This window comes from Salvelinus sp. IW2-2015, linkage group LG4p, assembly GCF_002910315.2.
Source record: "Salvelinus sp. IW2-2015 linkage group LG4p, ASM291031v2, whole genome shotgun sequence".
Classification (NCBI taxonomy): domain Eukaryota; kingdom Metazoa; phylum Chordata; class Actinopteri; order Salmoniformes; family Salmonidae; genus Salvelinus; species Salvelinus sp. IW2-2015.
The window spans coordinates 17,503,807-17,575,895 of NC_036841.1; the positions used below are offsets into that span (position 1 = coordinate 17,503,807).

Sequence of the window (72,089 nt, forward strand, 5' to 3'; positions counted from 1 at the left end):
ATGGACATAGATTAGAATGGAACAGAAGAACTGTAGACAGCATGCGTGCACGGGAAGAGAGAGTACACCCTTACCGTCAAACCATTCAATGGCAGCTTTGGCAGAAGGTGGATCATCAAATGAGACAGTGGCCTCTCCCTTCAGTCTTCCAGTAGCCTTGTCAGAGTACAGGTTGATCATGGGCAAGCCAGTCTTCTTGTTCAACTATCAAAACAGGACACAAAGATTAACACGGTGACACACAAATCTGGGTAGCCATTATGACTGGGAATTGCCAGGGACATCACAATAAATTATCACGATACTTAGGCGCCAATACATTATGTATTGCAATTCTCACAATTCTATATGTGTTGCGATGACACTGATTTTATTGCGAGTAAGGAAATGTATTGTTAAAAAAGGATGGTTACAACAACAAAACGACTGAGCCGATTACTCCTATTGACGAGATGATTTAATTACTTTATCAAGGGGAAAACATTGGAGCCGTTTCAAATTTGGATCACAATATCGTTAAAATGTTAATATTATCTTTAGGTAATCTATGGCAGGTGGAAATACAGGTGCAGATATCAGATGAGTTGGGGGAAATATTGAAAAGACTATATAAAGCCACATGTAAGCGAACAAGGGAGTTCCAATTCAAAGTACTACATGTTTATGAGCCCTGATAAACTTTAAAAAAGGAAAAAAGGAATGCCCGCTACGTGTTGGAGGCAATGTGGACAAATGGGTACTTTATCACATATATTTTGGCAATGTCCAAAAATCCAGTATTTTTGGTTTGAAATTCCCCATGTTATACAGGACATCACAGGTATTATTCAACCAGACCCATGTCATCTCCTAGGTATTGTTCCTGTGAATACACTCCAATCCTCTCCACTTAAATTGATAAATTATCTTTTAGCAGCAGCAAGGAAATGTGTACCAAAATGCTGGAAAAATGAACATGCAACCTCAAAAGATGTGGTTAGGTCTATGCGGGGAACTTGCTGACAGAGAATTACATCAATCTTGCAACATTGACAGCATAGGTATGAAGGTGTCTGGTCAGAGTTCCTGACATACCGTACTGGTCTCATTCTGTATTCTGAGCTTTATCCAAATTCTATTCTTATTCAGACTTTTGAAATATGTGCTCTATACAGCAAAAATGTACCCTTTACATGTGAATGTAATTATGCTCCTTTGTAAAGACCACAAAGGTATGCTGTGTATGAATGGAACATGTTATTTATGTGCTCTTGAATAAAACAAATTTTGTTTTACAGTGCAGAAAACATGCTGGCTCACTTACGATGGAGAACAAGCTACAGGATGAAAAATATAGTTTTGGCGCAGGTACAGCCGACTATCGCTAAGCTACGGCTACCTAGCAACAACATTTAAAAAAATTCTACAAACTTTTGGTTTAACGAATCGATACGAGTCAAAATATCAACATAACACTGCAGACCTGCCAACCTCTAATTTTTATGAATTCCAGGTCAGCGATGTAGCGCACATACGACACCCACACTGCTCAAATGATAGGCAAAAGCACCTTTTTTCATGTGCCTAATAATGATGTTGGCAGCCTCAGTAGGAATTGTAAGCTATAGACTTATGGGTACTTGGTAATTGGCTGCTATTCAGTAGCTCACTAGCTCCCCCTCAGGAAACTTGGGGCATTTTTGAAAAACCCGTAACTGCCATTTCCTGAAATCTGGTCTTAAACCATGTAGCCAACACTGAATGAAGTCTTGTGTTCTGCCTTAAATGAAAGCGTTCTCAATTACTAATATTTCTAGATAAATGTAGATGTAATACCTGATTAATTAACATAGGCCTACTAATCTAGTAACAACTTCATGTAAAGGACGGTATTAGCAGAACAGCTCTCTGCCATGTCCGTTTCCATTGACGCAGCGACGTGCACTGAACTACTGCACGTTTCCTTCTCGTCAATGCGCTCACGTCTACTACCTTAGTTGACTAAAATCTGTCTAACTACCTTTGTCGTAATGACACCTTAACTAAGGAGCCAACTTCAGACGGCTGGGTCAAAAACCACAATGTGCCAATAGCAGCCCATTTTATGGGCGTTTTTTGTACCAGCGTATTTTGACCTCAAATTGTGTGCACGGTACTCAAAATGTCTGCAGGTTGGCAGGTCTGATACGGTCCAAAATAATATTGCGATATTTAACTAAACATTTACCCCCCCTCCACTAGTACCCATGCAAGTGAATAGGGAGAAGCAGTCCCCATCCAGAAACAATCCCTACACCCATACCTTAATGATCCCAATCTGTTTGAAGTAGTTCCCCACTTCATCACTTGTGACATCTTCTCCCAGTCCCTGGACAAAGATGGTGTTGTTGTCAGAGTTGTCCTGTTCCCCACCGCTGCCGCTACCTTGGCTACCACCGCTACCTCCAGCTGGGGACAAACATCGAGGTACTACTCAGCAGATGCATCACTTGAACCAGCCTGTTGATCTGTGGCATTTGCTTGTGAGAGACTGGAGGTCAGTGTTAGTCTGGCATGATTGCAGGATGAGTCAAACCCTAGATAGAATTTCAGGGCAACAAGAAGCAAACAAGCATGTGCAACTCACTTGGTTCATCCCTTGAGCCGTAGTCTCGAGGACCTGAAACACAACAAATGGGAAAGGTGGGGAAATCCATGAGAATATGCACTTCGTACACAACACAACATCCATACAAACAAGAATGTCAACTCTCTACCAATACAGTGTATGCATGAGGCTACTTTAAAACATTTCGAATAAGGCAGTTTACAGCTTTCTGCTGCAGTGTTGAGACGGTTGCATCATATATATCTCAACACCTTCCAACATGGGCAGAAATGTTTGAGTTTAGAAGAAATAAAAAAATAAATAAAAATCCAGTTTCTAGCCAGTTTCCTTCTTCGCCACAGCACACATCTCATCTTCTGTCATTTACATTCAACATTGTCCTCATGCAACAATACCATTATGTATAAACTTCAGGTGTCATGTGGTATAAACTTCAGGTGTCATGTGCTAAAAGACCTAAAGAGCATTTATGAGAAAACCCCATCCCTAAGAACAATAGGTGGAGGCCCTTGAGGTTTGGACAAGAAAATGGTGTCATTCAGTTTGTTTTGCTTTCTTTCTCACTCCCGTTTTTATCTTTGCTAATCAACCTTTTTCCTCCCCAACCGAGACAGTTCTGATGCTCGTCACTTACCACCGTAATTTTTGTAGCCACCACGGTCACCACCTCTGCAGAGGAAAAATTGTAGATATGATGGGTTTCCTTTGTCCCAACAGAGCTCAAAGCTCCCCTACATCCCCATCAGTATGCACTCCTGCCATGGTGTGCGACTATCGTGGAAATGTCTTCCCACTCACATGGGAAAGTGTTATTCTTGGACGTTTTAAGATCAAATGGACAAAACTAAGCAGAACTCCCACTATGTACAAGTAGGTTCTGATGAGTGAAGAGCCTCTGATGGCTAATGTGTAAATTTAGATTGCTACAAGACCAGATTAGTTAGTTACAGCATTCAGTTGGCTAACATTTTTTGATAAAAGTTACTAATAGGTCGAAATGGTTTGAATAGTTGCGGCACTCGACAAGTCGAGTGTTCTTCCATTGAGTGCTTATATGAGCTCCATTAGCTGAGGTCCAAGTTTTATTTCATTCACTGAAACCTGTAGTATAAAATGTAGATCCAAAGTTAACACAATACAAATGTCTCCATGTCAAATATACAACACTTAAATGAAACCTGTTGATGTACAGCAGCTTACAATGTTTCTTGGGTTTAACTTGTGAAAATCAGGTCACTTCAAGAACAGATCACTCTGGGGCATTGTTTAAACCGTTCATGGGGAGGTTCTCAAAGCAACAAGGGGGGGGCAAAAACAATCCTCACTCCTAGAGACCAGCTAGACTATAGTCTTAACTGTGCACAAAAACAGCCAATGAATGGTTTTCATTAGGAAATCGCACTCATAATAACAGCCAGCAGGCATCGTAGCAGATAGATTGACGCCACATTTGATATACATGTGCTGAAGCAATCCAACCTGCCTCTGTCTATTACTTGTCAGGCACCATGTAAAATGAAATCTAGATTGTCAGCAATTTTTAGAATGTGACAGTACTGCGGCAGAACTACTGTACGCGTTATTCAATGCCACTACTAAAGTGGTTGTTAAAAGCTACAAGTTACAAATAATGTCTCAATTTCAAATGATAGCCATAGATAAAAGTAATCTTGACAAAATACTGGGTTAGGCTAAAAGGTCCTCTACACTGAAAGCTACTTGGCCAAGATCTATACTTGCTTGTCAAATACAAAACGTTTTCAGAACTGACCCCTGTAGAGATCGCAAGGTGAACCGATTTCTGGCAAGCGAATGTCCTGACTATGTTCAACAGCCTTGTTAACGAAGATGTAAAAAAGCTGGGGTCTACAGGATCCTTGGATGGTGAAGTGACTTAATCCTCAAAAACCCTATGTAATTCATAAAGGGGGTCAGGTGAACAGTGTCCACTTAACTCTTTGCACCACAGGTGTCAGTAGCAGACACCCCACCATGTCATCTGTCCCACAAGCCTTTTGAGCTTCTCATTTATTGCCATTTGCTAGCAAGGCCATAATCAGCTAGAATATTGCATGCATATTTATGATTGAGATGGAATACAAATTATTGCCTCACAGGTCATTGAAACCATATAAATAGAATTCAAATTGTATGAGTGAACCCTCAAGGTGAAACATAGCACATGTAGGGCTGGGCGATATCGACTTTAGTTTTAACGCGATGTTCCAAATGCCTGTATAGCAAGATTCAAGGTTTACATTTTGTGTTAGTTTTTGAGCGTTCTGTGTCTTTCTTTGTCTCGTCTCCGGTCATATGGACACCGAAAAGCTTACATTAATTTTACTGTAATAGACAAGTTATCTTTCTATATGTCTCAACTCCCAAAATGTAGAACAGACCCTATTAAAACGAGAGTATGAATGAACATGTTGTGGAAAAGAAATGCTCAGTTTGTCATGCATGGCACTGCGGTACCGCTAGCATAATTTTAGCCACAGACATGTGTTGCTGTCTGGTCTGTTTCATAAATGTGCAATGAGCATAAAAATAAATGTATAAAGGAATTGGCAACTTGTTCTAATTGAGAAATAAGCATCTTATTCAGGTAGGCCACTTGACTTCAATATCTAAACAAAGTTTACAGGCAGGCTGTTGTTCCAACAGTTGGAGATGGACAGGCGGGTCGATTCATAACAGTGCAACTGTTGTGCCTTGTTAGCAAGAAAATAGATCAAAGTTGGCTAAACTGGAAATATAAAGATCCGTTGGCTACTCACTAGCACTTGTGCTTGAGATTGAACCCTGTGCTTATTTTCTATAATGCCTGTTACAAGAAGTTAGTCATTATTAGTAGATGTGCATGGTTATTGTTAAATTTGTAACAGAAGTTACATTTTTCAGACAGCCTTTAAAGCCAGATCTGTGTTTATTGCGCAAAAAGCAGGTTAAACTATTTTGATAAAATAATTAGTGGGTCTTATGGTTATAGTGGGTCCAGGTCATCTATAAGTCATTGCTAGGTAAAGCTCCTTCACTCATGCTGCCAAACATAACCTCGTAAAACTGACTATCCTACCGATCCTTGACCTGTATGCTCTCGTTGGCTGGTCCTCGCTACATATTCGTTGCCAAACCCACTGGCCCCAGGTCATCTGTAAGTCTTTGCTAGGTAAAGCCCTGCCTTATCTCAGCTCACTGGTCACCATAGCAACACCCACCCGTAGCACACGCTCCAGCAGGTATATTTCACTGGTCATCCCCTAAGCCAAGACCTCCTTTGGCCGCCTTTCCATCAAGTTCTCTGCTGCCAATGACTGGAACGAATTGCCAAAAATCACTGAAGCTAGAGACTTACATCTCCCTCACTAACTTTAAGCATCAGCTGTCAGAGCAGCTTACCGATCACTGTACCTGTACACAGCCCATCTGTAAATAGCACACCCAACTACCCCATCCCGATATTGTTATTTTTTTCTTCTTCTCTTTTGCACCTCAGTATCTTTACTTGCACATCTATCACTCCAGTGTTAATTCTAAATTGTAATTATTTCGCCACTATGGCCTTACCTCCCTAACCTTAGTACATTTGCACACACATTTTCCTACTGTGTTATTGACTGTACGTTTGTTTATCCCATGTGTAACTCTGTTGTTTTTGTCGCACTGCTTTGCTTTATCTTGGCCAGGTCGCAGTTGTAAATGAGATCTTGTTCTCAACTGGCCTACCTGGTTAAATGAAGGTGAAAAATAAATAAAAATGGTTGTGGAAGGCTTATATTAAGCCTAGGTATAATTTTACAAGCCCTGGAATCATTAGATTATTCCTGACTGTTTGAAATGCAGTGCATTGCCCTTTAATTGCACAACAAAGCATATTTAGATAACTTCTCAAAAATCAAGAAGTAATATTGTGACTAGACCAGTTGGGGAAAAAAATTAATATGATTTTTAGGCCATATCGCCCAGCCCTAAGCACATCCCAGGTGAAAATAGCAGGGTGGGGTGGGGGGTGAGGAGGTATTAGTCCATGTGGATGAGGTATGGGGTGATGGATCAGAATGGTGAGGTGGTATCATGCATTGCGTTGGAAGGAACATCTACCTGGCATGGGTGTTGCAGAAGTACCTTGCGGGTGGTCACGCTCTGGAACTTACCCCATACCGGATGGAGGGCCGCCTCTTCCACCCCTGTCGTATCCCCCACGCTCGTACCCACCACGCCCTCGGCCTCTATACCCGTCAGAAGAGCCCCTGTCTGAGCCCCCATCATCTCCACCATACCTCCTGCCCTGACCGCCTTCACCTGGGGCAAAACACAGGCACACAAGCCCTTTGAGTTGTGGTGTTGTCTTTCTTTAATTTCTTTCTTTAATTTCCGGTTTTATATGGCACTTTGTTTTATATGTACGAGATCCTTATGCAATGAAAAGTTATTTATTATTATTATTAGAGGCATTCAGCCATAGTTAAACAGTCCAGTCTTGGCCAAAGATGGCTATGAATCACTGATCCTCCATCTCAAATAAACAGGAAAAAAGGTATGCAGAGATTTGCAGGCCATCTGGACAATTGATCAATAAAAATCAGTGCCATGTAATATATAAACGGATACAATAACTAACCTTCACTTCGACCTCTGTAGCCGCCTTGAGCTTGTCCATAAGAGCCGCCGTCAGCGGCGCCACCGTAGGAACTTGGCTGACTGTATGATGACTTGTCAGCGCCACCATACCTTGAGAAGTTCTCAGAACAATTATTCTCTTGAGACACCAACAACGAGTTTAATAATTATCAAAAAGGTAACATTTGCAAGGATATTAGACCACTAGAAAGGCAAAGTATGTAACTGCAAGCAATACTAGTTTAATGTAGTGCCAGTGGCCTTACCCAGCAGCGGAATCCGAGCCTTGTTGCCCAAAGCCATCATAAGGCTGGCCATAACTTGCCGCCTGTGTTGTTTGGCCATAACTCTCGGCTGGAAAAACAAAAAACAAATGTTATGTATTAAAAACAGCAACTTCTAGAACTCAAATAATTTCCCACGACTCTATATAAGTTTTACCTACCAGACTGTCCATAGCCAGCGTGACTCTGTCCACCATACGAGCCACTCCCATTTCCTTGACCGTAGGCCTGCAATAAGCATTGAACTGTCAAATGAACTAAATTGTGATGAAATAACATAGAAAATAGTTTCAAACAATACTCAGTGAGAAATTGAGGAGCCACACATACCTGCCCGCTCTGCTGAGCAGGAGGATACGTTCCATAGCTGTGGGAGGGAGAGGGAAAGTTAGATATCTTAAAGACATTCTCCGGTACTTTTGTATACTTTTTAGCCAGTAGTTCTGAAAGTAGCACTCACGAGTCAAAAGTGATGACCGAAAATGTACGTACTACGTCACATATGTGCACCACGACATTGCTCCCCCCCTTCTGCTGTCTCCACTGAGCCGTTGGGCCCGCCCGGCAACCTCATTGGATAACGCTGGGCAGGCCTCTTGCTAGCTGCCACTCAAATGACAAGGGCTGATGCTGATTGGCTAGAACTAGAATTGCTAAGGGGCTGGCCCACTTGGGGGGGGAAATGTAGGAAAATGGCGCAGCACAACTTCAAGAAAACAGTTTTTCAAACTAGGGAATTCGTGGCTAATTGAGGTAAGACAATTATTCTGCTCATAGATCATGCATGTATGAACTACACATTGACGCATCCATCCCAAAGTGGGAGGTAAAAAAAAAAATGCTTTTAGTCACCAAAGTACCGCAACATGTCTTTAATGTAACGTAAACAGCCCCAACAACTGATTTGGAAGTTTATTTCTAAAGCACAACGTCAGAGATGTCAACTTATGGTTAAATTGATTAAACGTAATCGCAACAAACTCGGCCATAACTTAACTTTGGGACACATTGTGAGTCTATTTGTCGGACTCCCGGAGTTGTGCATCATTCTGGTGGCTGGCCATGGAAAATAACCCTACCACAATATAGCCGGCTTCACCTCCAAAAAATACCCAGTCAACCATGGCATATGTATAATCTCTAGGAACTCCATTTACCAGATGTAAAGTGAAATGTGTTCCTCGCTATCAAATAAAAGTCAATCCAACTACTGTCCGAACAGCACCATATTCCTGTAGATTTAGACAGCGGGCTGCCATTAGACCACACACTTCACCCAAGACTTCCTACCACTATCTAGACAGCAGGAATATGGTGGGGTTCATCTGGTAAGTAGAGTTCCTAGATATTATACATATGCCTTTGTTGACAGGAAACCGTTTTTTTGTTCAGCAAGCTATATTTTGGTAGCCCCCCCCCCCCCCTTCTGTCACAACCCACCAATACGATTCACAATTCCCGGAGTCCAACCAATAGACTTCCGATGTGCGCTGAAGCCAGGATAACTGTGGATATGCCTACAATCAATTAGTTAACCCGTCAAAACCATAACAATACATTAGACATTTAAAGTGAATCAAGCATTGTGTGGCTAATTGGATAGTTTAGAAGTTGTATAATCGCTAAAGAGTGGTAGCTAAAGAGATACGTTTCATGGCAACTTGAAAGCAACATTGAGTAACTAACGTATTCATTGTAATGTCACGTTACCTTGGAGCGCCAGGCTGACCGTAGCCCGAATCTGTGAACGAGAAGGATATGGGTGATTGGGTACGAAATTGTTACAACTAACGTTAGCTAGCTAGCCAATGAGCTATGTTAGTTAGCCATTGAACAAGTCACATAATACGAATGTTAGCAAAGATTTTCGTATCAACCCGGACGTAAACCTGTAGTTAACTTATCTTGCTGGATTACTTTAGTTTATATTGATATCAAGTAAACTTAGCTAGCATGGTAAGCTGTGACAACGTTAGATGGGAACATTACGTTATCATAAAGAATGCAGTGCAAGTCAATATGAAATGTATATAAATACACGGTGAAAATAGCAGGCCTTGGATAGTTAGCTAACGTTGTCTAGCTAGCTAACTACCGTAGCCAATAATATACATGTTTCTCGTTGACTAGCTAACAACGTTAGCTTGCTAGTTAGCACGGTACTAACAGGACCACGCTGCGCGACAAAAATGGCGGTCAATTCTCAACTACAAGAGAAACGAAACAATAAGAAATATGAGTGAGTCAAAATAACAAAGTACGTTTACAGAAAGCGGCATACGTTATAATAATAATGATAAGAGAGGTAATAAACTCGCCAACAAACTATGGCTAGTGTTTATTCTGATGGTCGCGCCTGAAAGCTTGCTAAACTAACGTTAGCTCGCTAACTGAGACCATCCGTCTCAGCGGTTTCATTTAACATTTTACAACAAACGTGACACAAAAACATATTGAACAAATCACGTACACATAGTTCACACTAAACTTACCAGAGGCCATTCTATTTTCAAAAAAAAATTCGATGAATCACTTTTCAACAAATTAAAATCCCAGTAACATCAGCGCACAGCCGCACACACTGCGGCAATTATGAACTCTGACCTGCTGCTGGGTTGAACCAACTTCTGTGTAATAAAAAAAAATGTCTTACGCATTATAATTTGAAACCAAGTAACCTTCAAAACATGTGAGTTGAATATAGCTATGTTCATATTGAGTACATGTGTCAAACCTCTAGTGACACGGCACATTAACAGTAATTTAATAAAAAATAAATACCCCTATTGTTAGATAATGGTATGTTTCATGTTGCTCCGTTTTCTTATTTCCTTTTGATTTCATCTTCATCAGCCGATCGCATGGGAACGATCGACTTGGAATGAGGTAGCCCAGAGGGGTATACAATCAAGCAGGATCAAGGAGTTGGCTAGCTAACTTGCCAAAATATTCTGAAATCACTTTTGTATTTTTTTGAAAGATGAACTTCAAATGGCCATTGTCTTTTTGACTCAAAAACCCAAAAGATATGAGTTTAGCTTGCTTAAACGGGAAGTTCACCCATTTTTACATGTGGCCTTATTTTTTACTCTTTATGTGCTTGTAGTTGATCCCCCAAACATTTGTTCATTTTATTGAGAGAAAATTGTTTGTCACATTTTGCTGAGTCCAAAACAACTCATATTACACTATAATCTCATTCTTGAGGTCTCTGCACTCAATTATTTATTTATTTTCCCACTGTGCCATACAACCATGTTTGAATTATGCTTTTTACAACAAAAATATTGATTTATGGGATAGTGGAACATTCTTTAAAAAATGTAGTACAGAGGCATTATCCAGAAGGAGATTCTGATGTAATATGAGTTGGTTTGGAGTGTTTTATAACATGCTTAGACACATTTTCATAATGCATTGTAGCGTATGGCAAGGAATGCACAGACTACAAGCACAGAAAGAGTGTAAATATGGCCACATATAAAAACGTCCCCTTTAAAGAAACAAAAAATCTATAGATATGTTTGGTTATCAAAGTAAGCTGATGGATCCTGCTTTGTAGTATACCCCGTTGGTGGCCTTTTGTGTGTGATATACTTAAGTTGAGACTAGTTATTATGCCCGTTCATCTCTGGTAAAGGGTAGATAGCAGCAACATAGGGCCTCCATTCATCAAACATACTTTTATCCATCACCCAACCGGTCACTCTGGGCTCCCGAGTGGCGCAGCGGTGTAAGGCACTGCATCTCAGTGCTAGAGGCGTCACCACAGACCCTGGCTAGATTCCAGGCTGTATCACAACTGGCCGTGATTGGGAGTCCCATAGGGCGGCACACAATTGGTCCAGCATCGTCCGGCATTGTAAACAATGCCAATTGTAAATAAGTAATTGTTCTGAATTGCCTAGTTAAATAAAGGTTAGGGTTGCAAAGGGTCGGAAAACTTTCCGGTACATTTCCAGAATTTTGACATAACTTCCCATGGAAAATGTAAGCCCGGGAATTTTGCTTAAATTCATCAAAAAGTTATGTTATAACAGTGAACCTTTTTTGTGGGACACACATGGCAATTCTAGGTCTTGTGGCATATTTTGGTTAAACTATCCCCAATTCAATGGAATTGCAACCCTCTGCATGCACAGTGCATTCTTCCATCACATGTACAGCTGATTCTCAAGTTCTTGCACACTATTGAGATGCTATTGAGTCCACACTACTACACTCTCTGAGCCAAGGACTACATGCTTTCTAGTAAGTTTTGATTACAATACTGGGTGGGGTGAATATATTTTATATGACATACATTATTTTTTGTTAACTTCTTATGGCTGAAGGGGCAGTATTGAGTAGCTTGGATGAAAGGTGTCCATATCAAACGGCCTGCTCCTCAGTCATAGTTCCTAATATTTGCATATTATTAGTAGTATTGGATAGAAAACACTCTAAAGTTTCTAAAACTGTTTGAATTATGTCTGTGAGATTAACAGAACTCATATTGGCAGGCAAAATCCTGAGTTGAAATCAAAACAGGAAGTCAGAAATCTGAGCCTGTGTGTATTCACCAGAGTCCCTAAAGAAATCCACTTGAGCTATTAATGATGTTGCACTGCCTAGGGGTTCCACTAGATGTCAACCATCAATAGAAATTTCAATGAGACTTCTATGATGTTGTGGGAGAGAATGAGAGCAGAATCAGTCAGGTGTCCATCAAGCAGCCATTTCCTGATCATGCTTTTTCTTCATGTAAGCCACTGACGTTCCATTGCTCACGCAGACAAGAACGAATATTCCGGTTGGAACTTTATTGAAGCTATATGTTAAAAATATCCTAATGATTGATTCAGTACTTAGTTTGAAATGTTTCTTCGACCGGTAGTATCACATTTTGAAGTTTTTGTCCGATATAACGCTGACCAGAATTAGCTTTTGGATATGTAAACCAGACGCCCTAACAAAAGAAGGTATTTGGACATAAATAACGGATTTTTTCGAACAAAACAAACATTTAGCGGTTGCATTAAGGAGAGGTATATCTATAATTCAATGTGTATAACTTGTATTATCATATATATTTATGATGAGTATTTCTGTTGAAACGATGGGCTATGCAAAGTCACTTGATGTTTTTGCATTTAGTGAATCTTGTCGCCTCAATATAAACTCAGATTWTTTGATATAAATATGAATTTAATCAAACAAAACATGCATGTATTGTGTAACATGAAGTCCTATGAGTGTCATCTGATGAAAATAATCGAAGGTTAGTGATTCATTTTTATCTCTATTCTGGTTTTTGTGAAAGCTATCTTTAGCTGGAAAAAATGGCTGTGGTAATTGTGGTTTTGTGGTGACCTAACATAATCGTTTGTAGTGCTTTCGCTGAAAACGCCTATTTGAAATCGGACACTTTGGTGGGATTAACAACAAGATTACCTTTAAAATGATATAAGACACATGAATGTCTGAGGAATTTTAATTATGAGATTTCTGTTTTTTGAATTTGGCGCCCTGCACTTGGACTGGCTGTTGTCATATCGGTCACGTTACCGGGACTGCAGCCATAAGAAGTTTTAACTAGTAAATAGTAGCCTACAGCAAAGTGTGTTTAAATCATTTCTAACTTAACAATTTCTGCTAGTTAGTTTTTGCTACCATGTGGGTTTTAGCCTGCTTGAACCTGCTAACTTAGGAGTGTTAATTAATTTTCATACATGTTTCATTTTAAAACACTTATCTTACAAAGGAGTTGTTTAATCTAACTGCTTATCTGTACATGGAATTGTATATATTTTTAAAACTCATTTTCTCCCTAATCTTTACAGGAAAATGCCACGGGCACTATCTGATGTGTGGAGACATTTCACTATAGCTAATGTAGAAGGAAAAGCTGTGTACATTTGCAAATATGGTGCCAAACCATATGTGAAGAATGCAACAAGTGCATAAAGTTCCCTCCGCCCTCACAACAAGCAACCTCTGACAAAAGTCCCTCTAGTTCTATTCGAGGTGAAAATTATGAATCAGACACCTTATCGATAGCAACAGCTCATGGTCCTCCTGGAATCAGAAGTTTTTTTGACTCAATGGAGGAACGTAGTCAGAGAAATTAAGATGAATGTCTTGCTCGAGCTGTATATGCAACTGGTTCACCTCTGATGCTCACAGGCAATGTGTATTAGAAGAGGTTTCTGAATGTTCTTCGCCGAGCATACACCCCTCCACCCAGCCATGCTTTATCTACTCATTTGCTGGATGCAGTGTTTAAACAAATCATAGAGAAAGCAGACTAATCGCAATCATCTCTGATGGGTGGTCGAAAGTTCGTGGGCAAGGAATAATTAACTACATCTCCCCCCTCAACCAATATTCTACAAGAGTACAGACACAAGGGACAACAGACATACTGGTCTCTACATTGCAGATGAGCTGAAGGCAGTCATCAATGACCTTAGACCACAGAAGGTATTTGCACAGGTGACAGACAATGCTGTGAACATGAAGTCTATTTGGTCTAAAGTGGAGGAGTCCTACCCTCACATCACACCCATTGGCTGTGCTGCTCATGCATTGAATCTGCTCAAGGACATCATGGCACTGAAAACAATGGATACAATCTACAAGAGAGCCAGTGAAATGGTTAGGTATGTGAAGGGTCATCAAGTTGTAGATTGCTGTGCTGCTATCTCACCAAGCAAAGTGAGAAGAATAAGAGCACCACATCCGAAGCTGCCCAGCAACACCCGTTAGTGGTGTTGTCATCATGTTTGACAGTCTCCTGGAGGGGAAGGAGACCAAGAAATGGCTATATCACAGTATGCTGTTATGGACAGCCCCATCAAGAGGATCCTCCTGGATGATGTATTTTGGGAGAGTGGTTAGCAGCCTGAAACCTATAGTAGTAGCCATTGCATGGATTGAGGGAGACAATGCCATCCTGTCTGATGTTCAGACTCTGCTTGCAGATGTAAGAGAAGAAATACGTACTGCCCTGCCCACTTCACTGTTGCTCCAAGCAGAGGAAACTGCAGTTCTGAAATACATCAAAAGTGTGAAGACTTCTGCCTGAAGCCCATACACGCCACAGCGTACATGTTGGACCCCAAGTATGCTGGCAAGAGCATCCTGTCTGGTGCAGAGATCAACAAGGCCTATGGTGTCATCACTACTGTGTCTCGCCACCTTGGCCTGGATGAGGGCAAGGTTCTTGGCAGTCTGGCGAAGTACACTTCCAAGCAAGGGTTTTGGGATGGAGATGCAATATGGCAGTCGTGCCATCATATCTCATCAGCCACCTGGTGGAAGGGACTTTGTGGATCTGAGGCTCTTTCCCCTGTTGCCTCCATCATCCTCCAAATTCCACCAACATCAGCCACCTCAGAGCGCAACGGGTCCTTGTTTGAGAACACACACACCAAAGCACGCAACAGGCTGGCCAATACAAGGGTTGAAAAATTGGTGGCCATCCGGGCAATTTTTTTGTTTTTTGAGCCTGACAACGAGCCATCCTCAACAAGGTTGGAAAGTGACAGTGAAGATGAGGCCTCAGAGTCTGATGTTCAAGAGGTGGACATTGAGGAGGTCCAGGGAGAAGACATGGAAGCCCGAGAGGAAGACAACCAAAGCTTTAGTTTCTAGACTATCATTTTAACAGATTTATGTTGAAAACGTTTTTGGGAGATGCGATGGATCATTGAGGATCATTCAATATTCCCTTTATTTTGTTGTTCAGTGAAATCATCCCATGTGAAGAGTCAACTCATTTAATTAAAGTTCAATTTGTAAATAAAGTTTTTTTTATTTCTAATGGAAGGATTTAATCATTTGCAATAATGTCTACTTATGATAAGGTAAAATGTTTATGTTTCTGTCTCCATATGATATGGTAAATATATCCAATGCAAAAAACAATTACATTTAAATGGTGTTAATATTAATTTGCATATATTCCCATATATTCCTTTTAAATCCCACAGAAAGTTTCCTGAATATTCCCCAAAATGTGCAACCCTAATAAAAAATAAACTACATCTTGCATCCATCAAACATTACTTAATCCCTCCATCCTTACATCTAACAATTGAAAATAACGGTAATCAAATTTTCAAAAATTTGATCCGATTAAGATGCATACCTCAGACATGAATAACAAACTCTCAATCTGTTAACAATATTTAATCAATATTTTTTATTAATTTTAAAAGGATATGCTTAGATTCATTCATTCAGTTGACACTTATTGTATTATAAAATGGAATGTGGACAAAAAAGTAACATGAATGTCTTCATAGTATATGGTTTTTCTCCAATATTTTTGAAAAATTGCCTTTAGAGTAATGCTTCCAAAAAACCTTCTACATTTAAGTCAGGCACCACATTCAATAAGGCACACACTGAATCTACAAATTGATATGCTTGGCTTACGGTGAAGTGAAGAAAGGATATGCCAAATTTCATAGATAAGTGTGATATCATCCAGTACTAACACTGATTAGTGTGCAATAGTACATAGAAAATAAGATAAAAAGATGACACAAAGCCAACAAGCTGTAAAAATCTACATTCTCAGGGTACAGTGCCAGGTTTGCATGATTAAAAAAACATGTACATTTGAATGCTTGCTACTAAGTGGTGTACGTGTTCAGTTTTTGTTTCATTGTAAACTGGATAATGCAGAGAATTTAAGTCGAAATATGCATATTATTTACCCATTCCCCTTTGATGCTTACTTGCATCATGTATACAAATACTACAGGGAACCTAAAAATCATTTTCTTTGATATATTTAAAAGGCAGTCTTGTGGAAAATAAAAGCTAATAATTTCTCCTCAATAGAGGGCTTGACTACTGAATTGCAAAATTATACTTTTATCATGCCTTGCTAAGGGTTACTGTGATTGATTAGAAATGTACAGTAACATCATTGCATAAAAGGCTATATCGCTTATCCAAATGCAAAAGGTACTGTAAAAAAACACTAAGCTTCTCAGTTACTGATTTCGTAGATTAAAAAGTTCTCACTTTTTATTTCACAAATCTAAAATATTTATCATGTATTCGGAATACACTTGAGTACCCAGATTAGGTCAACTTCCTAAAGAGGAGACTTGGACTGTATGAGTTTTGTATTTAAGCCCACCCCCTCACTTTGCACCGTACAATTATGTACAGCTACAGTATATCATTATCAAACATTTGTTCTCCTGCAAAAGCTACAACGTCAACAAATGTGATACTACACTTGACACTACCAAACTGATGGCCGACTGACATAGAATATCAATAAATCATCTGAATGGAGGATGACCGACTGTTATTGTGGTGCATTGGTGAGTGCTTGTGTTGCTCCATGGAATAAAAACAACCAGAGATGACGGCAGCGATATCCTTCCCCGGTGGTCACAAATCCTGGTCCCAGTGTGTAGGCTTTTATTCTAGCCTGACACAAACACACCCATCTCAACTAATCAAGGTCATGATAAGGCAATCAATAGAATCCAATGTTTTAGTGCTTGGCGGGAACAAAAGCCGGCACAACCGGTAGCTCTCCAGTACCAGGGTTGGTGACCCATTATAACCGTTGCTGATACAAATAACAATGCAAGTCTAAAAACAAACAAACATAGGATGTGGTTGGATCCTAGGCGTTTTAGCTCCAGACGTCCTGCGAGTACCGTCCCTTGGTCATCAGTTTCTTGATGTAGTCGGTGGCCTGAGAGCGTGTCATGCCGCCCAGCTCCTCTGCTATCTCATAGAAAGCTGTCTGCACATCCCTGGCCATGTTCCGCGCATCCCTAAAAACAGGAGCATTTCTCTATAAGACATTTGTCTTTTAACCCTTGTTTGAGGATTTTTGTGAATTCGGGAGTGCTTTCAAGAAATATGTCAATTCAATTTCAATCAATTTTATCGCCAAGGTGCAAATGTTACTGGCGAGGATCCTTCCTTACCCGCAGATGTATATGTGTGCGTTGTCTGTGTGGATCTGCCGCCACAAGTCCTCCTTGTTGGTCCTCAGAAGATGCTGCACGTACACCTGGCGGGGCGGTGAGAGGAAACAGATCTATTACAACATTCTCTTGAGCTTCCAGTCTTCACACAAACAAAAAACGCCCTTGCAAGGAAACGTGTTCCTCTTCCTTTATGAGATGAGGCAGCACAAACTCAATCCCTCAGGTATCTTCTGAGGGCTAGCCTAGGACTCTGTGTGGAGTATGTGTTGACCGTCCCCACTGTACATCCCCAGTGGTACAGAATCAGACAGATATAGATACCGGTCTATAGTACCAACAACCATGATTGGCAACACTCAAGAACGCTATGGAAATATGATAATGATTACAATCTTGTCTTGGTGTCCCAACTCCAGTGTGTGTAGGCTCAGATAACAATATGGCTGTATGGTCGTATATGGCCATCTATTTAATAAATATGTCATATTCTAGCTAACAGAAAAGCATTGTTCACCATTTTTAATAATAGTTTTTTAAGGTCCTAGTGCTGAATAACTAGAACTAATAAAACAAGTATACCTTTTGCTCCTGGTCCCGAGAAAAAGCCACGTTGAGCTTTGTGATGACACCCGTCTTCTCAGCCTCCTCCAACTCCTCCTGGTACAGATAGTCCTCTTTCTTGTGCCTGCAGCCACAGTACAAGACCGTCTCCCCCACCTCCTTGCCTACAGGAAAAAGCAGACCAATTGGCTTACTTGTATCCATACAAGACAGTTACGGTGCTTTATTTTAGTCAGTGTGAAACAGAACATGACAACTCATAAAAAAATACTATGCAGCATAACAAAACAATCAGGAAACCAACAAAAACATTTCCATGCGTCTATGGCAAGCTTCTATCATGGTGTCTACCATGTACCTTGCTCTTTGAGCCACCCACGCTCCTGGATGAAGCCCATGAAGGGAGCGATGCCGGTCCCAGGACCGACCATGATGACTGGGTTGCTGGCCTTGAAGGGCAGGCGGAACTGGGACTTGCGGATGTACATGGGGACCGTGGACTTGTGGCCGTTGTCCGCAACCAGTTTGTTCTTCAGCCAGGTGGTGGCCACTCCCTTGGTGAGGCGCCCGGTTTTAGTCGTGTACTCCACCAGCACAGCACAGATGTGGATGCTATTGGGGTGGACCTACAAAGAGAAGGCATCGTTAACCACTTTTTTTTTAGATCACACTATTGCAGGTTGACCTACAATGGACGCTTAAAAAGGTCCAGTGCAGCTGTAATCTCTTGGTATCAATTAAGTACCTGACTGATTGTTTTCAATTAAAATTACACAAAAAAAGAGCTTCTTAGCAAAGAGGAATTTCTCAAGCAATAATTTTGCTAGGACTGTCTGGGAGTGGTATGATTGGGAAGGGGAAACTGAAAATGTTCTGTTATTGGCAGAGAGGTTTGGAACCCTTTCTTATTGGCCTATTAACAAATTTACCGGATGGTGACGTCACCATGGAAAGCACAAACTTGGTCCACCCACACAAACAGCGTGGTGAAGAAGGCGCAGCAGCGCCTCTTCAACCTCAGGAGGCTGAAGAAATTCAGCTGGTCACCAAAAGCACTCACAAACTTTTACAGATGCACAATTGAGAGCATCCTGTCAGGCTGTATCACCGCCTGGTACGGCAACTGCTCCGCCCACAACTGCAAGGCTCTCCAGAGGGTAGTGAGGTCTACACAACGCATCACCGGGGGCAAACTACCTGCCCTCCAGGACACCTACACCACCCGATGCCACAGGAAGGCCATAAAGATCATCAAGGACAACAACCACCCGAGCCACTGCCTGTTCACCCCGCTATCATCCAGAAGGCGAGGTCAGTACAGGTGCATCAAAGCAGGGACCGATAAACTGAAAAACAGCTTCTATCTCAAGGCCATCAGACTGTTAAACAGCCACCACTAACATTGAGTGGCTGCTGCCAACATACTGACTCAACTCCAGCCACTTTTATAATGTAGAAATGTATGAAAAATGTATCACTAGCCACTTTAAACAATGATACTTCATATGTTTACATACCCTACATTACTTATCTCATATGTATATACTGTACTCAATACCATCTACTGCATCTTGCCTATGCCGTTCTGTACCATCACTCATTCATATATTTTTATGTACATATTCTTCATCCCTTTACACTTGTGTGTATAAGGTAGTTGTGAAATTGTTCGGTTAGATTACTCGTTGGTTATTACTGCATTGTCGGAACTAGAAGCACAAGCATTTCGCTACACTCACATTAACATCTGCTAACCATGTGTATGTGACAAATAACATTTGATTTGAAATAACTACTGGTCAAAAGTTTTTGAACACCTACTCATTGAAGGGTTCTTTTTTTGGACTATTTTCAACATTGTAAAATAATAGTGAAGACATCAAAACTATGAATTAACACATATGGAATCATGTAGTAACCAAAAAAGTATATTTTATATGTCAGATTCTTCAAATAGCCATCCTTTGAATTGATGACAGCTTTGCATACTCTTGGCATTCTCTCAACCAGCTTCATGAGGTAGTCACCTGGAATGCATTTCAATTAACATGTGTGCCTTGATAAGTGAATTTATGGAATTTCTTTCCTTCTTAATGCGTTGAAGCCAATCAGTTGTGTTGTGACAAGGTAGCGGTGGTATACAGAAGATAGCCCTATTTGGTAAAAGCGCTATGATGAAACTGGCTCTCATGAGGACCGCCACAGGAATGGAAAACCCAGAGTTACCTCAGCTGCAGAGGATAAGTTTATTAGAGTTACCCAGAAACTCAGAAATTGCAGCCCAAATACATTCAAGTAACAGACACATCTGAACATCAACTGTTCAGAGGAGACTGTGTGAATCAGGCCTTCATGGTTGAATTGCAGCAAAGAAACACTACTAAAGGACACCAATAAGAAGAAGAGACTTGCATGGGCCAAGAAACACGAGCAATGGCCATTAGACCGGTGGAAATTTGTCCTTTGGTCTGGAGTCCAAATTAGTTTTTTTGGTTCCATCCACCGTGTCTTTCTGAGGCGCAGATTGGGTGAACGAATGATCTCTGCATGTGTATTTCCCACCATCAAGCATGGAGGTGGTGTTGCGGGGTGGCAGGGTAGCCTAGTGGTTAGAGCGTTGGACTAGTAACCGAAAGGTTGCAAGATCGAATCCCCGAGCTGACAAGGTAAAAATCTGTCGTTCTCTGCCCCTGAACAAGGCACTAGGCCGTCATTGAAAATAAGAATTTGTTCTTAACAGACTTGCCTAGTTAAATAAAGGTAAAATAAAAATGTTAATATTATGGTGTGGGGGTGTTTTGCTGGTGACACTGTCTGTGATTTATTTAAAATTGGTTACTACATGATTCCATATGTATTGTTTCATAGTTTTGGTGTCTTCACTATTATTCTGCAATGTAGAAAATAGTAAAAATAAAGAAAAACCCTTGAATGAGTAGGCGTTCCAAAAATGTTGACCGGTAGTGTATATAGTGTAGTGTATATATAAAACACAGGGAAATCATGTTTTTGACTGCACTGGGCCTATAATAATACGTGGTTGTTTCACATTATCTCAATATAATTTATAGTGGATGACAGCGTCTGCTAAATAACTACTGTAAATGTAACAAGAAAAATACATGTATTGAGGAGGAGTTAGGGTGTGGGGTCATTAGGGGTGATGTACTGGGGTATATTCACTAGAAACCATAGTTTTGCTACAATGCATGGATACACCCCTGTATATATCCTCACCTTGGAGGAGGAGGCAATGGAGTAGTAGCGAGCCTGCAAACGGGGCATGAGCTCACACAGGTGGTCGATGGGAGGCCGCAAGGACGGCAGATCCTCCAGGATGGCGAGGATGTTCCTGTTGTCTTCAAGCACAAAACTCTGGTACAGAGCCTAGTAGAGACCACAACAACACTTAGCTGGGATAACAATGGAGTAGGTAGAAGTTGCCCCTAACCACTGATCTGGAGTCAGGCATCTGGGTCTGATACATGAGGGTCAGATATATTTACCATCCTCCTAAATTGGTTAAAGCTAGAGTTAGATCTGTGCTTCAGGGCAACTTTTCACATGTGTTATAAGCTCATCAGGGTTGGGGTCAATTCCATTTCAGTTGTCAGAAAGTACATTTGAATTCCAATTCAAATTTTTCTCAATGCTTTTCAAGATTGCTTCCTGAATTGAATTCGAATTGACCCCAACCCTGAGGTTTAAGCATACTTTCCCACTACCAATAACCCATCTTGTGTATGTTGAGGTAATCTTGACTACTTTTAGAATAGGAGTAGAGAGCAGATAAGTTAACACAGTGTCACAGCCACACACCTTGCCCTCGGGAGCAGACGAGGCCATCTTGCGCATGTTCTCCTGGTCCTTGGGGTCAGTGGCGTACTGGGCCAGCTCATACAGGACATTGGTGCGAGGCGGGTGGATGATGTCCAGGTAGTGGGTCAGAGCCGTACGGTAGGTGGTGGGGCAAGGGAATGGGTGCTTCTTATTGGACTCCTCTGATAAACGGCATCAAATAGCATCACATTAACATTGGTTATACACTAGGGGACAGTTTCCACAGATAAGCCCAATCTTGGACTAAAAAGTATTCTCAATGAAGCTTATTTTTAGTCCAGGACTAGACTTAACCTGGGTGAAGGACAAGATTTAGAGTAATAAAAAGCAGTTGGTGATTTCACAAAACCTTCTCCTTCAAAAAATGTCAATACAGGGAGAGTAACATTTCAAGAGATGTCCAAACAGAATGTGTGTGTTTAAGGATCTTCAAAAGACAGAGAGATATTCGGAGGACTCCGAGTCAAGGTGTTGCGTCAGGTCAGTGACGCACCATCAAGGTTGTTGAGAGAGATAACTGAATCAAGGTCCACGCCAAGGATCTGTCCCAGCCTGTTCACGATCGCTGTGTCATTGGTAGGATAGACGGCAACGTGGTCTCCCGACTCATATCTACAAAGACAGAATGACAAAGGGTTTTCAAGTCATCTTTCCACTATATAAAAAGGCACCATTTCACACAAGAAGTGTAGCCTATTCCTTTTAAGGAAATACTGTCTGGGAGGTAGATATAGGTTGATAACTGTACAAAGAAAGTTACGGCTCTCTTGGCTCTCTCGCTTACCTAATCTTGGAGCCTGTAATGTCCACTTCAAGGTGCATGAGATGCCTGTCGCCTGCTTTGTTGAGCTTGCGGTTAACAGTGACTGGAGCCAGGAATGGATTTTTTGCATCAAAAGGACTGGGGGGGGGAAAGGATCAATATAATTTCATACCAGTGAACTGTACACATCAGTATGCAGAGACAACATGAGGTAAATCGTAGAGGTAAACATCGACGGATAAAGCAGTGTCGCACTTCAGCGTTGCAACTAGGAAATCCCCTTTAGCTCCACTAGCGGGCAGTAATACTTGTTTAGAGAGACATCTATAGAACACAAAACTCTGAGGCAGATACTGTAATGATAAGTGAAGAGGATGGGGTAGAATAACTCACGGTTTCTGGGTCTCAAAGCTCTTCAGACGGCCCAACTCTCCTGTGTACACCTTGTTCATGTTGATGTCATTGTGCTCCCTGAGCTCGTACTGACGAACGCTAACGTAGAGCGAGAGGGCCTACAGTTAATCTGCAAATCACTCCTTCCATACTCTGTGTGTGTGAATTGAGGGAAAATGAGAATGTGATAATTACAATAAATTGGGATAAGTACCTGGAGTCCTCTCCTGAAGCCTCCACTCCAAAGTGCTCACACATGGCTGGCCAGAACTGCTCCCTCCATGTCACAAAGTCCTCCTCCAGGCTGACAAATGAAAAGGAGCAGAAACACCCTCTTATCAACCCCCATTTCTATCATTTGGCCATCATTTTGATCTCAACATCGGTCACACTTTGATTCGGGAGAGATCCAAGGTTATGTCCCAATTATCTCTCCTTCCTCCCAAAGTGTGCACTTGTTCACTTCCCTTCACTGATTTGAAAGGAAATGACTGGTATAAGAAATATGGTGTAAACTCCCATTAGTGCATGCCTCCACCAGTCCAATGCCTTTAGATTTGTGGGAAGTAGTAAAGAAGTGCACTCTTCAGGAGAAAATAGATATTGGGACGCACCCCTCCAACGCAGCCTCACTCACTTGCCGTCGTCGTCTCCCATGCCCAGGTCGAAGACCCTCTTGGCTCCCAGTTCCTCCAGCCTCTTGTCCACGTACGCCCCCATGGCATTGTAGTGTTCATATGTCTTGTTGCCCAACGCAAACACCTTCAGGGAGAGATGTCAACATCAGTCACTTCTAGTTTAAAAAAAAAAAATAATAATTTAAACTAACATTCAACAAATTCAATATGAGATCGTATACTATAGACACACACAGAGACATGCACACACATTGAACGCAAGCTCCTACACTGTACACTGTGAACGCCTATCATCTTTCATTAAGTGTAATTAATGCTGTCTTTCAAGTCTAGGACAGAAAGACACTGGCAGGGAGTAGAAGGAGCCCAAGTGACCATTCAGAGTGCCCGGCCAGATTGCCTCCAGTCAGAAGTGAAATTCTTCATCCCATTGAGGGCAGGAACGTTGGACCAACTCCGACAATGACCAACCAGCCAGGATGGCACGCATGTCAGCTATGGCCGAAGACAGAACTCAACCATACACATAAAGCCTATTTTTTGAATGTTAGCATAACTCATCTCGGTCTCACACTAAAGTTCATCCATGGGAAATACACATTTGAAAGTGAACGCTTGGCTAATGTACAGTTGAAGGTGGAAGTTTACATACACTTAGGTTGGAGTCGTTAAAACTAGTTTTTCAACCACTCCACACATTTCTTGTTAACAAACTATAGTTTTGGCAAGTCGGTTAGGACATCTACTTTGTGCATGACACAAGTCATTTTCCAACAATTGTTTACAGACAGATTATTTCACTTACAATATCACAATTCCAGTGGGTCAGAAGTTTACATACACTAAGTTGACTGTGCCTTTAAACAGCTTGGAAAATTCCAGAAAATTATGTCATGGCTTTAGAAGCTTCTGACAAAATTGGAGGTGTACCTGTGGATGTATTTCAAGGCCGACCTTCAAACTCAGTGCCTCTTTGCTTGACTTCATGAGAAAATCAAAAGAAGTCAGCCAAGACCTCAGAAAACAAATTGTAGACCTCCACAAGTCTGGTTCATCCTTAGGAGCAATTTCCAAATGCCTGAAGGTACCATGTTCATCTGTACAAACAATAGTACGCAAGTATAAATTTGTAAGTCGCTCTGGATAAGAGCGTCTGCTAAATGACTTAAATGTAATGTAAATGTATAAACACCATGGGACCACGCAGCCGTCATACCGCTCAGGAAGGAGACGCGTTTTGTCTCCTAGAGATGAACGTACTTTGGTGAGAAAAGTGCAAATCAATCCCAGAACAACAGCAAAGGACCTTGTGAAGATGCTGGAGGAAACAGGTACAAAAGTATCTATAGCCACAGTAAAGCGAGTCCTATATCGACATAAGCTGAAAGGCCGCTCAGCAAGGAAGAAGCCGCTGCTCCAAAACCACCATAAAAAAACAAGACTACGGTTTGCAACTGCACATGGGGACAAAGATCGTACTTTTTGGAGAAATGTCCTCTGGTCTGATGAAACAGAAATAGAACTGTTTAGCCATAATGACCATTGTTATGTTTGGAGGAAAAAGGGGGAGGCTTGCAAGCCGAAGAACACCCTCCCAACCGTGAAGCACGGGGGTGGCAGCATCATGTAGTGGGGGTGCTTTGCTGCAGGAGGGACTGGTGCACTTCACAAAATAGATGGCATCATGAGGCAGGAAAATGATGTGGATATATTGAAGCAAGACATCAGTCAGGAAGATATAAGCCTGGTCGCAAATGGGTCTTCCAAATGGACAATGACCCAAGCATACGTCCAAAGTTGTGGCAAAATGGCTTAAGGACAACAAAGTCAAGGTATTGGAGTGGCCATCACAAGGCCCTGAGCTCAATCCTATAGAAAATGTGTGGGAGAACTGAAAAAGGTGTGTGAGCAAGGAGGCCTACAAACCTGACTCAGTTACACCAGCTCTGTCAGGAGGAATGGGCCAAAATTCACCCAACTTATTGTGGGAAGCTTGTGGAAGGCTACCCGAAACGTTTGACCCAAGTTAAACCATTTAAAGGCAATGCTACCAAATACTAATTGAGTGTATGTAAACTTCTGACCACTGGGAATGTGATGAAAGAAATAAAAGCTGAAATAAATCATTCTCTCTACTATTATTCTGACATTTCACATTCTTAAAATAAAGTGCTGACCTAACGGACCTAAAACAGGGAATCTTTACTGGGATTAAATGTCAAGAACTGAGTTTAAATGTATTTGGCTAAGCTGTATGTAAACTTCCGACTTCAACTGTATGTGAATGGGGCCAACAGGGTTTTTCTTGGGCAAACTCCTGGCCTGATTATGAATAACAGGGGAAAGAGAGCGAGAAAGAGATAGTCACAGTATAGTTGACTCCATCCAATTCCCCGTCGGTCTCCTGCAGCCAGTCATAGAAGTCCTGGGGTTGTCTGTGGGGTCTCCCTCACCGTAAGTGGCCATGCAGAAGATGGCCAGGGAGTTGCCAATCTCAGCCAGACGGGACAGCTCCGACTGTGGATTAGAAGATGCCTGGACATTAGATATTTGCCATTACATGTGCTGTACGCCATTCAGGGCACTAATAGCTTTTCAACTTTATGGAACAGGACCTTGGCTCAAGAGACTAATATCGTTAGGAGGGGTACAGTTGAGCCACCTTTGAGCTATGCAGGTATGAATCCTTGTTGGAGCTGCTGGGGTGGCAGTATAGAAGCCTTATTAGACAGGGTTGTCATAAATGGGTTATTAGAATCGTTATTATACTAAGGGTGTTTTCACATTTTTATTTAACCTTTATTTAACTAGGCAAGTCAGTTAAGAACAAGTTCTTATTTACAATGACGGCCTACCGGGGAACAGTGGGTTAACTGCCTTGTTCAGGGGCAGAACAACAGATTGTTACTTTGTCAGCTCGGGGGTTCGATCCAGGAACCTTTCGGTTACTGGCCCAACGCTCTAACCACTAGGCTACATATTCCCTGTATGATTCGGATCTTGGAGCTTCTGGTACTCTGATCCATGCTATAAAGCCTGTGTGAAACACTAACAAACCCTGACTGAAGCGAATCCTGGACCTGTGTGAGTAGCGGATCCAAGACCCAGGACCAGAGTACCAGGTATTGTGACGCGGCAGCACGAATCGCATGGTACTTTTTGCCCATTGTAAACAAGCTAGCTTGCTAATGTCACGTAGAATTCAAATCGCACCCGAAATGATTATTTTCAGGTGTTGTGAAAGCAAAATCTATTTAGTAAAATTCTCAAATGATCCAGAAAAATGGAACAAGGATACCGAATTTCATATGTAACTATATAAACACTGATATAGGAATATCGTTATTAGGTTACCATGTCGTATTCCTCGGGGTCGGCAGCCATACCCTTCATGCCGTAGCGCTGGGCGTCTTTGGACAGCCGGTTGGCAAACTCCTCGCCCGTGCCTGTCTGAGAGCCGTAGAATACCACGATGTTCCTACCCTGGAGAGGGAAATAGCAGCAACACATGGAATGACCACATTTCCTGACCACATGACCTGGCGGCCAGGAAAAAACTCCAGGCCCTAGTTATAACCAAATACCAACCCACCCTGTTGCCATTTAACTTTTTGCTGTCCAATAACGAGGTAAAATATTACATTATACAGGTTAGAGCATTATGGTCTGTGATAGAATAATTAAACACTGAGTAAACCAAACAATAGGAACACCTTCCTAATATTGAATTGCATCTCCTTTTGCCCTCAGAACAAGGTGTCGAAAGCTCTACTCTACAAGGTGTCAAAAGCGTTTCACAGGGATGCTGGCCCATATTGACTAATGCTTCCCACAGTTGCGTCAAGTTGGCTGGATGTCCTTTGGGTGGTGGACCATTCTTAATACATACAGGAAACTGTTGAGAGTGAAAATCCCAGCAGCATTGCAGTTCTTGACACAAACCGGTGCACCTGGCACCTACTACAACACTCCGTTCAAAAGGCACTTAAATCTTTTGTCTTGCCCATTCACCCTCTGAATGGCACACGTACACAATCCATGTCCCAATATAGTACCACAGTATGAGTCATATCAAATCAAGTTTATTTTATATAGCCCTTCGTACATCAGCTAATATCTCGAAGTGCTGTACAGAAACCCAGCCTAAAACCCCAAACAGCAAGCAATGCAGGTGTAGAAGCACGGTGGCTAGGAAAAACTTCCTAGAAAGGCCAAAACCTAGGAAGAAACCTAGAGAGGAACCAGGCTATGAGGGGTGGCCAGTCCTCTTCTGGCTGTGCCGGGTGGAGATTATAACAGAACATGGCCAAGATGTTCAAAATGTTCATAAGTGACAAGCATGGTCAAATAATAATCAGGAATAAATGTCAGTTGGCTTTTCATAGCCAATCATTAAGAGTTGAAAACAGCAGGTCTGGGACAGGTAGGGGTTCCATAACCGCAGGCAGAACAGTTGAAACTGGAATAGCAGCAAGGCCAGGTGGACTGGGGACAGCAAGGAGTCATAATACCCACAAAACCTAGCGGTCAAACAGGGAAATGGTTCCAATAGTTTTCCAAGCATAAATTTTTCCCAAAAGGGATTTTAGAAACACTTAAAATAAGGGCTGTGTTTTGTGTAGGATTACTCTGGCGTGACATTTTGATAACCATGTAAATCTCTCTAGGACAATGTGACTATATTTACCCACCCCAAAAAAATGAATAGCTAATTAGCTGCTAATGTGGCTATCATAAAGAACTACAAATGCCATGACATGGACGAGACTGCCAAATCGAGGCAAAGGTAAGAATCTCTAATTAATTGTTAGCTAAATGTAGTAATGAATCAATTGGCTACATTTCTTTAAAATGGACAATTCTGTGAACTGTCTTGTGCAAGTTATACATTGACACAATACCCGTTAGCAAAGGTGTCAGCTAGAGATTACATGCAGAAGCTTGCAGTGACTTGTAGTTTTGCATGATGTCTACTTTGACGCTATTTAGCATTTTATAAATTAGAGTAAATAGAGCTGAATATATTGCTAAAAGTCACACTTTTTTGATTATTCTATTGGTTCTACTGTACCAGACAAGCTCAATCAAGCCCAGAAAATATTTCAAATGATTTTAAATAGTATTTGAATCCAAGTCTGGACTGAGGAGTCCGGACGATCCACTCCAATCCGTCCTCTACCTAATAACCATTATGTAAAGCCAGTCTAGTAGCTAGACCATTATCCTTCCCACACCCAAAATACTGAAAAATAGAAAAACACTCACCGTTTTCTTCATCTTTTCAATAAAACTAGTCTCTTGAGTAGAAGGTGCTCTGAAAGAAAAAGGAGACAAATGTTATACACTTCCAAAGTCTATAAAGAAAATCATGCACTGAACAAGTATTCTTTCACCACTATCTGCTGGGACATAAAACACAGCAAATCAATGATGCTTTTCACAGGCAAGAAAAGCACACATGCCTAGTACAGGGACCAAATGGTCACTTTTCACACTAATGGTTTATCATCACACTATGCACAATAATGGGAACGTTACAAGCATGTCATTGGAGGACCTTCAAACTTTCCTATAGCCTCATTGCCAGATCTGTTTGTGTTTTAGCCAACATTGCTTGCTATGACAGTGAACAACACAACAGAAGAGTTGACTAAAAGAACGGCAGGGTATCTTGTTTAAAACCTCTTAAGGATCTCTACAGATCGGTGTCCCACCCGCTGGACGGTTGAGCTAATGTGCGCTAATGCGATTAGCATGAGGTTGTAAGTAACAATAACATTTCCCAGGACATAGACATATCTGATATTGGCAGAACGCTTAAATTCTTGTTAATCTAACTGCACCTATTACAGTGAAAGAATACCATGCTATTGTTTGAGGAGTGCACAGTTATGAACTTAAGTTATTGGCACATTTGGGCAGTCTTGACACAATTTTGAACAGAAATGCAATGGTTCATTGGATCAGTATAAAACTTTGCACATACACTGCTGCCATCTAGTGGCCAAAATCTAAATTGCGCCTGGGCTGGAATAATACATTATGGCCTTTCTCTTGCATTTCAAAGATAATACAAAGAAGAAAAACTTTTTTTTGTATTAACTTTTACCAGATCTAATGTGTTATATTCTCCTACATTAACTTCACATTTCCATAAATGTCAAAGTGTTTCCTTTCAAATGGTATCAAGAATATGCATATCCTTGCTTCAGGTCCTGAGCTATAGGCAGTTAGATTTGGGTATGTCATTTTAGGCGAAAATTCTCACAATGAGAGATTGCCTAGAGATTGAGAAAATACCCTCGGCTAGACCTTTTACTGTAATGTAAACTTGTTAACTTGTCACCTCTCGACCGCTACTTCTGGAGGAAGCACATGTCACTGGCCCCACAGTTGCCCCCCTCCAAGCAAGGCAGTGTTAAAAAATTGTCTCGCTGAGTCCAACACACACATCGTAATAGCAGAGCACTGTTTTTAAAAACAGCTGAAATGTATAGACATTTTCCTAATATTTGATTGAGTTTTAACCTGAAATTGCAGTAACAGCCTTTTACATTCTGAAATTGTAGGCGTAGCTTTAAAAAATAAATAAAACTGTCAATGGTTCTTGGCTGGCTGCACTGAGCCAAGTAAAACAGCTATTCTCAACTCCCCAGTGAATTATCCACTTTTTTTTGTCGCAATTAGCTTTTACCACGTAATGATTTGCATTATATTGATAAAAATAAAGCCTGGTTTGTTCTAATTTTGTAAGGTAGGCCTACTCTACTTTTATATTTGTATGAGAGGGTAATCATACATTTTTTATAGGCTAAAGTTACTTAATGATGCATGTTAGCTTTAGTAACTGTGCTTTTGTATTGAAGCTCAAAATGTAATGAGTGTACAGACGTGAAAACAAACCCTGTCTGCACATGCGTGTGAATTGTTGCATTATTCAAGAGTGCAATATGGTTAACATGAAAAGTTGCTTGCATAGTTGAATAGTTTGTTAAGCATGCTTTACTGGCTAATGGCTATACTGGGATATTGCAGCTGCAGAGCAAGACCGTTCATTTATTGCCCCCGAACCCTCTCTCAGCACATAACCTTTTTAAATGTACATTAGCAATGTAACGTTATGTACATATTATGAAAATGTAAATCTCGTCACGGTCCCTCTGCTACCACGTGAATATGCCCCAAGCCTACAGTTGACTGATGTCCTCTATCTCTTAAGTAAACACAGAGTATTGTAAAGGTTAAGCGGGGTAAGGTGATTGGCAAGGCCAATGATGTAACACAGGGTCTAATACTGCGTCCTCCCTGTCCTGGCATTCTTTTAAAAGGATATTTTACTCAAAAAACATGAGTGTTTTGTTAATTAGTCCCCTGTTGATACAGTCCCCCCCAAGAAAGTGAGCATGTCAACAGTTAAGTTTCCAAAAAGAGCACTTTCAATAAAAATGGAAAAGTGTGATGGTGTGTTTTTTTTCATCATATGATGCATTTTGCATCACCATCACACTTTCTGCTACGTATCCCTGGCTGTAACATGAGACTCACAGAATTGTGTTTCTCTATTTCTTCATTTCCTTTCCAATTTCCTCAAGTGTTACTGTCAGGCTAGGGTGAGTAACTTTCAGTGAAGTATGACAGGCACGCAAGCTTGCAAAACAACCTTTTAGCTCAAAAGGGTCGCTTTCGGTCTTGAATCTTTCCCATATGTCAATTTTTTTGAAGACTCAAAAAATGTCAATTGACATTTGATGTCAAGGATTAACCTTCAAAGTGTCCATACTGCAACATTTTGACTATATGAGAATGTCCACCATGCATACTTCCTTTTGCATTCACATTTGAGTAAAGATGGTGTGAGGCTGACAACTTGCAAATATATAAAGATGTGAGAGGTATCCCATTTTGTACCATATGACAGTCTGAAAGGGCAACTGCACTTTAGACTGGCCTCATTTTAGATTTTGGTTAATTAAGAAATGCTAGTGGCCATGACTGAACTCAAATGTGAGTTGGTTTCGGGTTTGATGTGGGCGTCCTGTGTGTGTGTGTTCGCAGTTGGGAAGATTAAGCTATATTATTTGCTTCAGCCGGCTGAAGCTAACATATGGAATTGTTTTATGATGGTCAAACCAATGATCATTTAGCCATTTGATTTGATTTTGAGTTTTAGGACCCCTTAAGGTATCAAACAATCATTTTGATACTGCTATTAGCCCATAGAAACGCATTGAATTACAGCTTCAAACATGGATAAACAGATAGTCCTTAAAATCTGAAGTGCCTGTCCTATATCTGAGAGATAAGATTAGGAAACCATATATGTTTTTGTTGCATTTAACCCCTTATTTTAGGCACAACACTAACTCCATATATACTTAAATTAATAAAAAAATAAAAAAATTAACCAGCTACCTTCAGACTGGTCTTGTACGTGTTTGTGAAAGACTCATCTTTCCACAGAGGGGTCATATTGGTGTGTAGCACAAACCGTTCACTTCAGACGAGTCCTGTGATGTTTGTGGGAGCCGTAGAGCAAAACGGAGAACACCATCGTGTTCGTGTTCCTCACATCTTTCCATTGAGGTGTTATAATAGTTTGGACGATACAGATTTTCGGGACGTTGCATGGTCTGACAAACACTGCTCTAGCTCTGCCACCTTTCACTGCAGTGGATTGAGACACAGCCCATGCAACAACAACAAAAAGATCTCTAGGTTAAACTGACGGATTTTGATGGGGATTTTTTTATGATGCTAATTTGATTAACGCGAGGCCGCGGACTCTAGGGGGTTAAAAGCAACTAATATGGTGTTTTATATTATGTATCCTACTGTAAACCTCAGTATGATCAGTAATTTAGTTTCATTGCATTCTGTTCATTTATAAAGCCCTTCTGTGAAAACTCCTACCCAACATCGTTACTAACCTATAGAAGCACGAGATTCCATACCCTGTCACAGGAATGGCTAATTCTTGAAATTACTTCTGTCACTACAGATTTAGGTCTCTGTCACTACAGATCGCACATCACTAATGGAATAATCTTCAGAATACTATATCATCAGATTGGTAGAGGACCTCTTCACACCAAGGAATGATTTTTCTTCTATGATTGTGTTTTTTCTGTGCGTTTTTCTTTGTTTCCCATGCTCGTCTTGATTGTGTAATTGCTTGGTCTAGTCATGCAGAGCTCCGTCGAAAAAGAGACCTCGGCCTCAATGGGACTACCCCTGCCTAGATAAAAGGTTAAATAAATACATCTGGGGTTTGAACAAATAATAATGAAAAGACACACCGTCTCAGGCTGGGGGGGGATGCAGCAGAACATGTAATCTAGTGGTCACACACACACAAAGGGAATGCTGCACCTTTCCTCCAAACGTCATCAGACGTCAAATGAGTGGACAGCTGCAGTACTCTATGCGATGAGATGGGCACAAACAAATCACCAACAGCAAACATTAATTACAAATTAGTAGGTATAGGCTAGTCTGAATGATGTTAGACAATTCAGTAGTGTGTAAACTGAAGCAGCTTAAAAATCAGTTGAGTGACAGCCGAGTAAGGTTTTTGGTAAAGACTGGGAAATAAATGCTTGTTCTCAACTAAATGCCTTCTGGCCCTATCCCCCTCTTGTTCACGCTCTCTGCCAAAAGCCAACTGTTACAAGTACCCATGATATTTAATAGGTTGAAATGGTGGAATGTAAGAATTTATAGGCTAATGCCTCTCGAATCCTTTTTTTCTTTCCCTTCAAGCATAACTTCTGTGGCTTCATCACTCCAATGGAAATAATGGAGTTCCATGTACAGATGTAGGATCTTAAATTTGAGCCAGTTGAACCAGTTTGCTACAGCAGGAAAATAATCTTGTAGCAACAGGAAAATGTGAATTATGTGGATTATAATTAATGGAACATTTTTGTAGGGGTTGATACATTTTTGTTGAAACAAATAAAGTCTGACATTTTAAACTTTAGATGCTTTTTTAAAACCTTGAATACACTACAAGTTTACATTTCCTGATGTGCAGGAAAATTCTCAAACAAAGGTGATCAAATTAAGCTCCTACATCTTCAGCAAGCCATGACACCCAATATCTCAGGTTGTTCTGAAATTGTTTCTGTAGTTAGCTGTTTCTAAGATTAGCATTCCTGAAATAAGTTGAAATGCAATTTGATCTATGAGAAATTAAGAGAGTACAACCAAATTGGCCATTTCAATTTATAGGATTCAGATATTCAATAATAATAGTACCCAAAATCCAATCTGGACCAAACTTCTTCCTGTAGATGAGCGAGACATGAGGAATCCCAAAATAAGTTGCCCAAAGTCACCCACGGACCCCCCCACACCCCATGCCAATTTATCTCCAACAACCAGTATACAATATCAGTTCTATGTTTTACAAGTAGTATAAAGCTGCAGCTTGGAGTATTTCTTCACCATTCTATTTAAATGTATCCCGTGTGAATTTTGTGGTTTTTCCCTGTTTATAGAAATTAGTTATTGAAGTTGCTTGGATTATTTTCCATAAAGTGGTGTGAAAGTACCAGATTTTGACCAATAGATGCCACTGTTCCTGCTATACACATCAATTTTGCTGGTTTATTAAATACAGTGCATTTGGAAGGTATTCAGACCACATTTTGTTACGTTACAGCATTATTCTAAAATGGATTCAATATTATTTTCTTCTCATCAATCTACACACAGATGTTTTTTTAAATGTTGCCAATTTATTTAAAAAAATCTAACTGATATATCACATTTACATAAGTACTCAGCCCCTTTACTCGGTACTTTGTTGAAGCACTTTAGCAGCGTTTACAGCCTCGAGTCTTCTTGTGTATGACTCTACAAGCTTGGCGCACCTGTATTTGGGGAGTTTCTACCATTCTTCTCTGCAGATCCTCTCATGCTCTGGCAGGTTGGATGGGGAGCATTGCTGTACAGCTATTTTCAGGTCTCTCCAGAGATGTTAGATCGGGTTGAAGGCCAGGCTCTGGCTGGGCCACTCACGGACACAGACTACTCCCAAAGCCACTCCTGGGTTGTCTTGGCTGAGTGCTTAGGGTCATTGTCCTGTTGGAAGGTAAACCGTCGCCCCAGTCTGAGGTCCTGGGTGCTCTGGAGCAGGTTTTCATCAAGGATCTCTCTGTACTTTGCTCTGTTCATCTTTCCCTCGATCCTGACTAGACTCCCAGTCCCTGAAAAACATCCCCACAGCATGATGCTGCCACCACCATGTTTCACCATAGGGGTGGTGCCAGGTTTCCTTCAGACGTGATCCTTGGCATTCAGGCCAAAGAGTTCAATCTTGGTTTCATCAGACAAGAGAATCTTGTTTCTCATGGTCAGAGTCCTTTTAGGTGCTGTTTTGGCAAACTCCTCGTGGGTCATCATGCCTTTTACAGAGGAGTGGCTTCCATCTGGCCATTCTACCATAAAGGCCTGATTGGTGGAGTGCTGCAGAGGTGGTTGTCCTTCTGGAAGGTTCTCCCATCTCCACAGAGGAACTGTCAGTGTGACCATCGGGTTCTTGGTCACCTCCCTGACCAAGGCCCTTCTCCCTCAATTGCTCAGTTTGGCTGGGCGGCCAACTCTAGGAAGAGTGATGGAGGCCACTGTGTTCTTGGGGACCTTCAATGCTGCAGATATTTTGGGGATCTGTGCCGACACAATCTTGTCTCGGAGCCCTACGGACAATTCCTTCGACCTCATGGCTTGAACTGACAAACTGTCAACTGTGGGACCTTATATAGACAGGTGGGTGTCTTTCCAAATCATGTCCAATCAATTGAATTTACCACAGGTGGACTCCAATCAAGTTGTAGAAACATCTCAAGGATGTTCAATGGAAACAGGATGCACCTGAGCTCAATTTCAAGTCTCATAACAAAGGGTCTGAATAGTTATGTAAATGTAATATTTTTGTTATTTATTTCAAATTAATTTGTAAACATTTCTAAAAACCTGTTTTCGCTTTGTCATTATGAGGTATTGTGTGTAGATTGGGGAAAAACATGAATTTAATACATTTTAGAATAAGGCTGTAATGTAACAAAATGTGGAAAAAGTCAAGGAGTCTGAATACTTTCCGAATGCACTGTAGATCACAACATTTACTTTGCAACTTTGGGTAGAAAACCAATAGATTTGGCTCATGATGAAAATAAATTGTGTGGTCATCCTCACAATGCAAACCATTCCACCATGAAAGCAATTCAGTTGGTCCTTCTTTTACACTTAATCGGTGTCCAGGAAACAGACCCTTTGTATGTGGTTTATTCCCTTAAAAAAAAGGAATGGATTAGTTACTGTTAGACGATGGTTTCAATGGTAAAAGTCCTAAACACACACTGTATAGTGTTCTGCGAAGACATGCGCAGCTTCGCTGAGCAGCTCAAGCCCTTGGTTCACCTGGAGAAGATTGATCCAAGAGACACATGTAAGAAGGGGTGTGTTATGATGAACTTCCAGTTTTTATTACTGGGTTGGGTTTCGGCCTGTCCCCGACTAAATGTATTTTTCCATATATAGACACACCCTATGTGTTTTAATAAAATCTACTACATCCACTAAACTACATGCACTGAGCTTGTCTGATGCTTTAAGCTTACGGTTTGATGAAATAAGAAAATTTACTTAAGAGGGCGCAAGAGCTCTAGATAACCAGGATAAAAATAAAAATTACCTTACCCAACTATTCTACCCCCGCTCTTGCTGGCTTTCGCAGATTCTGCCATTACTCCCCTGAAGTTGCCGGTAATAGGCTACACGAGTCGGCTGCAACCTGTCTCATGTGGAATGCCAATTTCTACCGCTCGGCATGCCAGTTATAGTTTTCATATGCACATTTTCGTGAAACAGTTTCATTTAAAATGTATAATAATTGTCTTCATATCTCAAAATCATTGTCATGTGGTTTATCAAAATTCTATCCAAATCTAAATTTAAAAAAATATCCTGATAAAAATAAATATCCTATAAATCACATTGACTACATATGGGCCTGTCTACAACCAACTTGCTCTAGCAAACTTGGTCAAAATATTCCGCCCCAGTGAACTCGGGACAGACACAGCTGTAGGCTATTTGCGCAAGGGATCAAAAGCAGTGCTTGACTTGGGCAGGAGCTCACCAGAGCAGAGTACCAGCACCTAAAATGTTCTACTGCTTGAGCTCCTGTTCCTCTTATAGAACATTCGCGCAAAAGTATTGTGGAGCTCCTGCACCAAAATATAAACAGTATCAGCACCCAAAATGAGTTCCGGAACCTGTTTCAGTCCAAGTCAAGCGCTGACAAGAAGTAATCAGGTAGGCCTATTTTATAATTTCCACTGGATCAGAGCATGACATTATTCCCTTTCACGTTAAGTGGTTATCGAAAGGGAGTGAGTGCAAAAGATTTTTGAAATACACTGAGGAACTATTGTAATTGTCAAAGGATGTAAAAACAGACTGTTTGCTTTGAGAAGCTCCACAGGTTATTAGTGGTGGTGCTTTAAGCCAATTAGAAATACTATCAGATCCTATATGCCTACATTTGCGCACAGGCCAGGTAGCCTATAGTCCTACTTCTATGCGTGTATGTCATTAGTCAACATTCACAAGTGTAGCATAGGTTGTGTACTCTGCAAACAATGTGTCCACTCCGACAATGAGAACGGGAAGACTGGAATAATATTGAATGCATTAACAGAAACTACCGTAACTAAAGTAACAAACACTGTAGATTAGAAATGATAGGGAATTAACGTTAAATGCACTATTGGTGATATATGTAATGAGGAATTGATATACACTAACAATCAAACGCAAACAATTCACACAATGAAGTTATGAAACAATGAATGTGTACAAATTGGCAGGAGAGAGCAGTGCATTGTGCATCTTGGCGCATAGTCAATCCGACGTCTGCATTGGCCATGCAGCGCATGTACGGTGATATGGCCTCAGCAGAAATCAGGGGATTCATACTTCTTGCACTTCACGGAGCAGTGCAGAGCTGTTGTCAAGGAAGTGAGTGTGTGTTTATACAGGATGCACCACCCCCACCGACAGTCAACCAATCATGTAAATGCAGAGCTATACAGATTGGGCTGGCCATGACAGGGTCTTCCAGGACAACCTTGTACGTGGATTGATTCTCTTCAAAGTAAATCTGCCGATTCCAGCCTTGCTTAAGCACCCCCAGATCATCACCGATCCTACACCAAATTTCACAGTGGGTGCAAGACACTGTGGCTTGTAGGCCTCTCCAGGTCTCTGTGGCTTTACAGCCAGGATTGGTGATGATCTGGGGGTGCTTCAGCAAGGATGGAATCGGGCAGGTTTGTCTTCGTGAAGGACGCATGAATCAAGCCATGTACAAGGTTGTCCTGGAAGATAACTTGCTTCCTTCTGCTCTGACAATATTCCCCAACTCTGAGGATTGGTTTATCCAGCAGGACAATGCTCCATGTCACACAGACAGGTCAATCAAGGTGTGGATGAAGGACCACCAGATCAAGGCCCTGTCATGGCCAGCCCAATCTCCTGACCTGAACCCCAATGAAAACCTCGAATGTGATCAAGAGGAATATGGATGGTCACAAGCCATCAAACAAAGCCGAGCTGCTTGAATATTTTCGCCATTAGTGGCATAAAGTCACCCAACATCAATGTGAAAGACTGGTGCAGAGAATGCCAAGACACATGAAAGCTGTGATTGAAAATCAGGGTTATTCCAAATATTGATTTCTGAACTCTTCCTAAGTTAAAACATTAGTATTGTGTTGTTTAAAAACGAATATGAACTTATTTTATTTGCATTATTCAAGGTCTGACAACACTGCGTATTTCTTGTTATTTTGACCAGTTGTCATTTTCTGCAAATAAATGCTCTAAATGACTATTTTGGGGGGGGAATTTGGGAGAAATGTTGTCAGTAGTTTATAGAATAAAACAAAATGTTCATTTTACCCAAACACACAGTTGAAGTCGGAAGTTTACATACACTTAAGTTGGGAGTCATTAAAACTCATTTTTCAACCAATCCACAAATTTGTTGTTGTTTTGGCAAGTCGGTTAGGACTTGTTTTGGCAAGTCGGTAGAAATATCTACAGGCCATTAGCCAGAGCCATGTTTAAACTTCATACACTTTATAGAAACTAGCTACAGTTGAAGTCAGAAGTTTACATATGCTTAGGTTGGAGTCAATAAAAGTCGTTTTTCAAACACTCCACAAATTTCTTGTTAAATACTATAGTTTTGGCAAGTCGGTTAGGACATCTACTTTGTCCATGACACAAGTAATTTTTCCAACAATTGTTTACAGACAGATTATTTCACAGTATCACAATTCCAGTGGGTCAGAAGTTTACATACACTAAGTTGACTGTGCCTTTAAACAGCTTGGAAAGTTCCAGAAAATCATGTCATGGCTTTAGAAGCTTCTGATAAATGATGTCAATTAGCCTGAGTCAATTGGAGGTGTACCTGTGGATGTATTTCAAGGCCTACCTTCAAACTCAGTGCCTCATTGCTTGACATCAAGGGAAAATCAAAAGAAATCAGTCAAAAAATTGTAGACCTCCACAAGTCTGGTTTGTCCTTGGGACCAATTTCTAAACACCTGAAGGTACCACCCTCATCTGTACAAACAATAGTATGCAAGTACACTATGGGACCAGGCAGCCGTCATACCGCTCAGGAAGGAGACGCATTCTGTCTCCTAGAGATTAATGTACTATGGTACGAAAAGTGCAAATCAATCCCAGAACAGCAGCAAAGGACCTTGTGAAGATGCTGGAGGAAACAGGTACAAAAGTATCTATAGCCACAGTAAAACGAGTCCAATCTCGACATAACCTGAAAGGCCGCTCAGCAAGGAAGAAGCCACTGCTCCAAAACCACCATAAAAAAACAAGACTACGGTTTGCAACTGCACATGGGGACAAAGATAGTACTTTTTGGAGAAATGTTCTCTGATGAAACAAAAAAGAACTGTTTGGCCATAACAACCATTGTTATCTTTGAAGGAAAAGGCGGGGGTTACAAGCCGAAGAACACCATCCCAACCGTGAAGCACGGGGGTGGCAGCATCATGTTGTGGGGGTGCTTTGCTGCAGGAGGGACTGGTGCACTTCAAAATAGATGACATCATGAGGACGGAAAATTATGTGGATATATTGAAGCAACATCAAGACAGTCAGAAAGTTAATGCTTGGTCGCAAATGGACAATGACCCCAAGCATACTTCCAAAGTTGTGGCAAAATGTTTTAAAGACAACAAAGTCAAGGTATTGGAGTGGCCATCACAAAGCCCTGACCTCAATCCTATACAAAATGTGTGGGCAGAACTGAAAAAGCGTGTGCGAGGAAAGAGGCCTACAAACCTGGCTCAGTTACACCAGCTCTGTCAGGAGGAATGGGCCAAAATTCACCCAACTTGTTGTGGGAAGCTTGTGGAAGGCTACCTGAAATGTTTGACCTAAGTTAAACAATTTAAAAGGCAACGCTACCAAATACTAATTGAGTGTATATAAACTTCTGACCCACTGGGAATGTGAATAAATAAATAAATAAAAGCTGAAATAAATAATTCTCTACTGTTATTCTGACATTTCACATTCTTAAAATAAAGTGGTGATCCTAACTGACCTAACACAGGGAATTTTAACTGGGATAAAATGTCAGGAACTATGAAAACTGAGTTAAGTATTTGGCTATTGTGTATGTAGACTTCCAACTTCAACTGTACCTATAAATAGTAAAACCAGATAAACTGATAATTTTGCAGTGGTCTCAAATTTTTCCAGAGCTGTATATTTGTTACTGCTCGACAAAAACAAATCGGTCGTTAAGACACTAACAGCTTACAGACGGAAGGCAATTAAGGTCACAGTTATTAAAACTTAGGACACTGACTCTGAAAAACACCAAAAGAAAGACGCCCAGGGTCCCTGCTCATCTGCATGAACGTGCAAGGAGGCATGAGGACTGCAGATGTGGCCAGGGCAATAAATTGCAATGTCCATACTGTGAGACGCCTAAGACAGCGCTACAGGGAGACAGGACGGATAGCTGATCGTCCTCGCAGTGGCAGATCACGTGTAACACCTGCACAGGATCGGTACATCCGAACATCACACCTGCGGGACGAGTACAGGATGGCAACAACAACTGCCCGAGTTACACCAGGAATGCACAATCCCTCCATCAGTGCTCAGACTGACCGCAATAGACAGAGAGGCTGGACTGAGGGCTTGTAGGCCTGTTGTAAGGCAGGTCCTCACCAGACATCACCAGCAACAACGTCGCCTATGGGCACAAACCCACCGTCGCTGGACCAGACAGGACTGGCAACAAGTGCTCTTCACGGACGAGTCGTGGTTTTGTCTCACAAGGGGTAATGGTTGGATTCGCGGTTATCGTCGAAGGAATGAGCGTTACACCGAGGCCTGTACTCTGGAGCAGGATCGATTTGGAGGTGGAGGGTCTGTCATGGTCTGGGGCGGTGTGCCACAGCATCATCGGACTGAGCTTGTTGTCATTGCAGGCAATCTCAACGCTGTGCATTACAGGGAAGACATCCTCCTCCCTCATGTGGTACCCTTCCTGCAGGCACATCCTGACATGACCCTCCAGCATGACAATGCCACCAGCCATACTGCTCGTTCTGTGCATGATTTTCTGCAGGACAGGAATGTCAGTGTTCTGCCATGGCCAGTGAAGAGAACGGCTCTCAATCCCATTGAGCACGTCTGGAACTCGCTGGATCGGAGGGTGAGAGTTGGGTTGAAGCATTAGGTTGCAAAAAGAATAAACTGAATTGCTTTCATGGAGGGCTGGCTTGAACTGTGAGGTTGACCACACAATTCATAATGAGCCAAATCTATTGGTTTTCTCCCCAAAGTTGCAAAGGAAATGAGATCTATTTAATAAACACAAGAGACCAGCAAAATGGATCAAAGTCTGGCAGTATAGCAGGAAAAGCGGCATCTAATGGTCAAAACCTGGTACTTTCACACTACTTTATGGTGAACGAAGCGACTTCAACTACTAGTCTCAACTAAATACTTGACCAGATTCACAGGGAATACTTTACATAGTAAGGAAAAACAATACTCCAAGCCACAGCTTCATACTAATTGTCAAACAGAGAATTGATACTGGTTCTAGATCATCTATGTGATCCTCTGCAGCTTTTCTCTTCTGCCCTTGCACAGCACGTTCCCTTTTACTCTACTCCTGGTCCATGTGTGCTCTGTATTTTGAGCTTGCTGATTCAGGTCAGCAGCTCCTTGGTGAGAGGGACCTTGACACCCCCAACAATCACACACCAGTCTCTGGGAGATGACTGTACCCTCCTGCATGTTACAGGTTGTTACACCTCCTTGTTGATGGAGAAGCCTCGCGACAGTCGCCTGCCATGGGACAAAATAAGAAGCTTCTTACAGAAACCCCAAAGCTCAGGGTTAGATTGGCTGAGGAAACAATGCAAGAACACATTCAGCCTAGTCTCTCTGGGACAGAAAGAGAGGAGCGCTCACTTTTGACCTCAAGGCACAGGAAATTCCCAAACTGTTGTGTAATCACATCACCTGTAACAAAACAGATGAAAGGATAAGTGAAAATGGTTATTCAAATCAAAATTTGTCACATGCCCAACCTAAAAAAAAAAAATAGATAAGAAAAACAAATAATTAAAGAGCAGCAGTAAATAACAATAGCGGGCTATATACAGGGGGTACCAGTACAGAGTCAATGTGCAGGGGCACCGGTGTCGAAGTGATTATTTACATGCAGGTAGGGTTATTAAAGTGGCTATTCATAGATAATAACAGAGTAGCAGCAGTGTGGGGGGGTGCAAATAGTCTGGGAGCCATAGTCTGGGTCGAGGTCCTGGATGGCAGGAAGCTTGAGCCCGGTGATGTACTGGGCTGTACGCACTACCCTCAGTAGTGCATTGCGGTCGAAGGCTGAGCAGTTGCCATACCAGGCAGTGATGCAACCAGTCAGGATGCTCTCGATGGTGCAGCTGTAGAACCTTTTGAGGATCTAAGGACCCATGCCAAATCTTTTCAGTCTCCTGAGGAGGAATAGGTTTTGTCGTGCCCTCTTCACAACTGTCTTGGTGTGCTTGGACCATGTTAGTTTGTTGGTGATGTGGACACCAATGAACTTGAAGCTCTCAACCTGCTCCACTACAGCCCCGTCGACGAGAACGGGGGCGTGCTCGGTCCCTTTTTTCCCTGTAGTCCACAATCATCTCCTTTGTTTTGATCACGTTGAGGGAGAGGTTGTTGTCCTTGCACCACATGGTCAGTTCTCTGACCTCCTCCCTCATTGTTGTCGGTGATCAGGCCTACCACTGTGTCATCAGCAAACCTAATGGTGTTGGAGTTGTGCCTCGCCATGCAGTCATGAGTGATCAGTAAGTACAGGAGGGGACTGAGCACGCACCCGAGGGGCTCCCGTGTTGAGGATCAGCGTGGCGGATGTGTTGTTACCTACCCTTACCACCTGGGGGTGGCCCGTCAGGAAGTCTAGAATCCAGTTGCAGAGGGAGGGGTTTAGTCCCAGGGTCCTTAGCTTAGTGATGAGCTTTGAGGGCACTATGTTGTTGAACGCTGAGCTGTAGTCAATGATTAGCACTCTTACAAAAGGTGTTCCTTTTGTCCATGTGGGAAAGGGCCTTGTGGAATGCAAGATATTGCATCATCTGTGGATCTGTTGGGGTGATATGCAAATTGGAGTGGGTCTAGGGTTTCTGGGATAATGGTGTTGATGTGAACCATGACCAGCCTTTCAAAGCATTTTATGGCTGCAGACGTAAGTGCTACGAGTCGGTAGTCATTTAGGCAGGTTACCTTAGTCCCTGTGCCCAAGAACACTATGGTGGACTCCTTGAAACATGTTGGTATTACAGACTCAGATAGGGAGAGGTTGAAAATGTCAGTGAAGACACTTGCTAGTTGGTCAGCGCATGCACGGAGTATACGTCCAGGTAATCCGTCTGGCCCAGCGGCCTTGTGAACGTTGACCTGTTTAAACGTTTTCCTCACATTGGCTGCGGAGAGCGTGATCACACAGTTGACCGTAACAGCTGATGCTCTCATGCATGTTTCAGTGTTACTTGCCTCGAAGCAAGCATAGAAGTAATTTAGCTCATCTGGTAGGCTCGTGTCACTGGGCAGCTCTCGGCTGTGCTTCCCTTTGTAGTCTAATAGTTTGCAAGCCCTGCCACATCAGACGAGCGTCAGAGCTGGTGTAGTAAGACTCGATCTTAGTCCTGTATTGACACTTTGCCTGTATGATGGTTTGTCAGAGGGCATAGAGGGATTTCTTATAAGCTTCCGGGTTAGAGTCCCGCACCTTGAAAGCGGCAGCTCTACCCTTTAGCTCAGTGCGAATGTTGTCTGTAATCCATGGCTTCTGGTTGGGGTATGTACATACAGTCACTGTGGGGATGACATCGTCGATGCACTTATTAATAAAGCCAGTGACCGATGTGGTGTACTCAATGCCATTGGAAGAATCCCGGAACATATTCCAGTCTGTGCTAGCAAAACAGTCCTGTAGCTTAGCATCTACTTCATCTGACCACTTTTTTATACCCAGAGTCACTGGTACTTCCTGCTTTAATTTTTGCAAGAATCGGGAGGATAGAGTTATGGTCAGATTTGCCAAATGGAGAGCTTTGTACGCGTCTCTGTGTGGAGTAAAGGTGGTCCAGAGTTATTTTCCATGCTGATAGAAATTCGGTAAAACTGATTTAAGTTCCCCTGCATTTAAGTCACCAGCCACTAGGAGCGCCGCCTCTGGATGAGCATTTTCTTGTTTGCTTATGGCGGAATACAGCTCATTTAGTGCAGTTTTAACCTCGCTCTGTGGTGGAATGTAGACCGCGATGAAAAATGCAGATACTCTATCTACCTAGAGTTTCTCATGATAAGCTGTAGACCACACTACCTCAGGCGAGCAAAACCTTGAGTTCCTTAGATATCGTGCACCAGCTGTTTACATAAATGCATAGGTCCCTGCCCCGTGTCTTACCAGAGGCTGCTGTTCTGTCGATAGTTATACACTAACTGTATGCTCTTAATGTTGTCGTTCAGCCACGACTCCGTGAAAAATAAGATATTAGTTTTTAATGTCCCATTGGTAGGATATACGTGCTTTTAGTTCTTCCCATTTATTTTCCAGCGATTGAACGTTAGCTAGCAGGACGGAAGGCAAAGTCAGATTAGCCACTCATCGCCTGATCCTCGCAAGGCACCCTGATCTTTTGCCTCGAAATCTGTTTCCTTCTCCAGCAAATCACAGCGATCGGGCCTGGTCTGGTGTCTGCAGTATATCCCTCGCATCTGACTCATTGAAGAACTCCTCGTCCAATTTGAGTTGAGTAATCCCAGTTCTGATGTCCAGAAGCTCTTTTCGGTCATCAGAGATGGTAGCAGCTACATTATGTACAAAACAAGTTACGAATAACGCGAAAAACAAACAAAATAGCATGATTGGATGAGAGCCGATAAGACGGCAGCCCTACCCTCCGGCGCCATCACTGACTAATCATTATATTACATCAGACAGGCTTCTGTCACTTATACAAGTTATAATTGTGTATACATTTGGTAATAACTATTCTAATAAACTATTCCTACCAGCAGAAACACCTGACAACTGCTTGTCTAGCAGAAACTTATGCACAAGACAAGTCCTTTGACAAATATATTTAAGACAAAATATTTAATCTACATTTAAGGCCTTAAGAGTTAAGGACCCTTCGGAAACCGTTTGTATGATGTTGTTGTTTGTATGTTTTGTATTGTTTCTAAAAGAAAAATAACCTTACAAAATATTGTAATATGTTTCAGGAATGCTAATCGTATCTGTTACTAATTACAGAAAATATTTCAGAAAACAAATCTGACAATGGTGGGTGTCACATCCTATTGTGCTTTTTGAGGTGAAACGACCCTACATGGTGACGCATCACATGGTGAATGACTTTGTAAAATCCACGGCTCAGGTCTCAAGTCCATTTGACCAAATGAACAACACTAGGGACCAATCAAGAGCCAGAATGAGGGTGTCAGCCTACTAGCAGTCAGACACGTGGGATCCATGAAATGGGGCCCCACACAGTGCATATGAATTGCATTAACTACTAAAGCTGAACTATGAAAGCACAAGCTGTAGACTTGCCTCACATGCGATGCCTGTGCGTTTCTTTGAAAGAAACTCACCGAAGTCCAGATTTCGGAGTACGAAGTTTCATACTGACCTTGCTGCGGCAGCGCTCCTATCCTCTGGCATGGAAAACACACAGCCCATAGCACTCGGCTCTGTGTCCACCAGCGAAGCCACACCCCTGTCAAACTCCGAGCTAAGAGGTGCTGCCACACATTTCACAACAAGATGGAGCTGAGTAGTGTGTACACCAGCCTGAACCACAGCAGCACTCCGTCCACAATCCAAGCTACAGCCGCCCAACGACACCTAGAACAACCCGCTGTGCCTGAACTCTGGCTGGTCCTCTGCCTCTGGTAGGAGCAGAGGTCTGTTCTCCACCGAGTACTCTACACCACACACTTAATCCTTCTCTCACACACACCAACCACGTCTGGCAAGCACAGAAGAGGCAATGGTGGGAAACAGACTTCCCATAAAACCCTGAAGCGTCACACACACAGAACATTCAAACTTAAAAACCTCAACGCATACCTTCCTCATCCCCACCTCTTTCCCTCTCCAATCTGAAGGGTGTTCGCTAGCTACGGCACACAAGTTGTGGTCCATTCAAGGGTGAGAAGCGCCGTCTGACTAAGTGCCCCCCCCCCCCCAACCACTGGAGTAGGGGGAATGTGATTGCTATAGCAACCTCTATCATAAAAGGATTCCATTTGTGGCACAGACCCTACTTCATTAAGCGGAGAGAACCAGGCAAATAAGAGATGGCTTCCCCCAAAAAGAAAGAAAGTGAAGGGAAAACAAAAACAACTAGAGCAGGGGGGGGAAAAGTCTGCTTGTCTTTGCCTCAACTTTCCACCTTTGGGAGGACTCAGAGGGCTTAACTCGCCTTTCTCACGAGCTCTCCAGGGAACTTTGGCTCGGGCCCAAAAACAGAGGCTGCTCAACTTGTACAGGAGAGATTGCGACGCCCCATTCATAACACAGTTAGGTACCCAGAATACCCATTCAAAAGAGATTATCCAGTACTTGTGTACTTTTTAGCCAGTAGTTCTGAAAGTAGCACTCAAGAGCCTAAAGTGTCCCAAAAAAGGCATACTATGTCACGTGAAAATATGTGCAGGTCGTCATTGTTCTCCCTCTCTCTGCTTTCCAATGAGCAGTTGCGACCACTCTGCAACCTCATTGGATAACGCTGGGCAGGCCTCTTGCTAACCGTCACTCAAACGCGAGGGGCTGGAGCGCATTGACTAGAACTCAAATTGCTTAGGGGCAGGCCCACGTGGGGGTGGGAAATGTAGAAGAAACAGTGTGGCACAGCTTAAATAAAAGTTGAGGCTAATTAAGGTAAAACAGTAATTATGTATGTATGTATGAACTACACATTGACTCATCCAGCCCAAAGCAGGAACTTTCTTAGACGCCAGAGTACCGGAACATGTCTTTGAAGGAGAATAAAGGGGGCTGGGTTATATTGTAGTTATCCTCTCCTGTACCCCCACCCAGGGCTCTAAAATATATTTTTTTAAGTTAAGAGCACCACATGAAATTTAGGAGTGGCAGAAAATATTTTTTTTTAATTGATTTTGATGTATATTGGGCCTATATGAATTCTAGCTACTTTTAAAGCACATGTGCCCTTGACAATAATATGTTACACTGTAAAGACAGTTTATTATAAAAGCTAAAATGTTGTTTGTGGAATTAGGTTTCTACATTGTGTAAAAGCACTATTTTCCGATTGTTCAATGTAATCAATGTACACTTTAAAAAAATGCAGGCTGGTGGTGACGACATGCAAGAGATCTGTCATTCATATGATCATTGATCTCCTGGAGAAGCAATCCCTTTCCCTTCTGTACCCAAAATGTTTAGATATACTGGTAAAGTTACCAGGTTGTTAGCTAGCCAATGAAGTAACACGAAAGTGTAAACAAATGGTTAATGACGCAGTTTTAGTACTGCCTACGACATGGTTTATGAATGTAAAAAATGCGGTCCCGGCGATCCTCTATAGGAAGATAAAAATGTTGCGCCGGTAATAATAGGTCAAATCTTTGACCTGGTAGGGCTAGAAGCAAGATGTTTTAGCTGTCGTTATGGTGCAACCATAACGCTATCGAATCTACATTCAAATTTTTCTCTAGGGCACTCGGAAACAACAGTACAGCACAGTGCTCCCAAAATAAAACTCCTGGTCACACAAAATATTTTGTTGCATATGTGATCAAGTTAGTCAGACTTTATAGCCCTACCCCCACAACAACAACAAAAATCCCTCTTCCGGGAGCTAAACATTCTCCCCCGGGCCCTCGCCTCCTGCCAACCAGCCCTTGTTTTCACACATGTTCATGATGTCCCATACACCGAGCAGCAGTGTCAGGAGCAGCCTCGCTGTATTGTCTGCCTCTGCTCCTCGCAACACTGTCTCCATTCACTGAGCACAGCCCTGGGCCAGTGAGAGAGCAGGCCAGGACTATTCATAGACAGCTTTTCCCCACTGATTAGAACAAATGGAAGGCAGCAACAAATGGAAGGAGCAAAGCACAGCCAAACCTCAGTCACTGACTCCACACTGATTATATAAGTGATGAGGAGGGTGGGGCAAGCAGGACAGCACAGGGGAAGCTAACTCACACAGGGGGGAGAGGGGTCCTCCAGAAAAATAATAAAAAAAATAAAATAAAAAATCTAATTATTTAATTAGGTCACTACTGGGCCCAGCTGGAACACTTATAAAATTCCCCAGGTGCTTGAGGCAATAAATGTGATTGCACTAACCTATTACCTGTAGGTAATAGGTGCACTGCCAATAACTTCCATTCATTTTACATTATGGACTACGCTCAACTTGAGAGGTATATGAACACATTCAGAAATGATTCATGTTCTCTTTCGTAAACATCAGTAACAATACACTGAACTGCCAAACAGCAGATTAATCAATGAAAAAAATAAGACTCATTACAGCACCGTGTATTTAAATCCACATTATGGTATGGTAAGCTACTGTAGCGACCCGCACAGACAGCTGTGTGTTATGTGTTAGGCTAGTAGGTGGTTGTGTTGTACTGACCAGTACCCAGTGTTCGCGGGGTCCGACATGTCAATCAACCTGCTATCTGCCAATCACGGGAATGCCTGGAATGTTCTGATGCCGGGCATCCTGGCGGTTGGCGGAGTGGCGTGGAGGGGGGTTGGGCAGGGGGATGGAGCATTGGAAGTTAAGACCARGTTTMGCCWTTGTTCTYTCTCTTACGTCTGGSCTTCACAAGAGAAGGTCACGATTGGCTTGTGGGTTATCTATCATTTATTTGGCGTGTGCTACGGCCCAAACAGTAGCCTGTGTAAAGTTGGTTTAATAAACCGTCAATTAGCAAACTCAAGCCTCTGTCTGGACAATTGTTCATTTATGATCTTGTCAGGTCATTACACTACATTATAGCCCCTCCCTCAGAAAATACACACCAGCACTGTAAACTGTAGGTGTTTGACGATCGCAGTATTGTGATTTTTGGGGGGGGGCAGGGCAAAAATTAAAACCCCAAGCAGAACAAACCCATTAGTCAGTCCTTTAAAACCGGTTACGGCTAGACGTTCCGCTAGCGGTGAAATTGCAGAGCGTGAAATTCAAATTAAATTAGAAATATTTAACTTTCATAAAATCACAAGTGCAATACACCAAAATAAAGCTTAATCTTGTTAATCCAGCCACAGTTAATCCATCAGATTTCAAAAGGCTTTACGGCAAAAGCAAACCATGCGATTATCTGAGGACAGCTCCCCATCATACAAACACATAAAAATTATATTTCAACCAAGCAGGTGTGACACGAAAGTCAGAAATAACGATATAATTCATGCCTTACCTTTGAAGATCGTCTTCTGTTGGCACTCCAATATGTCCCAGAAACATCACAAATTGTCATTTTTTCCCCCAATAAATTCCTTCTTTATATCACCAAAATGTCAATTTATTTAGCGTGTTTGATTCAGAAATACACTGGTTCCAACTCGCCCAACATGACTACAAATTATCTAATAAGTTACCTGTAAACTTGGTCCAAACATTTCAAACAACTTTCCTCATCCAATTTTAGGCATCCTAAAACGTAAATAATCGATAAAATTTAAGACGGAATATACTGTGTTCAATAGCGGATAAAATCAAAGTGGGCGCGCGCACCAAACAAAAGAGTCCACTTGGCTTGACACTCAGAAAGTACTTCTTCATTTCTGAAAGGAAAACATCAGCCAATTTCTAAAGACTGTTGACATCTAGTGGAAGCCATAAGAACTGCAACCAGGTGCCTCAAATCTAGTTTCCAATAGAAAACAGTGACCTCAAATGTATTTTTTCCTGGATGGTTTGTCCTCGGGGTTTTCGCCTGCCAAATAAGTTCTGTTATACACAGACATTATTTTAACAGTTATAGAAACTTTCGACTGTTTTCTATCCAGATCTACCAATTATATGCATATCCTAGCTTCTGGGCCTGAGTAGCAGGCAGTTTACCGTGGGCACGCTTTTCATCCGGACGTGAAAATACTGCTCCCTATACCAAAAAGGTTGAAAAAAATACCTGCTGTCAGTAAAATAAATCAAATGTGACTATGACAACATAATGTTTGTTTCCAACATTCGGACTATTTTTCCTAAAGAATTTAAATCCGCTTCGTGTTGTTTCCTTGCCACGATACTAATGAGTATCGCGATAACATCCCGGCCCTAGTAAACCAATCTCTAAACCATGATGCATTGTGTGCTTTCAACCCTAAACTCCAAAGTAACAGTAGGCACAGTGTTCCCTGGAACAACAAGCAGATGAAACCTAGGATTTAGTCGGGCCCATAGAGATAATAGTAACATTGTCCTAACCACATAGAGATCCTATTATATTCACACAAAAAAATCCATAAATGGGACAAAAATGGCAGCCATCTTGGTCAGGGAGAAATCCAAAACCAGTCTAATTAGAATTAATTGTGGTACTGGCATAGGTGACGCATTTCCTGCTTTTACTAATGCAGGAAAATAAAAGGCATGTGATGTATCAGAAATTGTGTAATGGAATCATCGTCAACCTAATTGTCATATAATTAGAAAAACAATTTATTCAGGTTTTATACCAACTTTGTATAAATAGCCAAGCTTTCATTTGAAATCAGCTGTGTAGTGTTATGGCAAAAAACAAAGCGTGCACCCCTTGGGATCCCGAGGACCGTGTTTGGGAAACGGCGCTCTAAAATATACAGCATGTAAATGGAACATAAATGTCTGATTTTGTTTTCTTGGAAAGTTGTGGATGTTATTATATGATACAATATTAGTACTTGTTACATTTACAACAGTGTATAGGGGATGTTGTTCCCACTGTGATGATTAAAACCTATTCAAAACCAAAAACCATGGAAAGATGGCAGCAATCGTGCAAAAGTGAAAGCACGAACCAGCGCATTTAACCACGGCAAGGTGACTTGAATATGGTACAAACAGTACAGTTATGCCCTCCGTAAGACAATCAAACAGACAAAACGTCAGTACAGAGACAAAGTGGAGTGGCAATTCAAAGGCTCAGACATGAGAATTATGTGGCAGGGACTCCAGAAAATCAAAGATTATAAAGGGAAAACCAGCTCCCGGACAAGGTGAAACACCTCTCGCTTCGAGGGAAACTGTGCCGCCAACGCGGGCCACCACCACTCCCGTGGAATGCGAGGTCTCGTTTTTGTGGCTGACACGAGTAACACATTTAACCATCGCAAGGTTGCCAGCCCAGATGGCATCCCTAGCCGCATAAAAAAAAAAATATATATATATATATAAATAATCGGTTGGTGGCACGTAAAACGCGTCTGCCTTCTGCTCAGGTGCCATTTTACATGTGTGTTACTGCACTGTTGGAGATGGGTACACAAGCATTTCACTACACCCGCAATATCTGCTAAATATGTGTATGCGACCAATAAAATGTGATTTCATTGTCTAAGTCTTATCATCAACTGATTTGAGGCAGTGTATGGCTGGGGTTTGACTGCATTGCTTGAACGGAATATTGGCATATACAATTTTAGAAGAATGGTTCTGGCTAGCTAGCTAGCTAACACAAAAACAATGCAGATAAATACTGCACATTAATTATTTTACACAATATCTTATCACAGCACTGGCAAACCATGGTCGACTAACTCCCTGACCAACATGGCTGATCTTTGGACCATCATATGGTTCGTGTCAATTCTAGTACTCTAATTCCTAAATCTATGAGTAATACTGTAATCGTGCCCTTTTTAACTCTGTGGTTAGGCCCTTATGACTTATTTGTTGAGAGATGTACAGCAAGCGCCTGGTGTGTATTAAGCACACCACGAGCAGTACTCACGGTTGGTCGAGCTTCTTGAACTCGGGGATGGGCTCGGCCTTCTTGCGGGACATGAACCAGTAGACGATGAGGCCGGCGATGAGGGTGAAGAGGAAGAGGTCCAGGTTACTGAAGAGAGGATTCTCCTCCTCCATGGCCTCCGGCTGGGTGCTGCGCTCTGCTTCCACGTCCGCCATTGTCACACACAGGGCTGCCAGGGCAACCAGACAGGGCAGAGGTTAAAGATCACGAGTAGGGCTGTCCCCAACAAAAAAAGATCTGTTGACCGAAAGTAGTCTGTTCTTTCGACCAGTCGATTAGTCTAAAGAATGTGTATTTATCCAAATATTAGGACACACCCTATGTGTTTTAATTAGGTCAACTACAACTGTAAGCGCACTGTTTGATGAAATAAGACACAAATGACTCAAGAGCAGAGATCAAGATACCCAGGAGAAAACATTTAAATTTGACCCGACTACTCTCCTCCCGCTCCTACTGGCTTTCGCAGATTCTGCCATTACTCTCCTGAAGTTGCCGGCTACACAAGGAATCGGCAGACTTGTGGAATGCCAATTTATCTTACCATTTCTACTGATCTGCATGCCAGTTATGGCTTTCATATCCACATTTTCATGGAACAGTTTAATTTAACTTAGAATAAACATCTTCATATCGCAAAATCATTATGGTTAATTAAAATTCTATCCAAATAAATGATAAACCTGAAATTAACTTATATTGCCAACAATGTAAAAATAGCCTTTAAAACCAACAAAGAAAAACATTGCAGCCTGCAGGTAGAAAATATCCTGATGAAAATAAACTCTATAAATAAATAAAGTCCTGCTGGAAGCTCAACTTGCAACATTGTATAATATTCTGGGCCCTTCGACACAGCTGTAGGCTATTTGTACAAGGCATAAGAAGTAATCAGGTAGGTTTATTTTTTTACATTTCCACTGGATCAGAGCATGACATTTTTCCCTTTCACGCTGAGTAATTATCGAAAGGGAGAGAGCTGGAAAGATTAAAATACATTGAGGAACTATTGTCATTCTCAATGGATGTAAAAACAGACTTTGCTTGCTGTTTGAGGTGAAGAAATTTGGGAAGCTCCACAGCTCATTACTGGTGGTGGTGCGTTAATCCAATCAGAAAAACTATCAGATCACTTATTCCACATTTTGTTACGTTACAGCCTTATTCTAAAATGTATTACATTTAATTTTTCCCTCAATCTACACACAATACCCCATAATGACAAAGCAAAAATGTGTTTGGAGCATTTTCTTTGCAAACGTATTAAAAAACTGAAACAACATTTACATAAGTATTCAGACCCTTACCTCAGTACTTTGAAGCATTTTAGACAGCGATTACATCCTCGAGTCTTCTTGGGTATGACGCTACAAGCTTGGCACACCTGTATTTGGGGAGTTTCTCCCATTCTTCTCTGCAGATCATCTCAAGCTGTCAGGTTTGATGGGGAGCATAAATGCACAGCTTTTTTCAGGTCTCTCCAGAGATGTTCGATCGGACATTCAAAGACTTGTCCCGAAGCCACTCATGCATTGTCTTGGCTGTGTAGAAGGTGAACCTTCGCCCCAGTCTGAGGTACTGAGCACTCCGGAGTAGGCTTTCAATGAGCTCGCTGTACTTTGCTCCGTTCATGCTCCGTTCACCTTGATCCCAGGCCCTGATGCTATAAAAACACCCTCAGAGCATGATGCTGCCACTGCAATGCTTCACCGTAGGGATGGTGGCAGGTTTCCTCCAGACGTGACACTTGGCATTCAGGCCAAAGAGTTCAATCTTGGTTTCCTCAGACCAGATAATCTTGTTTCTCATGATCTGAGAGTATTTAGGTGCCTTTTGACAAACTCCAAGCGGGCTGTCATGTGCCTTTTACTGAGGAGTGGCTTCTGTCTGCCCACTCTACCATAAAGGCCTGATTGGTGGAGTGCTGCAGAGGTGGTCTTTCTGGAAGGTTCTCCCACCTGGACAGTGGTACTCTGGAGCTCTGTCAGAGAGACCATCAGGTTCTTGGTCCCCTTCCTGACCAAGGCCATTCATCCCCGATTGCTCAGTTTGGCCAGGCAGCCAGCCAGCTCTAGGAAGTCTTAGTGGTTCCAAACTTCTTCCATTTAAGAATGATGGAGGCCACTGTTCTGGGGAAGGGTACCAAAAATGTCTGCAGCATTGAAGGTCCCAAGATATGTGCCTTGACACAATCCTGTCTCGGAGCTCTACAGACAATTCCTTCGACCTCATGGCTTGGTTTCTACTCTGACATGCACTGTCAACTGTGGGACCTTATATAGACAGGTGTGTGCCTTTCCAAATCATGTCCAATCAATTCAATTTACCACAGGTGGACTCCAATCAAGTTGTAGAAACATCTAAAAACCTGTTTTTGCGTCGTCATTATGGGGTATTGTGCGTAGATTGAGGATTTTTTATTTATTATTATTTTAGAATAAGGTTGTAACGTCACAAAATGTGAAGGGATCTGAATACTTTCCGAATGCACTGTATATGTAATCCCAGTCATGTGAAATACATAGATTAGGGCCTAATGAATGCATTTTAATTTTTCCATTTCAATTTCATATGACTTCCTCATATGAACTGTAACTCAATAAAATTGTTGCATTTCTATATTTTTGCCCAGTATAGTTCTGAATACACTCTTCAAGAGGTGATACTCCAAACAAATAGTTGTAAAACATGTATTTAACAATACCTTGAAAACGGCACCGACTTGTCAATAGTTTTAGTGGCGCTGGGGGTCGCCTTGTCACCCAGCAGGCAAATCAAACGTTCTGCACCTTAGGGATTCTATCAATAAAATGAACACTATTTCAATAGGTAGTTATAAGTAATTCTATGATTAGGCCCTTCAAAAAACAAATTGCACGTTGTAGGCGGTCCAGTACTAGGAAGAAATTAGATCTACATTCACCCAGATAATGTCTCAAAGTGCTTCGCTCATTCCAAGTCAAACAAATTAGCAGTGCAAGCTGACACACAGCAACCACCATCTCAACAAGTGCAATTACATAAGGAGGAAGTCGATAATGACTTGTAATGACAAAAGGGAAAATAAACTGCTGAACAAGCATTTAGAAAGTGTGCTTTGTCAGCCATGGTGCCACTGGCCAAGTGGCACGTTCTGGCTGTTAGTAGACATAGTGGCAAGAAAAATGTGAACCCTTTGGAAAACTTGATCTGATCTTCATCTAGGTCACAGCAATAGACAAACACAGTCTGCTTAAACTAATAAACAATTACATGTTTTCACGTCTTTATTGAACACACCGTGTAAACATTCAGTGCAGGATGGAAAAAGTATGTTAACCCTTGGATTTAATAAATGGTTGACTATCCTTTGGAAGCAATAAACTCAACCAAACGTTTTCTGTAGTTGCAGATCAGACCTGCACAACAGTCAGGAGGAATTTTGGACCATTCCTCTTTACAAAACTGTTTCAGTTCAGCAATATTCTTGGAATGTCTGGTGTGAACTGCTCGAGGTCATGCCACAGCATCTCAAATCGAGTTGAGGTCAGGACTGACTGGGCCACTCCAGAAGGTGTATTTTCTTCTGTTGAAGCCATTCTGTTGTTGATTTACTTCTGTGTTGGGTCGTTGTCCTGTTGCGTCACCCAACTTCTGTTGAGCTTCAATTGGCGGACAGATATCTTGACATTTTGCAGGAGAATGTAAGGCTAAAACTTGGGAATTAATTTTTCCCGTCGATGATAACAAGCTGTCCAGGCCCTGAGGCAGAAAAGCAGTCCCAAACCATGATGCTCCCTCCACCATACTTTACAGTTGGGATGAGGATTTGATGTTGGCGTGCTGTGCCTTTTTTTCTCCACAGTGTTCTTCCAAACAACTCAACTGGAGTTTCATCGGTCCACAGAATATTTTTCCAGATGCACTGTGGAACATCCAGGTGCTCTTTTACGAACGTCCGACCTGCAGCAATGTTTTTTTTGGACAGCAGTGGCTTCTTCTGTGGTGTCCTCCCATGAACAGTATTCTTGTTTAGTGTTTTACATATCGTAGACTCGTCAGAGATGTTAGCACGTTCCAGAGATTTCTGCAAGTCTTTAGCTGACACTCTAGGATTCTTAACCTCATTGCGCATTCTGCGCTGTGCTCTTGCAGTCATCTTTGCAAGACAGCCACTCCTAGGGAGAGTAGCAACAGTGCTGAACTTTCTCCATTTATAGACAATTTGTCTTAACGTGGACTGATGAACATCAAGACTTTTAGAGATACTTTTGTAACCCTTTCCAGCTTTATGCAAGTTAACAATTCTTAATCTTAGGTCTTCTGAGATCTCTTTTGTTTGAGGCATGGTTCACATCAGGCAATGCATCTAGGGAATAGCAAACTCTCATGAGTGTTTTTCTATAGGGCAAGGCAGCTCTAACCAACATCTCCAATCTCAGCTCCTTGATTGGACTCCAGGTTAGTCATTAGCCTAGGGGTTCACATACTTTTTCCAACCTACACTGAATGTTTAAATTATATATTTGTCTTGTCTATATTGAATACAATAATTTGTGCATTATTAGTTTAAGCACACTATGTTTGTCTATTGTTGTGACCTATATGAAGATCAGATCAAATTTGATGACCAACGCAGAAATCCAGATAATTCCAAAGGGTTCACTTACTTTTTATTGCCACTGTACGACACAATTCTGCTGATATAACCAGTTGAAGTCGGAAGTTTACATACACCTTAGCCAAATACATTAACTCAGGTTTTTCACAATTCCTGACATTTAATCCTAGTAAATATTCCCTGTTTTAGGTCAGTTAGGATCACCACTTTATTTTAAGAATGTGAAATGTCAGAATATAAGAGAATGATTTCTTTCAGCTTTTATTTCTTTCATCACATTCCCAGTGGGTCAGAAGTTTACATACACTCAATTAGTATTTGGTAGAATTGCCTTTAAATTGTTTAACTTGGGTAAATGTTTCGGGTAGCCTTCCACAAGCTTCCCACAATAAGTTGGGTGAATTTTGGCCAATTCCTCCTGACAGAGCTGGTGTAACGGAGTCAGGTTTGTAGGCCTTCTTGCTCACACACGCTTTTTCAGTTCTGCCCACACATTTTCTATAGGATTGAGGTCAGGGTTTTGTGATGGCCACTCCAATAGCTTGACTGTTGTCTTTCAGCTATTTTGCCACAACTTTGGAAGTATGCTTGGGGTCATTGTCCATTTGGATGACCCATTTGTGACCAAGCTTTACCTTCCTAACTGATGTATTGAGATGTTGCTTCAATATATCCAAATAATTTTCCGTCCTCATGATGCCATCTATTTTGTGAAGTGCACCAGTCCCTCCTGCAGCAAAGCACCCCCACAACATGATGCTGCCATCCCCATGCCTCCCCCTTTTTCCTCCAAACATAACGATGGTGATTATGGCTAAACAGTTCTATTTTTGTTTTATCAGACCAGAAGACATTTCTCCAAAAAGTACGATCTTTGTCACCATGTGCAGATGCAACCATAGTCTGGCTTTTTTAATGGCGGTTTTGGAGCAGAGGCTTCTTCGTTGCAGAGCGGCCTTTCAGGTTATGTCGATATAGGACTCGTTTTACTGTGGATATAGATACTTTTGTACCCGTTTCCTCCAGCATCTTCACAAGGTATTTTGCTGTTGTTCTGGGATTGATTTGCACACCAAAGTACGTTCATTTCTAGGAGACAGAACACGTCTCCTCCCTGAGCGGTATGACGGCTGCATGGTCCCATGGTGTTTATATTTGCGTACTATTGTTTGTACGGATGAACGTGGTACCTTCAGGCAGTTGGAAATTGCTCCCAAGGATGAACCAGACTTGTGGAGGTCTACAATATGTTTTCTGAGGTCTTGGCTGATTTCCAAATTGATGTCAAGCAAAGAGGCACTGAGTTTGAAGGTAGGCCTTGAAATACATCTACAGGTACACCTCCAATTGACTCAAATTATGTCAGAAGCTTCTAAAGCCATGACAATTTTCTGGAATTTTCCAAGCTGTTTAAAAGGCACAGTCAACTTAGTGTATGTAAGCTTCTGACCAACTGGAATTGTGATACAGTGAATTGTAAGTGAAACAATCTGTCTGTAAACAATTGTTGGAAAAATGACTTGTGTCATGCACAAAGTAGATGTCCTTACCGACTTGCCAAAAAAAAAAAAAAAAGAGTTTTATTGACTCCAACCTAAGCATATGTAAACTTCTGACTTCAACTGTAGCTAGTTTCTATAAAGTCTATGAAGTTTAAACATGGCTCTGGCTAATGACCTGTAGATATTTCTTATGAAACATGAAGACTAAATCCTAAATTGTAGGAGCAAGGTTATTGTTGACAGCTTATGCTGATTCATGTTTAGCAATTCACATGTAATATCCACGTCTGCCAGTGCAACAGGTCACAAGAGTTCATCTCTTGCCTCTTTCCTTCTCTCGTGGTTCATGACATCATATTGCTAATTTATTAACTTCGGACAAAATAGACTAATTAAAAACAGCCATCAAACAATATAAACAATGTATTATTACACTAATAACAAGAAACAGATATGCAATTCTGTGACATTAACTAAATTCAGACTCTAGCCCAAGTTGTACACAAGAAGCCTATAGTTACTCCCTAAGGTCCAAGGACCTTATATGCTATATTCAGAGGTAAACTGGTTCTGGCTGCCAAAACAGCCAAATACTCAACCTAAACGCAAATCGATTCTCAAATTATAATCTCTGTTTTCATCTCCACCCGGCACAGCGAGAAGAGGACTGGACACCCCTCATAGCCTGGTTCCTCTCTATGTTTCTTCCTAGGTTTTGGCCTTTCTAGGGAGTTTTTCCTAGCCACCGTGCTTCTATACCTGCATTGCTTGCTGTTTGGGGTTTTAGGCTGGGTTTCTGTACAGCACTTTGAGATATCAGCTGATGTAAGAAGGGCTTTATAAATAAATGTGATTCATTGATTGAAATACAGTTCTAGAAACATGAAGCCCTTCTCTTTCATATGATGTTAAAATTATTTCACAAATCAAAATATACACTGTTTTAACCGGCTTTAATCACAGTTACAGCCTTCAGTATTTTTCAATGACAACACGTTTCTGGCGGCCTTCTTCTGTTACACACAAGTGTTCGTTCGGGGGCATGCTAGACAGCTAATTAGCACTGTATTCTGTGTCTTCCGTAAACACGCAAAGTAACATGGAGATATGTACATGTGGGAACACTAACCATATAAAAAGGTGTATCAATTTAAAAAAAAAAAATCCATTACTATTATTTCTAGATGGTATGAAAGATAAGGTCCTTATGCTTCCAAAACCATACCACGAGTAGTGTGTGTTAATGTTCAGAGAGCGTCGGGCCCTTAAAACTCCCACATACAAAAGACGCCTTCATCCAATGAGTCATGATCAAAGGCTACATTCAGTCAAGCAATGCCCAGAGATCAAACAAAGCTTGAAAGTGTTTAGCTACCTATAGGTCGTCATAAATAATACGTCACAATATGGTGCAGAGCGTTCGATTTGGCTACTGGGGGGGCAAGGAGCCTCCCAGTTCATCTAAAACAATTGACAACTAACTTAAACGCTGTTCTCAGGGGATTATTAAATACATGTTTATAACTATTTAGTTTTAATACCATGACCTCTTGAAGAGCATCATCAGAACTACACATATCCGATTATTCCAACTGTAGCCATATCAGAGTTATACAGCAAGTAACGTTTACTGCCTGCTGTTCATGATGAGTAAATGTATCATGTAACTTCAGATAAATTAGGGTAGCCTATCCATTTGCCATGTAGCTAACTAAGCAAACAACATGTGTCATTTAGCTTGCTTCATCATAAGGCTTTTGGAAAGAGCTTGACATAAGCAAGTTATTGTCCTAGGTAAAGTGGTCAGTTAGCCTTCTGTTATCACCAATATAGATGTCAAGCAAATCAAACAATATTTGGATATAGCCATCTAGCTTAACCCCTGAAAGTTAGCCAACTAGGCATATTGACGTGATCTGTTATTAGCTAGCTATCCGATTTGACGTGGTCCATCAAAGTAGCCTAGCTATGTCTGTCAGCCGCAATCGTGATTAAACACTTAAACAATGTTGAAAAGGGGATAATGTTCGGTAACTTTGCTAGGTTGGAGAAAAAAAGCACAAAAAGGTCTACTTACCACTATGTTTAGGCGACTGTACAAAGTTTCTACCGGTAGCTTTCAAAGTAAACATGATCAGCTAATAGTACATCAGCAAATGGTCCCTTCTGCTGCTTGACATGCAGAGTGCACAAATAATTAGAAATGAACCTAAACCACTCCTTGTCAGGTATAGTTCACTTGTATTTTATATCACTCAAATATCCAATTAATGGTGGCCAATAGAGAGCTATCGTCAGGCTACTCTCACGGATCTGAAATTACATTATCAATTGATGTTTACTTATCATGAAAAGCATCCAGTTACTTGCTGTATAACTGATGATAGAGTTATGCGCAATTGTTTTGCATGGAATAATCGGACATTTGTAGTTCTGACTATGCTCTTCAAGAATTGATGATTACAACCAAATCGTTAACATTTATTTAACAATCCTTTGAACCGCACGCAGTTGTCAATTGTTTTAGCGGTCTCTTTGCCCAGTTGCCCCTGAGGAGGCAAATGTAACGCTCTGCACCTTATTGTGATGTTTTATTGATAACGACCTATATAAATTGGAATGTTGCTTGACCACGACATTAGCAATCAAACACCAAACTACTAACGTTACCTGGTACTAGCTGACTCTACAAAGTGACAAGCGGCAAAGCTGTTAACTAAAACACTAAAAACAGTGTTTGCTATATCAGTAAATGAACTAGGTTATAAACTAAACAGCAAAATAAATAACTATTTAGCCATTAGCTAGATAGTTAAGGTTAGCTGTACTTGCTGAAAAGTGTGTTAGTCCTAACGTTAAAGTTATACAGTAGTAACGTTAACGTTACTTGCTTGACAGTTGGTTAGATAGCCAATTAGCTCGACAAGGCCAGCTTAGTTATCTAAATTTGGAATAAACTTAACATGAATTACAATCGATTCTCACGACAATGATATTCAATGCTGTCAAGGAAACGGCACTTTAGTATATGAAACATAACTAGACTTTCAGCTAGCTACTTACCTTCTCGTCTTCACCGTCATGCAAAACCACAGTGCACACAACACAATGGGGAAACTTTACCGTGCCGTCACTCAGTAGGACTAAACCAAAACAGTTTTCTCAAGGGGTGTAGTACTTACTACTCAAGAGTGAAAAAATGTATATACAAGTCACGACATGCTATCGGTTGACAAGGTCAGATCACGTGTACAGAAAGACACCATAGAATTACCCATTCTTTTTGTCTAACAATTTAATTAACTATACTTATTTGCTTATTCACGATATTTCTGAGTATCTCACTTTGAAGAATACACATTTTAAGAAATGGACTAGTCCATAAAGACATTACCTAATGACGTGCACATATAACTGGAATAATACGACACAGATCACAGTGCAGTGGGCCAGGAGTCAAGGTTATGTAATCCACCCAATAGTACAAACTGTCTGCACATCCCTGAAACAAGTTACCTTCAGTCATATTGAAGGTACCCTCGCATACTGAAAGATTACGGCGGTTAGCCTAGTAACTAGCTAGCTGAAAGTCGGGTAGCCTAGTGGTTAGAGCATTAGACTAGTAACCGAAAGGTTGCAAGATCGAACCCCCGAACTGACAAGGTAAAAATCTGAAATTCTGCCCTTGAATAAGGCAGTTAACCCACTGTTCCCCGGTAGGCCGTCATTGTAAATAATAATTTGTTCTTAACTGACTTGCCTAGTTAAATAAATGTGTATATTTTGATTGGTTATAGTACCAAGAACAGATAGCAGTGTAGCACAGACCTGTACCTTATGGGATGATATCCTTGGAATCAATAACAATCTGTCATGTCATGTGGTATCTCTCACACACACACACATCTGAAGATGGGGTATGAGATAGGTCCACAGTATATAATTTATTATTTTAGAAATAAGAGGCCATGTTATTGCACAATCACACTGTGACTATTCTGCTATCCTTTTCATTTAGTAGAAATTTTTCTAAAATGTCTAAGTCACACCATAAACATGCTGAAATGCTGTGCCATTAGTATATTGAGCAGAAACTATCTTCATATTTAACCAATTAACAAACAGTAGCAACCCCAAAGCAACCAAAGTAGAGGATCATTGAATACTGCCCATGATCGTCTATCACTAGTAAATGAGCCATGATTATAGAAATGATCCGGAGATGCTCCTATGGGATGAACCAGTGGATGCAGTTTCTGTGTATCCTCTTCATCTCACTGACCCTTGGGTTTTGCCTGGTCCTTGCTCTTGAGCTTGAGCTTGGTGCGGACTACTGCAACAGTAGTGAGGAAGTTGCCCATGAACAGAATGAGGAAAGAGATTCCACACATTGAGACCTAGAATGACAGCAGAAATTGTGAAAACTGGCATAAGATGGGGAAGACAGCTTTTTTATAATTATATAATAGAAAACTGGATGGCTTGTTGTCTGCTTTTATGGATGGGAGACTATAATCAAAAGGGCATAATACGTTTAATAAATCAATCAACATTTTATGTACAAGCCCCATGTCCTGTTCACACATTAACATTGCTAAGACATGAGGCCCTCTTTACCATTATCAACTGAATCACTTTAGGGTGTGAATGGAGCAAAGAATGTGTCTATCAGGAAAGCTGTCTGGGGGCACACTGACCTGCCACTCTTTACAGTCTGGGAGCCGAGCCATCCTGAACAGAGAGAGACCGTTGTAGAGTTGCCAAAACTGCAACACAAAACATCACTTATGTACTTCACACACACACACACACACACACACACACACACACACACACACACACACACACACACGCACACAAAATACCAAGTGCTAGGTCAACAAAATGTTCAGGGCAGACCTGGGTTCAAATATTTGAAAAATACTTGACATTTTTTGGGGAGCACATGGTTGAGTCTGCCTGGAGTTCCCGGTGTGCAGGGTTAGCAGTTTTAGGACTTTTCTATTTGTTTATTAAGCCAGGCAAGTTAAAACATGCACAGATAAAGTATTTGAAATAATTCTTTCATGTTTGAAACCCAGGTCTGGTTCAGGAGCCACTAAAACATGATAAAGCATAATTCTACAATATGACTGAAGATTTACAGTGCCTTCAGAAAGTATTCACACCCCTTGACTTTTTCCAAATTTTGTTGTGTTGCAGCCTGAATTTAAAATGGATTAAATTGAGACTTTGTGTCACTGGCCTACACACAATACCCCATAATGTCAAAGTGGAATTTTGTTTGAAGAAAATGTTCGACATGAATATATTCAACTGAAATGTCTTGAGTCAATAAGTATTCAACCCCTTTCTTATGGCAAGCCTAAATAAGTTCAGGAGTTAAACCGTGCTTAACAAATCACAGAATAAGTTGCATGGACTTATTCTGTGTTAAAAAAAATTATGAAAACGACTATTATTGAATAACTACCCCATCTCTGTACCACACACATACAAATATCTCATTCGAGCAGTGAATTTCAAGCACAGATTCAACCACAAAGACCAGGGAGGTTTTTCAATGCCTCGCAAAGAAGGTCACCAATTGGTAGATGTGTTAAAAAAAGCCCTTTGAGCATTGTGAAGTTATTAATTAGGCTTTGGATGGTGAATCAATACACCCAGTCACTATAAAGATACCTTCCTAACTCAGTCGCCGGAGAGGAAGGAAACTGCTCAAGGATTTCACCATGAGGCCAATGGTTGTGATATGAGAAAACTGAGGATGGAACAACAACATTGTAGTTACTCCACAATACTAACCTAAATGACAGAGTGAAAAGTCTGAACATAATAAACATTTTCAAAAACATGCATCCTGTTTGCAACAAGAAACTTAATGCTGCAAAAAAAATTACAAAGAAATGAACTTTTTGTCCTGAATACAACGTGTTATGTTTGGGCAAATCCAACACAACACATCACTGAGTACCATTCTTCATATTTTCAAGCATGGGGTGGCTGCTAAGCACAGGCAAAATCTTAGAAGAAAACCTGCATCAGTCTTCTTTACAACAGACACTGGGAGACGAATAATCACCTTTCAGCAGGACAATAACCTAAAACACAAGGTCAAATCTACACTGGATGACGTTAAATGTTAAAAATCGTAAAGAATCTTACCAAGATGACGTTAAATGTTCCTGAGTGGCCTAGTTACAGTTGTAACTTAAATCAGCTTGAAAATCTATGGCAAACCTTAAACATGTCTTTATTTAGCAATGATCAACAACCAACTTAACATCGCTTGAAGAATTCTTTAAAGAATAATGGGCAAATATTGTACAATCCTGGTGTGCAAAGCTCTTAGAGACTTACCTGTCACACCCTGATCTGTTTCACCTGTCTTTGTGCTTGTCTCCACCCCCTCCAGGTGTCGCCCATCCTCCCCATTATCCCCAGTGTATTTATACCTGTGTTCTCTGTTCTGTTGCCAGTTCGTCTTGTCTTGGCAAGCTTACCAGCGTGTTTTTCCGAGCTCCTGGTTTTGCCTAGTCTCTGTTTTTCCCAGTCCTCCTGGTTCTGACAGCTTGCCTGCCCTGAGACTAAGCCCGCCTGCCCTGAACTTGAGCCTGCCTGCCGGCCTGTACCATTTGGAACTCTGACCTGGTTTATTAACTTTTGCCTGTCTTCAACCTGCCTCTTGCCTGCCCTTTGTTGTTCAATAAATATCAGAGACTCAAACCATCTGCCTCCTGTGTCTGCATCTGGTTCTGTGTCATTATACTTACCCAAAAAGAGCCACAGTTGTAATTACTGCCAAATATGTTTCTAATGTATTGTCTTAGGGGGGTGAATACTTGCTGCCCTATGTACATAGTCATTGAACACTGGTAACTTTAATAATGTTTGCACACTGTTTTACCCTCTTCATATGTATATACTGAATTCTAGTCAAGGCTCATCCTATATAACTACTACTGTACACATCTTTTCTATTCATATACTGCCCGTAATGTCTATAAACACACATAATATACATACAGTTGAAGTTGGAAGATTACATACACTTAGGTTAAGTCATTAAAACTCGTTTTTCAAACACTCCACAAATTTCTTGTCAACAAACTATAGTTTTGGCAAGTTGGTCAGGACATCTACTTTGTGCATGACACAAGTCATTTTTCCAACAATTGTTTACAGACAGATTATTTTACTTATAACTCACTGTATCACAATTCCAGTGGGTCAGAAGTTTACATACACTAAGTTGACTGTGCCTTTGAACAGCGTGCAAAATTCCAGAAAATTATGTCATGGCTTTAGAAACTTCTGATAGGCTATTTGACATAATTTGAGTCAATTGGAGGTGTACCTGTGGATGTATTTCAAGGCCGACCTTCAAACTCAGCGCCTCTTTGCTTGACTTTATGAGAAAATCAAAAGAAGTCAGCCAAGACCTCAGAAAACAAATTGTAGACCTCCACAAGTCTGGTTCATCCTTGGGAGCAATTTCCAAATGCCTGAAGGTACCATGTTCATCTGTTATAAACACCATGGGACCACGCAGCCGTCATACCGCTCAGGAAGGAGACGTGTTCTGTCTCCTAGAGATGAACGTACTTTGGTGCGAAAAGTCCTAGTACAAATAGAACTGTTTGGCCATAATGACCATCGTTATGTTTGGAGGAAAAACAGGGAGGCTTGCAAGCTGAAGAACACCATCCCAACCGTGAAGCACGGGGGTGACAGCATCATGTTGTGGGGGTGCTTTGCTGCAGGCGGGACTGGTGCACTTCACAAAATAGATGGCATCATGAGGACAGAAAATTATTTGGATATATTGAAGCAACATCTCAAGACATCAGTTAGGAAGGTAAAGCTTGGTCACAAATGGGTCTTCCAAATGGACAATGACCCCAAGCATACTTCCAAAGTTGTGGCAAAATAGCTGAAAGACAACAAAGTCAAGCTATTGGAGAGGCCATCACAAAACCCTGACCTCAATCCTATTGAAAAATTGTGGGCAGAACTGAAAAAGCGTGTGCGAGCAAGGAGGCCTACAAACCTGACTCAGTTACACCAGCTCTGTCAGGAGGAATGGGCCAAAATTCCCCCAACCTATTGTGGGAAGCTTGTGGAAGGCTACCCGACACGTTTCACCCAAGTTAAAGGCAATGCTACCAAATACTAATTGAGTGTATGTAAACTTCTGACCCACTGGGAATATGATGAAAGAAATACAAGCTGGAATAAATCATTCGCTTTACTATTATTCTGACATTTCACATTCTTAAAATAAAGTGGTGATCCTAACTGACCTAAGACGGAATTTTTACTAGGATTAAATGTCAGGAATTGTGAAAAACTGAGTTTAAACGTATTTGGCTATGGTGTATGTAAACTTCCGACTTCAACTGTATATATTCATATTCTGGACTCTAACATTGCTCATCCTCATAATTATTCCTTTTTTATTTTGGGGATTTGTGCATATTGTATTGTTAGGTATTACTGCACTGTTGGTGTCACGACCGTTCGTAGAAACGGACCAAGGCGCAGCGTATGTTGAGTTCCACATAATTTAATAAAGAAGTGAAACTTTGCAAAGACAAAACAATAAACTAACAAACAACAAACCATGACTACAACACTAACTCAAAACATAAACAATATCCCATAACCCACAGGTTGAAAAAATGCTACTTAAGTATGATCCCCAATTAGAGACAACTATAGCCAGCTGCCTCTAATTGGGAATCATACCAAAACCCCAACATAGAAAAAACAACCTAGAACCCCACATAGAAAATATAAACTAGACTAACCCCCCAGTCACGCCCTGACCTACTCCACCATAGAAAATAAAGGCTTTCTATGGTCAGGACGTGACAGTTGGAGCTAGAAACACAATCATTTTGCTGCACCTGCGATAACATCTGCGAAATATGTGTACGTGATCAATAACATTTGATTTATCTACTCAAGATGTGTTTTATTTTACATTAATGTTTTATAAATATTCACATTTTCGTGTAGATTTACCAAAAGTGACAATGAAATCCATTGTAATCCCACTTTGTAAAACAACAAAATGTCAAGGGGTGTGATTACATTTTGTAGGCACTGTATGTGTGATTTATTATGCAATCCCTATGCAACAACAAAGTAGCCTCAATGTGACTCAGCATTATATATGTGACAAAGCAAACTAACTCCAGCTCAACTAATGCTGAGTTGAGACGAATCCCACAGCCAGATCCCATACTCACATGACCAAAAAACAGGAAGGGCAGAAGAAATGTCAGCCCTTGCCACATCCAGGACTGAAATCCTTCTAAAAGATAGATGGACACAGTGTAGACGTAAACACATGTACCTCAAATGTAGCTGTAACTATGTAGCTATAACATGGAGGGTCATTGTAGTTATTACATTGTGTCTCACCCACAGTCAGGTCCATGTTGTGTCTTTCTCCCAGGGTTCTTAGTCTGTACAGACAGCCGCTCTGATAGTAGTACTGCATACAGTGAACCATGCCTGTGATGTGACACACACACACACACACACACACACACACACACAAAGAAGTGGTTGCCATTTTTTTTTAACTAGACAATTACTTGTAATTGTTGTAACACTAATGTATTCCTTGTTTTTTAAGTACGAAAGCTTACTTTGATACAAAGAGAAGGCGAGGAATTGGTTCCTGAAATTCTGGTACAGGTATCCATCAGGCCTAAGAGACATCAGACAATGACTTTTAAATACAGTGTACTGTATTATATACTGTATACTGTTGAACTTCCCCTCCTAACAGTTTAATACAGGATCATCTTTATATTGCTAATGCTCACCTACAAAGCACTCAATGGACTGGCGCCCACATACCTTACTGACCTCCTGCATCCCTACACTCCCACATGTTCACTGCGCTCCTCGGACACTGGCCTCCTCACCATCCTTCACACCACGCTCCGCTCCATGGGAGACCAGGCTTTTAGAGCTGTAGTTCCCCAACTCTGGAACTCCCTCGCCACGTCAGGACCCCACAATCCATACACCTATCCACACCTTCACACAGGCTTACCCAGATTCTCTGTTGTCTTAGTTTTTATCTTCTGTCCAGTTCACTTCCCTGGTTAGTCTGTCATCATGTTTAGTGTTCTCCATGGTCAGCCTGTCCTCATGTTTAGTGCACTTTTATATACAGTGCCAGTCAAAAGTTTGGACACAACTATTCATTCAAGGGTTTTTCTTCATTTTTACTATTTTCTACATTGTAGAATAATAGTGAAGACGTCAAAACTATGAAATAACACATATGCAATCATGTAGTAGCCAAAAAAGTGACAAAACCTAATATATTTTATAATTGAGATTCTTCAAAGTAGCCACCCTTTGCCTTGATGACAGCTTTGCACACTGTCATCACTTTTTTGGCATTCTATCAACCAGCTTCCTGAGGTAGTCACCTGGAATGCATTTAATTTAACAGGTGTGCCTTGTTAAACGTTAATGTATGGAATTTCTTTCCTTCTTAAAGCGTTTGAGCCAATCAGTTGTGATGTGACAAGGTAGTGGTGGTATACAGATGATAACCCTATTTGGTAAAAGACCAAGTACATATTATGGCAAGAACAGCTCATATAAGCAAAGAGAAACGACAGTCCATCATTACTTTAAGACATGGTCAGTAAATTATTTCAAGTGCAGTCGCAAAAACCATCAAGCGCTATGATGAAACTGGCTCTTATGAGGCCCGCCACAGGAAAGGAAGACCTAGACTTACCTCTGCTGCAGAGGACAAGTTCATTAGAGTTAACTGCACCTCAGATTGCAGCCCAGAGTTCAAGTAACAGAAACATCTCAACATCAACTGTTCAGAGGAGACTGCGTGAATCAGGCCTTCATGGTCGAATTACTGCAAATAAACCCCTACTAAAGGACACCAATAAGAAGAAGAGACTTGCTTGGGCCAAGAAACACGAGCAATGGACATTAGGCCGGTGGAAATCTGTCCTTTGGTCTGATGAGTCCAAATGTGAGATTTTTGGTTCTAACCGCCATGTCTTTGTGACACGCAGAGTAGGTGAATGGATGATCTCTGCATGTGTGGTTCCCACCCTGAAGCATGGAGGAGGAGGTGTGACGGTGCTTTGCTGGTGACACTGTCAGTGATTTATATAGAATTCAAGGCACACTTACCCAGCATGGCTACCACAGCATTCTGCAGCGATAAGCCGTCCCATCTGGTTTGCACTTAGTGGGACAATAATTTATTTTTCCACAGGACAATGACCCAACACACCTCCAGGGTGTGTAAGGGCTATTTGACCAAGAAGGATAGGGATGGAGTGCTGCATCAGATGACCTGGCCTCCACAATCACCCGACCTCAACCCAATTGAGATGGTTTGGAATGAGTTGGACTGCAGATTGAAGGAAAAGCAGCATATGTTCCATGTGAAGCTGGTTGAGAGAATGCTAAGAGTGTGCAAAGCTGTCATCAAGGCAAAGGGTGGCTACTTTGAAGTATCTAAAATCTAAAATCTATTTTTATTTGTTTAACACTTTTTTGTAATCTGTTACTCCCCAACCCTGCACTTTTTTGGTTACTACATGATTCCATATGTGTTATTTCATAGTTTTGATGCCTTCACTATTATTCTACAATGTAGAAAATAGTAAAAATAAAGAAAAACCCTTGAATGAGTAGGTGTGTCCAACCTTTTGACTGGTACTGTACTTACTTATGTAATATGTGATCTTATTGCTTTATTTCCTGCTGATTTTCTTGTGTATGTTAAGTGACTTTCGGGTGTTGTGAAAAGTGCGTACCCCTTTCCTGCAGTCAAATGACTAGATCGTCCTCTAGTGGCCTCATGGGTGGAATGTTAGTAATATTTTTCATAATTTCGTAATTAATAAACATTATTTAAATAAATTCGGTGTTTCTATATCAAATGGTTTTGTTACATTTCAATCTTCTGTGATGTATATAAAGTGTAATATTGGGATGCAAACTCAAACTGGAATACACTTCAACTCCATATCTGACATGGTACAGGTGTCTTCTTTTTTTAAGCCCATAGCCATGTGTGTGAGGTGTATACTTTTGTTTCAAAGTCGATTTGTTTAAGACTACCAAGAAACACTAAGTGTGACCCTGATTTAGCCCACTGCAGTAAATCAACTTAAAATATTGACAAGGAATAGAAACTGGATGCAAACCGGATTCTATTGTTTGCCATCTATCATACCCTTGCTTGAAATGGAAACTGCCTATGAAAAAACCTACAGTGTGGTTGGTGTGTGATCAACTATTGGCAACAAGCGCTTCCTGAGTTTGCTCACCATGTCAGCATGACTCCAGACAGAAAGGCTGAGACGTAATGGTGGAAAACCCACCAGCCTTTGATCCTGAAACAACAACCAAATACAACAAGAAAATAATCAGAATAGGCAAATATGAAGAGTGAGTACTTATATAAATGCATCATACTGTAGTAGTTACTATTTTATATATATATATTTTTAACTTCTCCCCAATTGGTAGTTACAGTCTTATCCCATCGCTGCAACTCCCGTACGGACTCGGGAGAGGTGAAGGTCGAGAGCCATAAGTCCTCCGAAACACGACCCTGCCAAACCACACTGCTTCTTGACACACTGCCCACTTATCCCGGAAGCCAGCCGTACCAATGTGTCAGAGGAAACACCTTACAACTGCCGTCCATGTCAGCGTGCATGCTCCCGGCCCGCAACAGGAGTCGCTAGAGCGTGATGGGACAAGGACATCCCGGCCGGCCAAACCCTCCCCTAACCCGGACGACGCTGGGCCAATTGTGCGCCGCCTCATGGGTCTCGAACCCGGGTCTGTAGTGACCGCTGGGCCACTTGGGAGGCAGTAGTTACTATTTTGCCAAAGTAATTTACGGTTGAGCAGTGTAAGAATGTATCTCTAGCCAGGGATTAGGTCTGAAGACTGACGGGCCTACCTGGACCCGTTGCTGATGAGGATGCTCTCCCGTACAGTGAGGGTGCAGTAGTACCACACCAGCAAGAAATTGAGGATTGCATCAACAAATCTAGACAGGGTACAGACACACAAACAAACATGCGCGCACACAAACACACAGAGAGAGATTCAGACACTAGACAGGGTTGAATGACTAATGATTGCTTATGGGTACCTTCATGTGTGTGCAAAGTATTACTGTTCTCAGATTTTTATATGAATAGATTTTAGATGGGTTTTAAAATGGGTTTTGTTGCAAATCGCTATATAGCTATTGTTAAGGTGAAATGGAATGTTTGTATCTTGTATATTTGACTGTGATATGTGGTTGTCTCACCCTAGCTACAGTGGGGAGAACAAGTATTTGATAACCTGCAAAATCAGCAGTGTTTCCTACTTACAAAGCATGTAGAGGTCTGTAATTTTTATCATAGGTACACTTCAACTATGAGAGACGGAATCTAAAACAAAAATCCAGAAAATCACATTGTATGATTTTTAAGTAATTAATTTGCATTTTATTGCCATGACATAAGTATTTGATACATCAGAAAAGCAGAACTTAATATTTGGTACAAGAAACCTTTGTTTGCATTACAGAGATCATACGTTTCCTGTAGTTCTTGACCAGGTTTGCACACACTGCAGCAGGGATTTTGCCCACTCCTCCATACAGATCTTCTCCAGATCCTTCAGGTTTCGGGGCTGTCGCTGGGCAATACGGACTTTCAGCTCCCTCCAAAGATTTTCTATTGGGTTCAG

General features: G+C 41.4%; 3 protein-coding genes across 6 annotated transcripts in view; all 3 read right to left on the bottom strand.

Annotated features, from left to right (window-relative positions):
• LOC111960620 (RNA-binding protein FUS) overlaps positions 1-10,121 on the bottom strand; it is a 19,078-nt gene extending 8,957 nt beyond the window's left edge. For 2 of the 3 annotated variants that reach the window (XM_070438480.1, XM_023982696.2), the window contains exons 1-11: positions 9,984-10,121; positions 9,202-9,232; positions 7,822-7,858; positions 7,653-7,719; positions 7,474-7,561; positions 7,209-7,318; positions 6,742-6,889; positions 3,222-3,256; positions 2,606-2,638; positions 2,282-2,427; positions 75-204 (exon numbers count right to left, since the gene is read on the bottom strand). In XM_070438480.1, coding sequence (XP_070294581.1) covers positions 75-204; positions 2,282-2,427; positions 2,606-2,638; positions 3,222-3,256; positions 6,742-6,889; positions 7,209-7,318; positions 7,474-7,561; positions 7,653-7,719; positions 7,822-7,858; positions 9,202-9,232; positions 9,984-9,993 — 835 coding nt within the window. In that variant the 5' untranslated portion in view covers positions 9,994-10,121. The remainder of the gene's footprint in view (positions 1-74; positions 205-2,281; positions 2,428-2,605; positions 2,639-3,221; positions 3,257-6,741; positions 6,890-7,208; positions 7,319-7,473; positions 7,562-7,652; positions 7,720-7,821; positions 7,859-9,201; positions 9,233-9,983) is intronic. The other variant, XM_023982697.2, reaches the window with a different exon arrangement.
• Positions 10,122-16,552: 6,431 nt separating this feature from the next.
• LOC111960621 (NADPH--cytochrome P450 reductase-like) lies at positions 16,553-55,017 on the bottom strand. Its single transcript, XM_023982698.2, is given in 17 exon segments — positions 16,553-17,282; positions 17,439-17,524; positions 18,021-18,166; positions 18,361-18,628; positions 21,240-21,389; positions 21,822-22,003; positions 22,336-22,454; positions 22,627-22,743; positions 22,999-23,097; positions 23,213-23,302; positions 23,636-23,760; positions 26,005-26,066; positions 26,069-26,153; positions 26,991-27,119; positions 28,902-28,950; positions 52,203-52,392; positions 54,928-55,017. Coding segments are annotated over 16 exon segments (2,028 nt in total). The 5' UTR covers positions 52,379-52,392; positions 54,928-55,017; the 3' UTR covers positions 16,553-17,137.
• A 7,491-nt stretch (positions 55,018-62,508) lies between these two features.
• LOC111960622 (ion channel TACAN) overlaps positions 62,509-72,089 on the bottom strand; it is a 12,648-nt gene continuing 3,067 nt past the window's right edge. The window contains exons 6-12 of one of the 2 annotated variants that reach the window (XM_023982699.2): positions 71,308-71,397; positions 70,664-70,729; positions 67,985-68,046; positions 67,755-67,847; positions 67,580-67,644; positions 63,023-63,091; positions 62,509-62,722 (exon numbers count right to left, since the gene is read on the bottom strand). In XM_023982699.2, the coding sequence (XP_023838467.1) occupies positions 62,600-62,722; positions 63,023-63,091; positions 67,580-67,644; positions 67,755-67,847; positions 67,985-68,046; positions 70,664-70,729; positions 71,308-71,397 (568 nt within the window). In that variant the 3' untranslated portion in view covers positions 62,509-62,599. The remainder of the gene's footprint in view (positions 62,723-63,022; positions 63,092-67,579; positions 67,645-67,754; positions 67,848-67,984; positions 68,047-70,663; positions 70,730-71,307; positions 71,398-72,089) is intronic. The other variant, XM_070438499.1, reaches the window with a different exon arrangement.